This window comes from Notolepis coatsorum, assembly GCF_963971535.1.
Source record: "Notolepis coatsorum genome assembly, chromosome: 11".
NCBI classification, from domain to species: Eukaryota; Metazoa; Chordata; class Actinopteri; order Aulopiformes; family Paralepididae; genus Notolepis; species Notolepis coatsorum.
Window position 1 is genome coordinate 108,514,122 of NC_140175.1, and position 72,089 is coordinate 108,586,210.

The window sequence follows — 72,089 nt, forward strand, 5'->3', positions numbered from 1 at the left end:
GTACCCCTGAATGAGTGCTCCTGCCAGAGTCTTCAGGGTGTTCTTGTTTACCAGAGAGGAGATCCGGTACAAGAATCGAGTTCGTTGGTTGACTTTTTTTATTACATTGGATGCCATTTTGTCACAGGAGAGATTAGCCTCTAGGATGGACCCCAGGTAGGTAATTTCATCTTTCCTTGTGACAATATTGTCACCCACTGTAACTGAGAAGCCGTCGGTCTTGCTGAGTTTGTTATTTGAACCGAAGAGAATGGACTCTGTTTTGCCCATGTGTAATGATAGTTTGTTATCAGCGAGCCATATGCAGATTCTGCCTAGTTCCGAGCTGAGGGTTTTTTCAACCTGTAACTTGTTCTTGTCAGAGACCAGCAGGGCTGAGTCGTCCGCAAACAGGAACAAGTTGCAGTCACAAGCTGACGACATGTCATTTGCATAAATTAGGAACAGTAGCGGTCCTAGTATGCTTCCTTGTGGAACACCACAGCTCACTGTGAGGGGGGGGGATAGGGTACCGTTTACCTCCACCATCTGTTCCCTCCCCTCAAGGTAGGATTGCATCCAGCTCACTGATAGACTATCAAAACCAATTGCTTTTAGCTTGTCAATCAGAATGGAGTGATTGACCGTGTCAAAGGCCTTTTGTAGGTCCAGCATGACCATGCCGCAGTATTTGCCTGCGTCCACCTCTTGTTTGATGTGGTCATTCAAATAGAGAAGGCATGTGTCAGTGGAGTGGGATGTTCTGAAGCCAGATTGGAATTCGTAGATTAGATTTTTTTCCGCTAGGTACTTTTCGACCTGTTCGTAACATATATGACATACATGACATACAGATAGACAGTACTGCTACATCTATACATTTATGACATATCAGATTTGCAAATACAGTACTGTTTGTGATACAAAAAGAGTCCAGAAAAGGAGTGTATATACATTTGGCGTAGAAACTGTACATTGGAGGAGGTTGGTTGGGTGGGTTGGGTGGGTTGGGTGAGGGCTGTACATTGGGGGTGGGGGGGGGTTGGGTAGGGGACACACACACATTTTACACTGTGCATTGGAATATTGACAAAGCCTTACTTGGTCATTTACTGTACAACTAGGTTAGGACATTTGTAGGGGCCAGTTTCGAATTGCAGTCTCACGTAGGTGTTTTTTGAGAGTGTTTTTGAAAGTGGGTAGTGATTCACATTCCTTTACAGCTTTAGGTAGGGCGTTCCACATTGATGTGGCATAATTGCTAAACGTGTTTAGTCCCTTGTTTGAGCCGAATCTGGGTTTAACATGATTTGTGGAGCTCCCTCTGGTGTTGTGATCGTGGTATTCACTGACCTTTGGGAAGTATTTTGACATGTACATGGGTACCTTGGTCGCGTAGTGTATCTTGTAGACCAGGCCCATTGCAAGTTGCTGTACTCTGTCGTCTACTCTAAGCCATCCTAGGTTGTCAAAGTGGGCAGGGGTGAGGTGGGTTCTAGGAGTCAGGTCAAGTAGTAGTCTGACTAGCTTGTTTTGAGATGTTTGTAATTTGTTTTTTAGTGCCTTTGAGGTGCTTTGGTACCATGAGGTGCAAGCATAGTCGTAGTACCCTTGAATGAGTGCTCCTGCTAGAGTCTTCAGGGTATTCTTGTTTACCAGAGAGGAGATCCGGTACAAGAATCGCGTTCGTTGGTTGACTTTTTTTATTACATTGGATGCCATTTTGTCACAGGAAAGATTAGCCTCTAGGATGGAACCCAGGTAGGTAATTTCATCTTTCCTTGTGATAATATTGTCACCCACTGTAACCGAGAAGCCGTCGGTCTTGCTGAGTTTGTTATTTGAACCGAAGAGAATGGACTCTGTTTTGCCCATGTGTAATGATAGTTTGTTGTCAGCGAGCCATATGCAGATTTTGCCTAGTTCCGAGCTGAGGGCTTTTTCAACCTGTAACTTGTTCTTGTCAGAGACCAGCAGGGCTGAGTCGTCCGCAAACAGGAACAAGTTGCAGTCACAAGCTGACTGTGAACGAAGTATGGCGCCGTTTTCGGGCCCTAGTTCCCCCCAGGGTTCGACGTCGGGAGACAGGGCGGGTAGAGCAAGCAAGTGCAATTCCAACAGTGATGGGAATGGCCGTGATGAAGGAGAGGGGTTGGCTAGTGATATGGAGTGTACAGTAGGAGAGGAAAACGAGGGAGAGGGGTGGGAAAAGGTGGGGAAAAAGAGCAGGGAAAGTGGGGGGAAGGGGAGTAAGAGGAAGAAAGAGGGGGGAGATAGCTTGAGTGGGTCAGAGGATGAGGGTAGAGAGAAAGAGTTTGTAGGGTTGAATGTAGTGGTGCGATTCGAGGGAGTAGACGGAGTTAGGAACATAGAGCCGAGTCAGCTGTCAAAATTCATTAGAACACAGTTAGAGTAAAGGTACGGAAAGGTGTTAGACGATGGGAACTTGTTTATAGGGTGTGTAAGTGTAGTGCAGGTAGAGAAGGCAAGGGAAATGAAGAGCATTGGCAAAGTGAAGGTCTGTAGAGTAGTGATAGTAGGGGAGAAAAGGGATGGTGGGTGCAAGGGGGTGATTAGTGGAATTCCAATTAAGGTTAGTATGGAGCAGCTGTTAGAAGAGTTGAGGAGTGACAAACGGGAAAGTTAAGAGTGTAGATAGGATGAAGAGAGGTGTAGAGAAGGAGGTGACAGGGACGATAGTTATTCTGTTTGAGGGTGAGGTTAGTCAGAGAGTATTTTTAGGGTTTTTGGCATATAGGGTTAGGGAGTTTGTGCCGAAACCGTTGAGGTGTTACAGGTGCCAGGAGTTTGGTCATATAGCTAGGTCATGTAGGAAGGGACAGAGATGTGGTAGATGTAGTGGGGAGCATAAGTATGGGGAGTGTGAACAGGGAGTGGAGCCGAGGTGTTGTAGTTGTGGTGGGAAGCATAGTGTAGCGTATTGGGGTTGTGAGGCAATGAATCGAGAGGTAGTGGTACAGCAGGTGAGAAGGGAGGATAGGATTTCGTATGCAGAGGCAGTTAGGAAGGTAGGATAGGGAAAGCAAGGTAAGGAAGGAGAAGGGCATTTGGCAGTAAGGGTAGTGCAGGAGGATCAGGGGAAGCAAGGTGAGGATCAGGGGTTTAGAAAAGGGCATTTGTCAGTAGAGGAAGTACAGGAGGAGAAAGAGAGGGTGTGGGGGGTGAAGTTGGAGATAGTGGCATTTGTGACAAGAGTAGTGAATACAATAGTGATGGTTAGCAGTAGGACAGAGAGGTTAAAGTTAGTAGTTGAAGCAGCAGTACTAGACTTGGGTATGAAGGGGTTGACAATGGGGCAAGTATCAAGGGAGTTAGGGAAGTTAGGGAAGAAGGTTGTTGTGAGTGATCAAGTAGGAGAGTTAGGGAAGGTGGTGGTGAGTGTTCAAAAAGGCCAGAGTCAGCCCACAGGAGGCAATGATTGACGCATAGATTAAGTTTGGATAGGGTGGTGATATTAGGGATGGGGTTTTTGTTTTGTGTGTTGTGGGGTTTAATGGATTGTACAGTATGTGGCGGTATGCACCTTTAGTGGTTGCGATCTGCCATTAATTCATTGAAGAAGAAGAAGAAGAAGAAGAAGAGATAGTTTCACTTCTTCTTGTAAAGAGATAGTTTCACTTCTTCTTGTAAAGAGAGAGTTTCACTTCTTCTTGTAAAGAGTTCACAAGGTCAATAGAATAGAATAGAATGATCTTTATTGTCATTGTTACAAGGTCAAGAAGATGATACAGTCCCCATAATGTCCTCTCTTATTGCATGCAGCCAATAAGGTACGTTTTTGGTGTTGTGGTTGTTAGCTATGTGTGTAGGCCCAAGCCATGGAGCTAAAGTGCTGCTGACTAAATGTTTACTAAAGAAATCCCACCAGTGCTGTATTTGCAAATCTGATATGTCATAAATGTATAGATGTAGCAGTACTGTCTATCTGTATGTCATGTATGTCATATATGTTATGATGAATTGGTCTGCATCCCCTTAACAATTGTATGTATTGAGCTGTGTCTGTACCCATTCTGCAATCTGTTAATAAACTTTTCAATCAATCAATCAATGCTATAAAGAACGTGTTGCTGACTGTCATCATCGCATAAGAGGGAATTACACTAGGGCTTCATAGTCTTTGGTTAATTGTTTATTGTTTAAAAGGATCCCCATTAGCTTCCACCTAAGTGGCGAGCTAGTCTTCCTGGGGTCCACACAGAAAGACAACAAAAACATAACAATACATGAGATGCATATGACAATCACAATTCACTTAATTAACAATGATAATCTAAAAACAGTAAAACACTGTAGACATCTTTATCAACATCAGAATATTTTGCTCACATATTTAAGTAGTGCATTCTCAGGTGGTATTTGAAAGACACTTTGCTATTCAATTGACTTATGTTCAGTGGGCAGTTATTCCAATGATTGATTGCACGATAAACAACAGTCCTCTTTAAATTAATTAATGAATGAAAACTTTATTTAACAGATTGCAGAATGGGTACAATACAGTACGGCTCAATAAATACACACAATTGTTAAGGGGATGCAGACCAGAGAAAGACGTTTGTCTTGTTTACATCAGGGTCCCCCATTTTCAATTCATATTGACATTTATGACACACAACATACATGACATTTATGGCATAGGGACATACAGGTATTTAGTACTGATACATTTGTGACATAAACGCTATTCAAATATACAGTACTGTTACCCATAGATCCTGACAGAGTATATACATATGATGGGGAGGGGACTGTACATTAGGAGGGGGTGGGTGGGTGGGAGAGAAATATACATACGGTGGGGAGGAGACTGTACATTTGCAGGGGGTGGGTGGGAGAGAAATATACATACGGTGGGGAGAGATTATATACATACGGTGGGGAGGAGACTGTACATTAGGAGGGGGTGGGGGGGTTCAGACATTTACGGTGGCCAGTTTCGAATGGCAGCCTCCCGTAGGTGCTCTTTAAGAGCGGTTTTGAATGTGGGTAGGGATTCACATTCCTTTACAGCTTTGGGTAGGGCGTTCCACATTGATGATGTGGCATAATTGCGAAACGTGTTTAGTCCCTTGTTTGAGCCGAATCTGGGTTTAACATGATTTGTTGAGCTTCCTCTGGTGTTGTGGTTGTGGTATTCACTGACCTTTGGGAAGTATTTTGACATGTACATGGGTACCTTAGTCGTATAGTGTATCTTGTAGACCAGGCCCATTACAAGTTGCTGTACTCTGTCGTCTACTCTAAGCCATCCTCGGTTGTCAAAGTGGGCAGGGGTGAGGTGGGTTCTAGGGGTAAGGTCAAGTAGTAGTCTGACCAGTTTGTTTTGTGATGTTTGTAATCTTGTTTTTAGTGCCTTTGAGGTGCTTTGGTACCATGAGGTAGAGCTGCCGCGATTACCGCATTACCGCGGTATTGCTGTTACCAGGGCTCCAGACTAACTTTTTTCACCACCGTCCCAGAACCGTCCCGAAATACAATTTTAACCGTCCCAAAGTGAATGTAACCGTCCCAAAAATCAAATGTCGTTTCTTTACTTTGGTTTTGTTGTCTATAGTTGTTATTGCCATAAGAAACACCTTTCAGAGAAGGGGAGAATAAATTGATTTAGTCAAAAGGCTCCCATGGTGGAAAGATTTCACAAGAATAATTATGATTAAAAATAAATATAAAAAAAAGTGTTTAACAAGGTGCTAGTATAGGGATATTTGGTCACGGTGCTGTTATAGTCAACCAATTGTGCATACATTACATTTTTTTATTTTTTTTATTAAATTATATAAATTATACTTTTTTTATTTTTTTTTATACAGCTACTGTTTTATATATACTGTTTTTTAGTAATAACTAGAAAGTAATGGTATTTATTCAACAACAGGTGATTGATTATGATACTAATACAAATCTATACACCGAGTATGGGGCTGCAGCACTGCAGATATACCCTACTCCAACGATCCACACGGACATTACACGGTGTTGCACTCGTTACCAAGTGGCTCTGCAGATATACCCTACTCAGCTACAAGGCTCCGTTGGAGAGGATCTGTTGTGATTTTTGCACAATAAATATTCAACATTCTCTTTTGAGACTCTGCCTCAGACTCGTATCATTTGGCACTAAAAGCTAAACATTGTCACCGATATGGCTGTCCGCAACATGTCATTAATTGTGTACGCGAGGTGGTTCAGTGACGACGCTAACATGAGCTAGGTTAGCTAGCATGTAGCTGCAGATGGAAAGACTAACTTTACTGGTGAAAATGTGATTTACGTTGGAATACTCCTTTGCCAACTTGCTGTACTTTGCTTGCAGGTCTGCAGCCATTATTGCTGGATTATGAATAGTCCCAACTTTAGCCAAGGTAACGTTAAGCTAAAACTAGCTCTTCAGCTAATGCTAACACCAGCAATCGAACCCATCAGAGCTCCCCGTCACACTGCTCTGTCGGGAGGATGGGATGGCATTTAAGAAAGTATCTGCTGTTAAAATGACACACAGCATTGACACTTTAATTCACGGTCGGTTAAACACACGTTTGTTTTATAATGCTCACAGCAGACCGCAGTGTTGTTGATAAATTACGTGGGGATTTAAGTTCCGCAAAAAAAGGTTCCGCACCGTTGCAATCGTACGGTGCACAGCGCGTACTGTACCGGAGGAGAGGTGGGTAGGAACAGGGTAGGAACTTGATGCTGGATGAGCGTATTGCTGCGTTGGGAGGCGGAGATAGTCATTGGATTTGGCAAATCACGCTACGTTTAGACTTCAGTGAACTTAGTCAGCACGAGACATTCACCATTTGACAGCAATATATGCGCGCACTGACAGTCGGCCAATTGACATTTCCTGTGAAAAAAAAATCCTCTCCGTCCCGGATGCGTCCCAGCAAAGATTTCTGTTCGTCCCAAATCAATATTTGATCGTCCCCGGGACGACGGGACATCGTTAGTCTCGAGCCCTGGCTGTTACATCACGGCCACCGCAGAGTAGGCTGAATACCGCATCACAGCTGTTTTTTATAATAATAATAATAAAGTACCCTCCTCTCGTTGGGCTTGCGGCTCTGCAGATATACCCTACTCCTCTATCGAGGTTCCAAGCGACCCTATTAGGTACCAGAAAAGTCACGTGAAACATTGCAGACCACTGATTGGTCAGAAGAGAGACGCGTCACACGTTGGGAGCGTCCTGCAGTTTTTTACGTCCTGAATGTCAGCCATTGATCAGAGCTCATCACAATACGGCTAATAACGTTAGCTTTAGCTCCCCGCCGGAGTGGACTACCATCGCTCCTCAGGAGTACTAAACGAGACATAATGATTTTACTGTCTGCAACGAATGTTATAATAAAAGCCCTTCGTTCTATACACTTGTCTGATTGAAAACTTTATTAACAGACCGCAGAATGGGACAACTCAGCACGCTCTGAGCAAAGAAAGGAACTGAGATGGTCCGGTAAATACGCTGATGTTATTGAACGTATAACTATATAATGTTAATGCCACAAAACGAATGCCTTTATTATAAAGTAGTAACTTTATAGTAATAATAATAAGAAAGGGTCGGGGGGGTAACCACCCCTGCCCGCGACACCGAGTGAACGGCGCACGACCAGAGGGGAAACTTCGAATCCGTGTTTCACTTTCAATAACTAATGCGTGCTTGCCGAATCCCAAACAATATTCATGCTGCAAAGTCATCCTCTAAAGATAGACATTTAGACTAGAGGCAGGCTATATGCTATAAAGAGTAGACTACTACTAAAAAAAAATGCATTCAAACTTTTTTTTTTAATTTTTTTTGCATGTGGTAATAACCGCGGCGGTAGGAAATATTTAGCAAATTTGTGCGGTAAGGAAAAATCAATACCGCGGCAGCTCTACCATGAGGTGCAAGCATAGTCGTAGTACCCTTGAATGAGTGCTCCTGCCAGAGTCTTCAGGGTATTCTTGTTTACCAGAGAGGAGATCCGGTACAAGAATCTAGTTCGTTGGTTGACTTTTTTTTATTACATTGGATGCCATTTTGTCACAGGAAAGATTTGCCTCTAGGATGGAACCCAGGTAGGTAATTTCATCTTTCCTTGTGACAATATTGTCACCCACTGTAACTGAGAAGCCGTCGGTCTTGCTGAGTTTGTTATTTGAACCGAAGAGAATGGACTCTGTTTTGCTCATGTGTAATGATAGTTTGTTACTTGTCAGCGAGCCATATGCAGATTTTGCCTAGTTTCGAGCTGAGGGTTTTTTCAACCTGCAACTTGTTCTTGTCAGAGACCAGCAGCGCTGAGTCGTCCGCAAACAGGAACAAGTTGCAGTCACAAGCTGACGACATGTCATTTGCATAAATTAGGAACAGTAGCGGTCCTAGTATGCTTCCTTGTGGAACACCACAGCTCACTGGGAGGGGGGGGGATAAGGTACCGTTTACCTCCACCATCTGTTCTCTCCCCTCCAGGTAGGATTGCATTCAGCTCACTGATAGACTATCAAAACCAATTGCTTTTAGTAGGGGTGCACCGATGTATCGGTATCGGCCGATAAGTGCCTTGTTGACTGCAATCGGCCTATCGGCCGATAAGCTCGAATGTGCCGATGGCAGTAGCCGATAAATATCCATCAATTTGTGTAGCGTCAAGACAAAAAAAAGTTCACTTGCGACCTGCACAACGCCGTCCCCAGTCCCCCCCACACACACACACACACACACAAGCTACTGCATCAAAGTTACTACTTATGATTAACAAGGCATTCGTTTTGTGGCATTAACGTTATATAGTTAGTGTTACACGTTCAATAACATCAGTGTTGGAGCCAAAATGCCCTTCTGTTTATTTAGTTTTATTTTAACTCACGGTGCAGAGGTTTGGCATTATCAGTCACCATGGCAACCACCACAGGGGGTGGTTACCCATATATACTGATCAGTGGGTGACGAGCCCCAGGTGCGCAAGGGGAATAGCCATACAGTTTTTGACAGTGTCTTGTCGTGTTCGTGTCGATGTGCCGTATAGGTCGGCGTTCAGTGTTATTAGTAAAAAGAGTTTTTGTATATATTTTTTGGTTGATAATGGTCAATAAAAGGATTGGCATATCGAAAATGATACGAGCTCTCTGGACATTGAATTCTTCAAGCACGCGTCTAACTCAAGCCAGCCCACTTGCCCCTCGCAGTAGGCTTATAGGTAATGGTTCTACATTAGTCAAAAACTAAGGCTCTTCGTTTGAAATCGACAATTGCCTTTGTTATTTATTGGAAGACGAGGATAATCGCGCTGGGCGCTCAAGATTCATTCAACAGCTGATCAGCGAGACAGCGCGCTCTGCGCTCATGATTCAACAGCTGATCAGCGAGACAGTGTTTGGATTTCTGAGGCCGCTGAAAGACATTAGTGACAACTGTTTGGTTCACCGTTTCGCTTGGAATTGCGCGGAACGTGGACAATAATCTGGACCAAGATACGCCATCACCGTCAAGGAGCGGACGGCCAGCTGCCCCAGCACCATTTGGGTGAGCGGACGGACCAGGGAGCTGTCCACGGTACCACCGTCAAGGAGCGGACGGCACCAGCTGCCCCAGCACCATTTGGGCGAGCGGACGGACCAGGGAGCTGTCCTGCAAGCAAGCAGTTTATTGAATAGCGCTCGGACAAGGAGCGCTGTTTGAAGTTGAATAGCGCTCGGACAAGGAGCGCTGTTTGAAGACTTTTCGAAGTTCAAAGAATAAAGTCAAACGGCCCCGACAGCGCTACTAGGTATACCTTAGTTATGGCCATATAAAAAATAAATGTGTGCACACAGGGTCAATTGAGAAAAATATAAAAAGGGAAAATTCCAATGCATTGGTGGTATATGGTTGTGCAACCCGTTCGTGTTAAAACGTTTAACCATGTGATGATTAACTGTGGGTTTTGTTTATTGTGATTTAACCAAAGGTACCGTTTCATATTGAATCTGTTGGTCTTATATTGCTGATATGGATTCTGGTAAAGGTGTTCAAAATCCAGAGTCTAGCGTTATGCCGGTTGAACAGCCCGCCACGGCTGAAACGCATTGTAAAGAACCTTCATTGGTTGAAAAGTCACAGCCTACACCCACAGTGGCTAAAATACAGTCCGAGGTGGACACAGGTCAAATCACACACAATGTTGATACCGATCAGCAGGTCACAAAACGCAAGAGCATATTAACACCAAAAGCCCTATTGGATAAAATTGACACATTACATAAATTACATAAATCACAAGGCTTCTAACTTGCAAAAAACGATTTTGGGGTTAATGCAAAGTGGATGCAAACAGGAGGTGCAATGCGCATTTATGCAATATCTCCACATATGCAAGGAAGCAGCAGCAAACCAGGAAGCTCTGTTGCCAATAGTACCTCCTGAGGAAAGGGGAAAACATGACATTTGGTTCAAAGCCAAAATGATCAATGTCAATGACTTTATTGATCACATGAATGCATGGACAAAAATTACAAAACCTGTGGAAAGTGTTAATGAGGATGAGGAGGATGTGCAACATCTAATTAATCCAAATGACAGCATTTCTAATGTGGAAAGTGTTAATGAGGAGGACGTGCAACATCTAATTAATCCAAATGACAGCATTTCTAATGTGGAAAGTGTTAATAAGGATGAGGAGGACGTGCAACATCTAATTAATCCAAATGACAGCATTTCTAATGTGGGAAGTAAAAAATCTGCTCACAAAGGTCACAGCAGGTCCAGCAGATCTTCTACCTCAGCAGCTCGCTTACAGGCCGAGGCAGATAGAGCTTCACTTGTGATTCGCGCTGCAGCGTTAAAGGATAAACACGCTCTGGAAGAGCAGGAACAGATCCTGAAACACGCTCTGGAAGCCAAGGAACAGATCCTGAAAAAGGATAAACACGCTCTGGAAGAGCAGGTACAGATCCTGAAAAAGAAAAAGGAAACGATGGAGCTTGATGCACAACTGGCAGCTACCAACGCAAGAATAGCAGTATTACAATCCCCCAGTCACCAAGCTCTTTCACTCACACAGTCCGATGGAATGGACTCCTACTACAGGAAAGGAACAAGGTTAAAGGAACCCTCAGTCACTCTCAATCCTCATGCAAAAGAATATACATCACTACCACAGCAACCGTCTATGCAGCCACCAGAACCACAGCAACCATCTATGCAACATCCTATAACATGGCCATGACAACATCCCCTCCAAATTCCTCGAAGACTCAGCAGCCGCCATCACCCCAGTCATCACACACATAATAAACCTCTCCATAAAACAGGGACACGTCCCCAAGGACTTCAAAATTGCGAGAGTGACCCCTCTGCACAAAAAAGGCAGTAAATTAGACACAGGCAACTACCGCCCTGTTTCTATCCTTACCTCCATCTCGAAAGTCATGGAAAAAATTGTATACGAACAGGTCGAAAAATACCTTGCGGAAAAAAATCTAATCTACGAATTCCAATCTGGCTTCAGAACATCCCACTCCACTGACACATGCCTTCTCTATTTAAACGACCACATCAAACAAGAGGTGGACGCGGGCAAATACTGCGGCATGGTCATGCTGGACCTACAAAAGGCCTTCGACACTGTCAATCACACCATTCTGATTGACAAGCTAAAACCAATTGCTTTTAGCTTGTCAATCAGTGAGCTGGATGCAATCCTACCTGGAGGGGAGAGAGCAGATGGTGGAGGTAAACGGTACCCTATCCCCCCCCCCTCAAAGTAAGCTGTGGTGTTCCACAAGGAAGCATACTAGGTCCGCTACTGTTCCTAATTTATGCAAATGACATGTCGTCAGCTTGTGACTGCAACTTGTTCCTGTTTGCGGACGACTCAGCCCTGCTGGTCTCTGACAAGAACAAGTTACAGGTTGAAAAAACCCTCAGCTCAGAACTAGGCAAAATCTGCATATGGCTCGCTGATAACAAACTATCATTACACATGGGCAAAACAGAGTCCATTCTCTTCGGTTCAAATAACAAACTCGGCAAGACCGACGGCTTCTCAGTTACAGTGGGTGACAATGTTGTCACAAGGAAAGAAGATATTACCTACCTGGGTTCCATCCTAGAGGCAAATCTTTCCTGTGACAAAATGGCATCCAATGTAATAAAAAAAGTCAACCAACGAACTCGTTTCTTGTACCGGATCTCCTCACTGGTAAACAAGAATACCCTGAAGACTCTAGCAGGAGCACTCATTCAAGGGTACTACGACTATGCTTGCACCTCATGGTACCAAAGCACCTCAAAGGCGCTAAAAACAAAATTACAAACATCTCAAAACAAACTGGTCAGACTACTGCTTGACCTTACTCCTAGAACCCACCTCACCCCTGCCCACTTTGACAACCTAGGATGGCTTAGAGTAGACGACAGGGTACAGCAACTTGCAATGGGCCTGGTCTACAAGATACACTACGCGACCAAGGTACCCATGTGCATGTCAAAATACTTCCCAAAGGTCAGTGAATACCACGATCACAACACCAGAGGGAGCTCCACAAATCATGTTAAACCCAGATTCGGCTCAAACAAGGGACTAAACACGTTTCGCAATTATGCCACATCAATGTGGAACGCCCTACCCAAAGCTGTAAAGGAATGTGAATCACTACCCAGATTCAAAAACACTCTCAAAAAACACCTAAGGGAGACTGCAACTCGAAACTGGCCCCTGTAAATGTCCGAACACAACCCCCTCCAATGTACAGTAAATTACCAAGTATGGTCTTGTCAATAATCCAATGTACAGTTTTGTTTGTACAGTTGTACAGTGTCCCCCACCCACCCCTCCTACCCAACCTCCCCCCCACTCCTACCCAACCCACCCCCCCACCCACCCAACCACCTCCAATGTACAGTCCCCCCCCACCCCCACCTACCCAATCCAATGTACAGTTTCTACGTCAAATGTATATACTCTTTTTTTCTGGACTCTTTTTGTATCACAAACAGTACTGTAATTGCAAATCTGGTATGTCATAAATGTATAGATGTAGCAGTACTGTCTATCTGTATGTCATGTATGTCATATATGTTACGATGAATTGAAAATGGGGGACCCTGATGTAAACAAGACGAAAGTCTTTCTCTGGTCTGCATCTCCTTAACAATTGTATGTATTGAGCTGTACTGTACTGTACCCATTCTGCAATCTGTTAATAAAGTTTTCAATCAATCAATCAATCAACCACCAGAACTGCAGCAACCATCTGCACAGCAATCATATGTGCAACAACCATCACTATGGAAACCACAAGCTATGCAACAGCAACAAGCACCCATTCAACAACCACCACCCTGGCAAATACAACAACCTATGCACTTGATGCAGCCAACACCCATTCAACAGCCCCCATTTTGGCAAAGACAACAATCTATGTTGTTACAGCCAACTCCCATTCAAACACAACCGCCATCTTTACAAAGACAACATGTGTCTTGGGATGGAGCACAGGACAATACAACTCGCATGGAAGCTCCTGTGCAGCTAACGACCCCAACTGTAATTTCACCCCAAAGCGATGAAACCTCAGTTGTATGCAACCTATTAAAAAGACAAAATGAGATAACAGCAATGCTAGTGGAGCAGCAAACCACTCACTTACTGCCACCAAGAGAGATTCCATATTTTGATGGGGATCCTCTGCAGTACAGAACCTTTGTCAGAGCCTTTGTTCATTGTGTGGAGAAGAACACAAGAAACAGAGGTGATTGTTTGTACTTCTTGGAGAAGTACACCAGGGGTCAGCCTAAAGAGCTTGTGCGTAGCTGTCAACACATGGCTCCAGACAGAGGCTATGATATGGCAAAGTACCTACTTGAACAACACTTTGGAGATGAATATAAAATCACAGCAGCTTACATGGAGAAGATGCTCAACTGGCCACTAGTGAAGGCTGAAGACATAAAATCTCTTCAAGCCTATGCTCTTTTCCTTCGGGAGTGCTGTAATGCTATGGAGAATGTGCAGTACACGAGGGAACTCGATATGCCAGCGAACATGAAAGTATTGATTTCAAAGCTTCCATACAAGCTCAGAGAGAATTGGAGTCTCTGTATGTTCGATAATGGAAAAACACCATCGCAGACCACAATTCATGGATATAGTCACATTCATTGAGCGCCAGGTAAAGATAGTCTCAGACCCAGTCTTTGGAGACATTCAAAATACACCACCAAGTACAGGAAGTAGACCTATGAACATGAACAGAATGAAGTCACAAATCAAACCCAAATTCAAAGGAGACAGTTTTGCAACCACAGTTACTATCGAAACCCCTGCAAAGCAAATAAATGCATGTGCTCACAACACCAACACTTGTGTATGTTGCTCTAAAAACCACACTCTGGATCAATGTTCTCAGATGGAGGAGAAGACACACAGGGACAAGATTACTTTTATAAGGCAAAAAGGCTGTTTTGGCTGCCTTCGCATTGGACATCTTAGCAGGAATTGCGAGAAGCGCTTGACTTGCAAGGTGTGCAGCCAAAACCATCCCAGTGTTCTTCATATAAATCAGAAGGAGAGAGCAAGCAACGCAAACCAGCCAAAGAAACCTTCAGTGAGTAACGCACAGATCTCTTTGCAGACATGTGGACAAACGGGGGCCGGAAGCAGCAATGGGGCTCTGTCAATCTTGCCTGTACAGGTGAAGTCCGGCGAGGGAGACAACATCATTACAACATATGCATTTTTAGATCCAGGCAGCACTGACACATTTTGTTCAGAAACCCTAATGAGAAGGCTGAACCTTACAGGAAGGAAAACACAAATCAGCTTACATACCATGGGCCCAAAGGCATCTGTGTCCAGCTACATCAGGGCTGTACGTTAACTTTTTTTGCACATAGCACTGGTGCTACAGAGGTTGATAGTTTTGTAGCACAGGCCAAAATCTTGTAGCACAAGTATAAAACGTGTTATATTTGTAACAGTCACAAATGTGCCTATTGTATTTGTGTTATTTAGTTGCAGTGCCATGTTTGGCTGTCATTTAGTATATCGCCATGTGTTATTATTACTATGATACTCTCATATGCTATTTTAAATTAATATCATAAACAACATAAGGAATATTAGCATAATTTTGAGTGGACTGAAGGAATGAGTCAGTGTTAATAGTTTTAAATGCAAATAATTTATTGAAACATAGAAGTGGGGTCGGTTGGGACACACACACACACACACAATGGGGGACCCTGATGTAAACAAGACAAACGTCTTTCTCTGGTCTGCATCCCCTTAACAATTGTGTGTATTGAGCCGTACTGTACCCATTCTGCAATCTGTTAAATAAAGTTATTCATTCACACACACTGTTTCAACTCACCACCCCCGCATCATATTGTAGTCTAGTCTGTCTTCAAACTTCCACTCCTCTCGAAACTTGTATTTGAATATCATCATTATCTGTCCATCCTCAGTTTACTATAATATACTCCTGTCCTGAGTCTTGACTAGTGACTTCATCGTCTTTCCAAACGCACGCACGCACACACACACAGGGAAGGGGAGAGAGTGCCCCCCCATTTCCCTTTCCACACTGTGTCTGCTGGCTCTGCCTGTGATCAGGATTAGCTTGTTAGCTTGCTAACGTTGTAGTGATTGTAATGGTACATAAACGTTAATTTCGGGCGATGTGCGCATAAAGGAATGGCGACGGTGCAAAGCATGTAGATGCATTTGACCCGTTGCGAGAAAGAAAAAACACCACGGACTTATTTCGGGACGTGTAGGCGCACTGCTGTGTTAACGTGCACCAACCGACCAACGCGCTGCTCTGCTTGCAGAAGCAGTGGCACGGATAGGGCGGATACGACTCGTCGAGTTGTCACAAGAGTTTTTTCAAAATAAGAGTATCATATGCACCTGAACGTTGCTAGCTTTCGGAGCCTAGCTGGAGCTGCGCGTGGGCAGAAATGAGACCCGCTACAGGATTTTCAAAATAAGAGTATCTATATGAACCGAATCCCTATCGCACCAGTGCTACTGAAGTAAATCCATCCATCGCACAGACAGCTGTTGCTGTAGCACGTGCGAGATATATGTCGCACTGTACACCCCTGAGCTACATACTGACAGACTTGGAGATCTCCAGCCTCACTGGGAAACAGTTCTATCAGGGTTCGAAATTAACGGGGGCTTGGGGCATAATGCCCTTGAAAATGGACAAAATGCCCTCGAAAATCAGTTAAGGGGGGCACAAAATGCCCCCGACAGTTTACTAATTATATATATATATATTTATCCGGTAATGGAGCGTCTGTGTATCGTACGGTTCAGATGACGCGCAAATAAACAAAATTATTTGGCGGAGCCGACTGCAGCAGCAGCACTGCAGCAAGGTGCTAGTCAGTTTGTGTACAAATGGCAAGCACAATCTAAATCAATCTTCATTACGACTTTAAAAACATAGCCATTAACATTACATAGGCATACACACATCTTGCCATAGCGTTAGCAGTTTGTACAATACAACGCACGTTTTAACTATGGTAGCACTAGCCCCAGCTAATACAGTCAATGAAATGTTATCGTAGCTACAAGCTAGCAGAGGAGGGAATGAGAGTCTGAGAGGCGGGGTGTTTAAAGACAATGATAGACGTTTATTCAACATCCAAGAAGGCTAACATACAACTGTGTTTTACTAACTCCAACCGGGACTATTGCCGCTTTCGTGCTGCTTGTTGATGTTATGATCTCCTCCTAACGTTACCGGAGCTGAAGGTGCCACACGCTAAAATGTCCGTGGGGACCCGGCGCCAACCCATAGATAGTTCCAACTCAACGAATTACGTAATCCACCACAGTTGCACTCAATATTTAAATAATGTTAGTCTAAATAAATGTAGAGATACATAATAATTTCAAGCAGAAAATGAATCTTTCCATTAAGAACTGACAATCAGGGAATTTAAACATGGTTGACATTGTTTTTTTGTGTTTTATATTATAGAAAGGAAAGTCTAGTGCTGGCTGAGCATATTGTTTGTTTGCACTAAGTTAATACTTTGACAAATGTAGCCTATATTTTTCAGTCAGTTCGGTCTTTGTGTGCCAAACATTATTTAAGGCTGTAAACACTGTAAACCTTTATATATATATATATATATATAAAAATGAGAAGCATGTTTAGATTTGAGTGTTATTTTCTTTTAATAAAAATTAACGTATATCGAACCGAACCGAAAACCGTGACCCCCAAAACCGTGATACGAACCGAACCGTCCATTTTGTGAACCGTCCCACACCTACCGTTTATCATAAAAATTCAGTGCCCCCGAAATACAAAAAAAAGCCCCCGAAAATCAATTAAGGGGGGCAAAAAAAGCCCTTGAAAAAAAATGTAAATTTCTAACCCTGAGTTCTATGATCTGCCCAAGGTCTACACTAGGGGTGGGAATCACCAGTTTCATCATGATACGATACGATATCGATTCTTTGGACAACGATACGATATTTGCCGATATCACAAAGTCTCTCACGATACAATACGATACGATTAGATTCAGGTGCCTGCGATCGATATGAGATGATATCATATGCCCATTTAACACAATCAGTTATGAGACTCGCCACAGGATTTTCAAAATAAGAGTATCGATATGAATCGATCTTATTACATCGCATCGATCCGATTCGATCGTTGATAATTACATCGATGTATCGATCTGGATCGATGTATCGTCCCACCCCTAGTCTACACCCAGAAGAGGATGCCCGTAACCACGAGTAACATCATTAGCCAAGAGGAGTTGGCTAAGTGGCCATACTTAGATGGGGTTGCCCTTCCTCGGATTCAAGCTGATGTGGAGTTATTGATAGGTACCAATGCCTCCAAATTGCTTGAACCTTGGGAAGTTGTGAATAGTCATGGCAATGGGCCATATGCCATTAAGACCCTATTGGGGTGGGTCATTAATGGTCCCCTGTCAGGCTACAGTGAGCAGCGGAGTGAGAATGTCAACCCCGCTGCTATTGTTAATAGGATCTCTATAACAAATCTGGAGGAGTTGCTGAACAATCAGTACAACCATGATTTTAATGAAAGGTCATCGGAAGGCAAAGAGGAAATGTCGAGGGATGATATGAAGTTCATGGAAATCATGACTGATTCATGCAAACTTCAGGACGGACATTACACCTTGGAGCTTCCCTTTAAAAGGAAAGCAGTGTCTCTGCCAAACAATCAGTTTGTTGCTAGGCAACGCATCCTTGGACTGAAAAGGAGGTTTGGGAGAGATGAGAAGTTCCACCGAGACAGGATTTCTGCCATCCAAAGAACATCTGATGTCACGCAGTGGAGGTACATTCATACCACCACTCAGAACCCTGCTGACAAAACTTCAAGGGGAGTTAAGGTGGATGATTTGCTGACCAACAGAAGGTGGATTGAGGGCCCTGAGTTTCTTTGGAAACTAGAGGAAGAGTGGCCAGATGGTATCTTGGAGTACAACAATTTCTGCTGATGACCCTGAGGTCAAAAAGGATCTCAACATCGATGCAGTAATTGTCGATGCACCAAGTGCCACACACCAACTGATCACCTACTTTTCTAACTAGAAAAGGTTGAAGAGGTCAGTTGCTTGGATCCTGAAACTACGAAAGACTCTATTGGAGATGAGTCATAAAAGAAACGGAGTCATGAGGATGCAGACAAAGTGGAACAGGAAACACTGGCTGAGAGAATACTTACCTTTGCTATAGGAGCGGCAGAGGTGGAGTAAGGAGAGACAAATTCTTGTCCCTGGAGACATTGTATTGATCGCAGACGCTACAGCCCCATGTGGTTCCTGGTTACTTGGAAGAGTCCTGGAGACCTATCCCGACAGGAAAGGACTGGTGCGTTCTGCACGAGTGTAGATCAGTAACTAAACTTTGCTTGCTTCAAGAAGCTGCAATTTAATAGACCAGTAACTAAACGTTGCTTGCTTCAAGTAGCTGCAATTTAAAGCTTCTAATTCAGAGAATTGTTTTTTGAGTTCTTTTGTATAAATTTATTGGCTCCATTATGTAAATAGTATTTTGAATTGTTCCTGGCCTCCTGCCATTCTCAATTAGGGGCCGGGGTGTTGGAGCCAAAATGCCCTTCTGTTTATTTAGTTTTATTTTAACTCGCGGTGCAGAGGTTTGGCATTATCAGTCACCATGGCAACCACCACAGGGGGTGGTTACCCATATATACTGATCAGTGGGTGACGAGCCCCAGGTGCGCAAGGGGAATAGCCATACAGTTTTTGACCGTGTCTTGTCGTGTTCGTGTCGATGTGTCGTATAGGTCGGCGTTCAGTGTTATTAGTAAAAAGAGTTTTTGTATATATTTTTTTGGTTGATAATGGTCAATAAAAGGATTGGCATATCGAAAATGATACGAGCTCTCTGGACATTGAATTCTTCAAGCACGCGTCTAACTCAAGCCAGCCCACTTGCCCCTCGCAGTAGGCTTATAGGTAATGGTTCTACAATCGGCATATTATTTACCCAAACGTAGCAAGCGTTCATACTAGCTCAGTTCCTTCCGTTGCTCACAGAGCCCTGAGTTTTACCCATTCTGCAATCTGTTAATAACGTTTTCAATCAGACACATGTATAGAAAGGCTTTGTTTTATTATAACATTAGTTGCAGTAAAATCATTATGCCTCATTTAAGTCATCCTGCAGAGCTAAAAGCTAAACGTCAGCCGCGCCGCCATTGTTGTTGTAGAAAAGCTCTCGTTAAAATCAATGGCGGACAAAAGCCGAAGTAAAACATTTATCTTACGCGCTTGCCGATTGGTGGTAACAGCAGAGGCGGGTGCAAGCGGTGTGTGACGTAATTGGCAGAATCGACTGTCAATCAAAATTTCATTGGTTGAGACAATAGTATCTAGCTGCAGCCCAGCAGGTAGACCATGCTGGGAGAACTAGTATCTAGCTGCAGCCCTGCAGAACATACTGCGAGAGAGATAGTGCTATTTCTTGATGTTTCCTTTTTTTAAGTAAGTAAAGAGGCCTATGTTCATATCGGTGAGCACAAGTTGTAACACAAATATACAGTAGTTTCATAAAAAAATTACAAAAAAAAAACATTACAAAAAAAAATATTAAAGAAATTGTTGCCACAAATATTGGTATTGGTATCGGCCGATTGTGTTAGTTGAACAATCGGTATCGGTGGCAAATTTTCATATCGGTGCATCCCTAGCTTTTAGCTTGTCAATCTGAATGGAGTGATTGACAGTGTCGAAGGCCTTTTGTAGGTCCAGCATGACCATGCCGCAGTATTTGCCCGCGTCCACCACTTGTTTCATGTGGTCGTTCAAATAGAGAAGGCATGTGTCAGTGGAGTGGGATGTTCTGAAGCCAGATTGGAATTCGAAGATTAGATTTCTTTCCGCGAGGTACTTTTCAACCAGTTTGTATACTTTCAATATGGAGAATAGAAACAGGGCGGTAGTTGCCTGGGTCTAACTTGCTGCCCTTTTTGTGCAGGGGGGTTACTCTTGCAATTTTGAAGTCTTTGGGTACGTGTCCCTGTTTTATGGAGAGGTTTATTATGTGTGATGACTGGGGTGATGGCGGCTGCTGAGTCTCTGAGGAATTTGGAGGGGATATTGTCATGGCCAGTGGCGCTCAGTTTTTTGAGTACCTCAGCTGTTACCATTTCTAGTTTGAAATCGTCTTTGCGGACCCCTAGGTTATTATAGTAGGCTATGATGTGTTCTACCCCAAAATGCCCTGAGTGGGTGGGTAGTTTATTTACCAGTGTTGTGGCTATGTTTGTGAAAGACATTTAATTTTTATTTATTTTTATTATTAAGATTAATTTTTTGGCGTTTCTTTTTTATCGCTTTATTACTACTGGGCAGTCCAGTAGGGAGAGACAGAGGAGAAATGGGAGACAGAGTGGGGGGAAGACATTCGGGAAATAACGATGGATTCGGGAATCGAACCCGGGTCGCCCGTGTCGCGGCTGAGCGCGCTATGTGGTTCGCCACTGGGGCGTCCTGTGAAGAACATTTTAAAGTAATTGGCCACATCCAGCTTGTCTGTGATGAGCGTGTTGTCCGTCTTTATGTTTATGTTTGAAAATCTGGTTTTAAGTTTTTTACTGCAGCCTAGTTGATTATTGAGTAATTTCCAAAGTTCACAGGGTTTATTTTGTTTTCCTCAGTTTTGTCATTGATGAAATTCTTTTTTGCAGTTTTGATCATGGAGTTTACTTCATTTCTTAGTCTGTTTCTTTGCAGTTTGATTTCAGTCACGTAGGCTTGGAGTTCACTGCTCGAGCTTTTGGTAAGCTTTGACTGACTTTTATGAAACTCAGAGCATTTTTTGTTTCTGGTTTTCATAGCGGTCAATATTTCGGAGTGCATCCATGGCTCAGCGCGATTCTTTACTCTGGTGGTTCTTAGGGGGGCCATGTCGTTTAGTATTGTTGAGAATTTGGTTTTGAAACCAAGCCATGTTTCTTCAACTAGTGTACCACTGAGCTCTTCTTAGCTGGCTGAGGCCGTGCAGATCACCATTGGAGTCAAGCAGAGTTGACACATCCACTCCAATGATAGAAGTGGGCACATATTGGCCATTTTGGCTATAGAGCTACATTGGAGTTCACTTGTTTGGTCCACACCAGAGTTCGAATGAGCTTTCACACCACCCAAAACCAACCGGACTATCAGAGGAAAACGAACCAGGGTTCGATTAAGGCGGACCAAAGAGCTCAGGTGTGAAAGCGACCTTAGACTGTAGGAGTTCAGGAATCTACTCTTTTTGGGTAGACTCTTTGCTAGTTTTGACATTATTATGGTATTGAGTTTTCCAATACCAGTTACAATGTGATATGACATCTATTTGATATCAGTATCAAAATTATTTCCAAATGAACCGTTATGAATACCGTTATGAATAAGTGGTTAGCTGGCAAACCAGTTATCTGTCCACCGCTCCACCCCCCCCCCTTATTACAATCCAAACAAAGAGTATACTCTTCAATACATTGGTTGAGCATTGGTTGAGCATAAGTGATTATGTTATGAACAAATTAAAAGTTTGACCTAGTGAACGATTGTCTTCCAGGGATGTATTGATACGGGTATCGGGCCATGCCAGGCTAAAACAGGGTAGCGGGATTGGGGGGGGGGGATTTCTCCAATGCTAAAGTCTGACACCAAGAGAGTGTGATTTGATTAAACTCCAAGCAACATAATACCCTGTTTGGCCCATCTTGTACCCCAGCATGTGGGGAAACTTGGCATGGCCAAACACTGTGTGACTTGTGAGTTAAAGGGATAGTTTGGATTTTTGGACTCTTAAATGGTATGAAATACTTGCCAGTAGTATAGTTGATGCGATGCCATTAGCTTAACTCGCAGAGTACTGTGGTCTGAGTTCTGGCCTGGTTCTGAGTGAACCGGGAGGCTTCAGACAGGCAGCAAATGAGGTCATGAGACAAAAAAGTGTTATTCCACACAATAACCTGCAGGCAAAAGTTGTAATCATCCACAGCAGAAAACATTTCCTATGCTTCAGACTAGTGACATGATGTGTTGAACTAGTCTCAGTGTGACGTCACTAAATGCTTCAGAGTGACATGATGTGTTGAACTAGTCTCAGTGTGACGTCACTAAATGCTTCAGAGTGACATGATGTGTTGAACTAGTCTCAGTGTGACATCACTAAATGCTTCAGAGTGACATGATGTGTTGACCTGGCTCAGTGTGACGTCACTAAATGCTTCAGAGTGACATGATGTGTTGAACTAGTCTCAGTGTGAGGTAGTCACTAAATGCTGGGTCTTGAAGCATAGAAAATGAGGCACGCTGTTTTCTGCTGTGGGTGATTAAAACTTCTGCCAGGTCAGAACTCCGACCACGAGACTCTGTGTGTAAACTGAGGGCACTGCATCAACTATACTACTATAGTATTTCATACCACTTGATGTCCAAAACTCTTGAACGATCCCTTTAAGGTGACACTTTCATCATCAAGTACCAGTGACAAGACATGTCTAACATAAAAAAAAACGACTTTGAAAAAATTACTCTGGGGAGAGTGAACGTTGTACTTTGCAAGACTCTTATTGTTACTGTTTTTTTATATGGTATTTTTAGGCCACAGCCCCACTGATATCCAGTACAGTGGAGGAGATGGCGTCTTGCAGTCACCTCTCTCTGTTGGTACTAAAGGAACTATCCGTCTGCTTGGTGGACTGCATTAAAACACCAAGACTTAAAGGAACTGTGAATGAAGGAGGAGGTAAGGCTCTAAAGGGTAAATCCATCTTCAGTGTTCATACAGATGCTTGAAATAAATCATGCAAAGACGAGGCGATTATTCAAACTATATCCCCAATTGTTTTTATGCATGTTTTTCCATGATTCTCATTACCATCATTTTCAAGGTGACATAATACTGTGATGAATCTGAAGAAAATCTCCATATTCCAATAAATCTAACTTTATTTTAAACCTCAAAAATAAATAAATTATATAAGATTTGCATTATATCACCAAAATAAATGGCCCATCAATAATTTCTAGCCATTTCAATTTCCAGCCATTTCCAATTCCCCATTACTACTGAATGGACCCTTGTCCCATTAAAACATAAGGAAAAAATATATGTCCCATGATGCTTCAATGAAAAGAGAATTTCTGGATAAAAATACTATAGTCAAACCGGCCGATGAGGAAACCTATTGGGCTCCGTGGTATAGTCTGGCCGAGCACACAAATGAAGAAGAAGACGACAACGGATGAGGGCCACCTAACGTTATATGTATTGATTCTGTTCTGATCGAAGACACATGGAGCCAGATTGGAGTACCTGCTGACAAAGGTAACGTCTATTTTTACCGAACCCCATCATAAAACATGCTTTTGAAATGATCGCAGCGTCGGGAAACGACCCCCCCCCCCCCCCCCAATGGCTTTGTGAAGAAACATATGGTCGTGTTTCCTTTGACCTGGCAATAATATAGGTTTCAGGCGAGCAGTCGCGAGATTTGAGCATATGCACACAAAACACTCTATATCTCACAATCTAGAAAACCAGCCTGGATTATTGTGAAACGGGGCGATTTAGGGAGTAAAGATGGAAAAACAGCATGGCAGTCAATGAGTTTAGCATAATTTCTAGGGATGTCCCGATCCGATCACGTGATCGGGATCGGGGCCGATCACGTGATTTTCCGAAGATCGGGATCGGCAAAAAAAATAAAAACATGACCATGTTCATGTCTTAAACTCATACTGAGGCCTTAGTTTTGGTTTTAAATTTCATATCATCATTCATTTATTTATTGTCACACAGAGCAGAAGAATTTTGCCAAAACAAACGCATTTCCTTTCATTTAATTATACATCAAATGATTTATGTCAAGGATTGCAATGCCTCGCTTGAATGAAGTAAACTTTTCACCTGGATAACGTCAACATTCAGGGTGAATGTAATGTGAGAAATTGGGATGAAAAAAAAAAGAAAAAATATATAAAACATTTTTTGATCGTATCGGGAAAGATCGGTATCAGTAGATACTCAAAATCACATGATCGGATCGGGAGCAAAAAAATGTGATCGGGACATCCCTAATAATTTTTATTACAATCTTTATTTAATCTCGAAAGAACATTTACAATTATGTCGAGAGGTACAATACATAATACAAAAATAATATAGAAACGGAAAAGTAAATCATTTAAACCAGTGGTCACCAACCTTTTTAAGCCCAAGATCACTTATTTTTTTTTTGGTGAAGGCAAGATCTACCTATTGAAGCGTTGAGAGAAAAAGACAGCCAAGATTGTACTTTAAACTAAATGACTTTTATTTGCCTGTATTCTAATTACATGCAATGCTTTGGTCCAACATTAAAACGTCAAAGTAGAACTATTATGTACTTTCTCAGTCAGTGCTAAGTGCAGTCATCTTATGCAGCATCACTTTTCACATCAAAACAAAAGTAGAACTGTAATGTGGACTTTCTCATATTATTAACATTGACAAACATATTTACAATTAGCATTTTATAAAGTAGAACTGTAATGTGGGGAGACCGGGGCACAGTGGATCAGAAATCTTAGATTTCAGCTTTTTTCCTGGCTTGATGACAGCATGGTTCTGGTCTATTGTGGAATTGATAGCAGAATATGTTCTCTATAAAACATGTCTATCATATCCTGCCAACTGCCAAATATGAGATGCTGAGATGGGGTTGAATGTAAAAATATATTTGATCCACTGTGCCCCAGTAACGGGGTACAGTGGATCGCTACCTGGGGCACTGTGAATCAATCCAGATATGATTAGGGATGCCCCCCGGACCCCGGTTTTAAACGGGGACCGGTACTATATTAGAAAATACCGGAGTATTTATAAGCTCTGACGTCCTCGGTACTGCTATCGATACTCTAGAGAAATTATTATTATTATTATTATTATTATTATTATTATTATTATTATTATTATTATTATTATTATTATTATTATTTAAAAGTTGCGAACGATCCTCTCTCTGTCTCTGCACGAGAAGCGAGCCGCAGCCAGCGAGTCAATTATTACACACACTCCTCGCGAGTCGCTCGCTAGTGCTACACATAGACATACGGGTCCTACATACGGGTACTCCTTAATGAAAGTGTCCCCGACGCCCCGTGCTATAGCGCTCTGCACACAGACAGCAGCTCTGCATGCACTGAGTCGTGATCATGGCGGATAGAGCGAAGCGTTCTAAAGTATGGATATACTTTACAAGGGTCAATGCCGACAATGCACGTTGCCACAAGTGCAACAAAACATTTGCCAGTAAGGGTGGCAATACGAGCAAATCAATTTATCAAAACATCTGTTGGCAAAACATGATATTAGTGTGCAGAAATGCGCGTATTCGACTGCCTTGCGCGCAGTGTTCCATCTGCATCCACTGCAGCCGTAACCGTAAGCCAAGATACGGAGTTGCCTAGGCTAATAACGAATTATTACAAATAGGCTAATAAACAAAACAATTGTTTAGCTACAAATACTACAATCTAAACTTTTTATAGATCGTCAAGCTGAGGCGTCAGCCACTATGTCCCAGGCCAGTGAGCCCTAGAGGTAGAGGGACATCCTCCCTCTACCTCCCTCCACCACCCAAAGTCCTTTCTCCCTAGCAGCTAGAGGAAGGATGACAGAGGATAGGGTGAACGAGTGTCACAGTTCTGTTAGCCTTTTGCATTTGTTGTTTATTATAAAAAGTCTATAATTCAGAGTCAGACACATTTAAAACATTGTTGCTGCTGTTGCTGAAGAAATTATATTAATTTATTATATTTATTTATAAAGTTATATAAAAGAACATTGTTGTTGCTGAAGAAATTATATTTATTTATAATACTTATTTATAAAGTTGTATTTATAAATAATAAAGCAATGTTGATTCTGTTCTTAATTAATTGTCTTTTTTTCTTGCAAAAAAAGAACCAAAAAGAACCGATAAGAGTATCGATAAAGTACCGAACCGTTAAGCAGTATCGATAAGAGTAGTAGTATCGATAAAATCCTAACGATACCCATCCCTAGATATGATACATTATTTTTTCACAAACAGCATCTTTATTGTGTGAACGAAGCAAAACTTTCATGTACAAATAAGACATGTCAACAATAGACATATCAACCACACCAACAGTTGAAAATACTGAAACAATATGAAATGTTTTGCTATACTAGTAGCTATGTAAAACCCAGCGTAGTGCTGGGAACTTTCGCACACGCATCTGACACATCCTGTACATTTGGGAAAATGAATGTGAATGATACATCATGGTCTCTGACTTCTGTCTGTCCAGGTTTACTGATGTACAAAGGACCCCTCCTGGCTACATTCTTATCTGTGAACAAGATAATCATGGCAACACCTAACATTGTATTATTTTCATGGTTATAATGAAAAAAATACATCGCAAACTAAACGCACAACAGTGCTTCAACATATTATTCAATATTGAAAACCATCAGTTGCAGATGCTGAATTGTTTTACAATACCTAGTGCAGCATATTTGAATACAAGGAGAAATTGACTGCAAATATCATATGGCGTGCAACACGTGCTGTGCCACCATGTTGAATGGGGTTGGGCAGCTTTGCTACAACATCTTCAAACAAAACTTCTGATATGTCATCGATATTTGGGAAAATGAACGTGAATGACTTTGGTTTCTCACGTCGCATAAACTTCACTTCAAATGTGGTTTCATCAGCATCCACAATGCGGCTTTGGACCTGCCCTTAGAGCTGCCGCGATTACCGCATTACCGCGGTATCGCTGTTACATCACGGCCACCGCAGAGTAGGCTGAATACCGCGTCACCGCTGTTTTTTATAATAATAATAATAAATTACCCTCCTCTCGTTGGGCTTGCGGCTCTGCAGATATACCCTACTTCTCTATCGAGGTTCCAAGCGACCCTATTGGGTACCAGAAAAGTCACGTGAAACATTGCAGACCACTGATTGGTCAGAAGAGAGACGCGTCACACGTTTTTTACGTCCTGAATGTCAGCTCATCACAACACGGCTAATAACGTTAGCTTTAACTCTCCGCCGGAGTGGACTACCATCGCTCTTCAGGAGTACTAAACGAGACATAATGATTTTACTGTCTGCAACGAATGTTATAATAAAAGCCCTTCGTTCTATACACTTGTCTGATTGAAAACTTTATTAACAGACCGCAGAATGGGACAACTCAGCACGCTCTGAGCAAAGAAAGGAACTGAGATATGAATAGAGTATTGCTTGCCTTGCTATCGTCCGGTAAATACGCTGATGTTATTGAACGTATAACTATATAATGTTAATGCCACAAAACGAATGCCTTTATTATAAAGTAGTAACTTTATAGTAATAATAATAAGAAAGGGTCGGGGGGGTAACCAGCCCTGCCCGCGACACCGAGTGAACTGCGCACGACCAGAGGGAAAACTTTGAATCCGTGTTTCACTTTCAATAACTAATGCGTGCTTGCCGAATCCCAAACAATATTCATGCTGCAAAGTCATCCTCTAAAGATAGACATTTAGACTAGAGGCAGGCTATATGCTATAAAGAGTAGACTACTACTAAAAAAAAATGCATTCAAACTTTTTTTTTTTTTTTTTGTGTGCGTGCGGTAATAACCGCGCGGTAGGAAATATTTTGCAAATTTGTGCGGTAAGGAAAACAACAATACCGCGGCAGCTCTACCTGCCCTACATACATTGCATTGGTTTTCTTTGTTGCAAACTTTGTCAACACAAAATCTGTTGCATTCAGAGCATTGCAATCCGGCAATTCTAAATCCTCTAGTTGGCCATCATCAAGGTCATCGTAATCTGATGCGTCATCACAAAGTCTTCTCGCATCAGCATCCGCGTCAGAGTTTGACGTGTCTCCCTCCATATCATCATCGAATTGCAGCTTCCGCTCCTTCTTTTTAGCTACTTTTGGCTTTTTAGACTGTTGACTGCCTTGTTTATTGTTCTTCCTTTTGCTCTGCTCGTTGGCTGCCCTGATTTGTTCTTTGATTGGAGTGTCTGTCAGAACAAGGGTTTTTCCCTTATTTTTTCCACCTTTGTTTTTGTGCGGTGGTGCCTCTGGAAAAGGGCTGATTTCTTTTGGTGTGATGATAGGCCTACTCAATTCTGTTGAAGTTGAACCAACTGCTTCGAGTGCCTTTGAAGATGTTGCAGTGTCATCTGGGGCTTCATGTGAAATTTCTGGTGCAGGTCGATGAAGTTCTTTGGCTGGTTGTGGAGGTTCTGGATCTGGGTCTGAAAGCTCTGGTGCTCTCTGTTGAGGCTGTTCAGCTGGATGAGGTGGTTCTGGGACTTCAGCGATTGGCTCTGCAGATTCTACTGCAACAGGTCGATCTGTTACATATGAACTGAGGAAATCATCATCGCTGAAGATATTGGGGTTGAATGGATAGATGCCAGATACTCGAAAACCGGATGTGATATTCTTTGGAGTGAAGGCTAACGGGTAAGCATTGCCCACTATCTGAGCGATATCATGGATTGTGATAGCTTGACTGGGGTGGTTGAGCATGAAAGCATTTGCTGCCTGGTTGAAGAATGCCTTGAAGGGTCCGTACACAGATCGATCCAATGGTTGCATTTTGTGGCTGCAGTGTGGTGGCAGAGTTAGCATAACCACACCGTTGTCCTTGGCAAGATCAATGGTTTCAATCGATAGATGGGTGTCATGGTTATCCAGTATTAGCAAAACTGGATGCTCCTTGGAACACTTGGTTGACTGGATGAAGTGTTGCATGAATGCTGTGAAGTTCTCAGTAGTCATCCATCCTGTATTATGGGCAGCTCCAACAGTCCCTGGTGGAGCACCATGGATCATTGCATCTTTGAAATGCACTCGAGGGAATACCATAAATGGAGCAATGGAATTTCCAGCAGCATTTATTGTACCAAGCATTGTTACCAAAGTACCTCGCTCTCCTGAGGTAATCTTCCCAACTTGCTTCTCATTTTTGCAGGCGATCACTTTTGTGTTGCCAACTTTCTGGACGGTCATGCATCCAGTTTCATCTGTATTGTATATGTCATTTGGGCCGAACTTATGTCTCTTCATAAGCTTCTCCAAGTTGTCAAAGAAATCTTTCACATTCTTGTTGTTAAAACTTGTTGCCCGTGATAAACTGGTAGCCTCAGGACGACGTAGCGAAAGGTTCGGGAAGCGCTTCATGTACCCTGAAAACCAATCTTCGCCAGCCAAACGATTTGTACTCCAGGATTCTGGGAATGTTTTTCCATTTCTAGCAGCAAATTCATACGCCAGCACACAAACTTGTTTTCGCGTCAGTCTATACTGAATTTTTGATGCTTTGATCAGATAATCCTGCAGAAGTGTCTCTTCGGCATGCATCAAAACCTGGCAGCAATTGTACTTTGGTGAGTATGCCATTGAATCTTTGCTTTCAGCATCTCGTGCTTTTTCCACGTATCTACGTAGAGTTGAGAACTTTATATCGTCTGTTTTACAAACATTGCGAATACTTTGTCCCGTGTCAAGTACTTTCTTGACGGCCTCTTTCATTTTTTCATTGTCGGTATTCCCAATTTTTCTGGAGTCCAGTTTTCTGTTGCGTACCATTTTTCTGAAACCAGACAAAGCACGCAATAATATGGCAGAGAATTAATATATATATAGTTATATTTGGAATAAAAATTGTTAAATTGAGGAGTTAATATTGCCGTTAGTCAACAAACAAAGCAACCTCCTTTTACCGGGGCACAGTGAATCACTTGAAAAATTGATCCACTGTGCCCCGATTCACTGTGCCCCACATGCACTATGTGCAATCATGTGAAATTTTTTCAATCAAGGCCATTAACAGCAGAGAGGACACATGCTCATAAAACTTCATTAAATATCCCTCAAATTACCAACATGTGCTTGTTTTCTTATTCCTGGATGATCTATACTAAATCACAAAAACAAAAGAAACCCGAAATTTTACATTGATGGTACAAAACAGGGATTACCTTTCAATTCTTCACAAAGGTGTGTTGCCCGGAAATTAAGCACATTTTTAGCTATGGATTAACCAGAGGCACACACTGATGACATCATCAAGGCGTTCCTGTGTACAAGTTTCTATAAATAGCCACTGATTCACTGTGCCCCTTGAGCCACTGTGCCCCGGTCTCCCCTACTTTCTCAGTCAGTGCTAAGTGCAGTCAGTGCTAAGTGCAGCATCAGTTTTCACATCAGAACAAAAGTAGAACTGTAATGTGGACTTTCTCATATTATTAACATTGACAAACATATTTACAATTAGCATTTTATAAAGTAGAACTGTAATGTGTACTTTCTCAGTCAGTGTTAAGTGCAGCATCACTTTTCACATCAAAACAAAAGTAGAACTGTAATGTGTACTTTCTCAGTCAGTGCTAAGTGCAGCATCACTTTTCACATCAAAACAAAAGTAGAACTGTAATGTTTACTTTCTCAGTCAGTGCTAAGTGCAGCATCACTTTTCACATCAAAACAAAAGTAGAACTGTAATGTTTACTTTCTCAGTCAGTGCTAAGTGCAGCATCACTTTCAGGGGAGGAAATTAGGCCACTTTACTCGCCAAATGCGAGTATTTTTTACGTTTGGCGAGTGATTCATGAAGACCACTCGCCAGTCTGGCGAGTATACAAAAAAAAAAAACATTCTGCAATCACTGCACTGGCAAACGGTGCGCGTCTTCTGAGTGCTCGCTTTAGTTGACAGTGCCACGAGAGCACTGCACAAGACCACCCGCGGACATATAATGTTTAATAAAAGTTTGCGCAGTACTGGCCAACCCGCGGACATATAATGATAAAAGTCCTGCGTTACTAGGCTAGCCATCAGGAGCACTCTCAAACGGATAACGTTAAACACAGCAGAAGATGGAAAACAGACAGACTGACCAACGGGGAACTGCATCCAACCCTAGTACAACCCTCGAGTATAAGTTACTACTAAGGACACATTTAAATCACAGAGGTGTAATGTTAGTCTACTGGAAATGTATACAGTGGTTAGCTTCTAGTTTTAGCGACAGCTGCTTGCTAGCTAACGTTAGCCCCGTGTGCTCAAAGCAGCCAGCTAGGTGTATCTGTTATCTGACTATAATGTTTCCAAAAAAGCACCGGACTACGACGTAAGGTTAGACATTTTATTTCATGCTCAAAAGCCCCTGGCTTGCACATCGCAGTCACGAAAGGGGCTAGCTAAGCTCAACCAGTGCACTGTGTACAACAGCACACCAACCCAACTGACGTTATCACAACACTTGACGGTACTGTCGTAAGACCACCGTGCTGTCTTAAAGGCACAGTGTGCCTACCCAGATGCATACACAACATTGACGAGGCTTGACAACCGAGGTTCAAAGTTAACTTGATTGATTGAAAACTTTATTAACAGATTGCAGAATGGGTACAATACAGTACGGCATTTTCAATTCATCATAACATATGACATACAGATAGACTACTGCTACATCTATATATTTCACATCTATCTATACACTTCACAACATACTTCGGTTTTTTTCTTTCACTGCCCAACCCAGTCCAACCCAGCATCTTTCACTGCCCAGTTCAGCCCAACCCAGTCCAGAATAGATACCTCTTTCATGTTAATATGTTTTATGCTAATATTGTGAAGAGTAGAGATTAATGTTTTATGCTTATACATATTTTAAAGAGTAGAGACACGGTGTGATTATTTTACTATGATTGAAAATCTATTTAGACGAAGACATACAAAGAAGTAATTATCACAATTAGCGATTTTTTTTGTCTGGTAAAAAATCTGTTTGGCTGGTAAAAAAAATCAGATACTCGCCAGTTGGCTGGTAAGCCAAAAAGTTAGTTTCCTCCCCTGATCACTTTTCACATCAAAACAAAAGTAGAAATGTAATGTTTACTTTCTCAATCAGTGCTAAGTGCAGTCAGTGCTAAGTGCAGCATCATTTTCACATCAAAACAAAAGTAGAACTGTAATGTGGACTCTCAGGGTAAGACCTATTAAAAAAAAAAAAAAAAAAAAAAATTTTATTTTTAATTTTCATGGAAAGATCTACAGGGACAGTCTCAAGATCGACTGGTTGGTGACCACTGATTTAAACAATTGAAATTAATTAAAACAAATGGTCGGCTATTATAGATTTAAACTGACCAATGGATACTCAAGTGTTCAGTTTAAAGTGCTTTGCAAACTAAATATTATCTAATCTAATCTTAGAAATTAAGTAAAGTGTACTTACTGGGTGTTAAGCATAACAGCATCTAAGTTTATTTACTTCTGACCATTATAGTCAAAGTATTTTCCTATGAACTGAAACTCATAAGATCACATAAGGCTAGAATCATTGGCGTTCAGTTACAGCTACAGTATATTGGCCAACGTTAGCCAGCCAGCTAGCCAGCTACTGCACTACAAACTGCCAGCCAGCTAGCTGGCTACCCTTAACCCACAATACAACAGTTATCCAGCCAGCTACTGCACTCGAACTGCCAGATAGCCAGCTGGCCACCCCCAATCCACAACACCCCCAATCCACAACGCAAGTCAGCCAGCCACACAATACGGTCTAAGCCAATCACATTGATTTGTACAGTTAGTTAACTAGACTAAACACGTTTTGCAATTATGCCAACAATGTGGAACGCCCTACACACAGCCATAAAATAATGGCTGCAATTCTAAACTGGCCCCGGTAAATGTCCAACCCCCCCCACCCAATGTACAGTTTCTTCCCCCTCGAATGTATATATTTTCTTTTATGATCTCTGTCTCTTAAACAGTACTGTATATTTTTATATCTTGTATGTCATAAATGTCTGGATGTAACGGTACTGTATATCTGTATGGCATGTATGTCATAAATGTCATGATGAATTGAAAATGGGGGACCCTGATGTAAACACGACGAAAGTCTTTCTCTGGTCTGCATCCCCTTAACAATTGTGTGTATTGAGCCGTACTGTATTGTACCCATTCTGCAATCTGTTAATACAATTTTCAATCAATCTTTAACACATTCTGCGCCAAGAATGAGTTAACTCGTTATTGCCCGCCAATCGAATAACGCCAACAACGAGTTAACTCGTTTTTATGATCGTTATTTCTTTTATTCGCTATATCTATTCATAATTCATGGCTGCAGCCTCTGCAGACCCTGGTGAATGTGTCTGAGCTGGCAGACGGTCAACACCGCCCTCTACTGCGGAGCTATTGCACTCCATTCGAAACGGTCTGGTGTGTTTTCTGAGCCGGTCTGAGCTGTGTGGGCGGGGTTTAAATACTCGAGGCGAGGCAGGCGCTTACAACGGTGGCATGGAACACTAACCCCGCCCGCCCGTTCATGTGTAACGCTCTGTAATGTCGGGGACAGGATCGCTGTGGATAACTGGAATGGCGATCAAATAATTGGAAAAAAAATTTTTGCATTACATCAGAGACCAGGTAAGGACTCTATATATCCAATATTGCGTTGATCTGATATTTATCAAGTGTACAAAAAAAATCTAAGCAAAGGAATAAAGGGAAGATGATTAAACAGAAGGATTTGTAGATACAGTAATAAATTCTAATCCATTTTAATTATGAATTCATATTTGACCTCTTTCCAATGGCAGTGTTAAATCTGGATTTAGTCATTTCCTCACGGTTTTACGATAAAAGAGATATAATTAGCATTTTCCCGATAAATTCTTATTTTCGCTAAATCGTATAAAACATTGGTAAAAATGAAAATATACACTTTGACTGCTATTTTAATAGGGTTAAGGTCTTTACTCTTGGATACATTTGAAAGAAAAGACAACATTAAAACCCCTTAACATCCACTTTGCCGACCTCTAGCGGCTCGGGTGTGCATTTCTTTTAATACAATATAGAATTAGAATTAGAATTAAAGCCCTATTTGTTGCCTGTCGATTGCCCTTTCAGGTGACAAAATCCGTTCAGCGGTTCTCGAGTTACATGCCGATATGTGAGGCGTGCGCCAAAGTACCCATTACCACCCCCGACTCCCGGGGCTCTCGCTCCGTCAATAATTTGGCGATCTCGAATATCTTTGGACAGGGTTGTAGCCAATGACTGTGGCTTTCCAATGATACCCCACATGGGGATCTAATACGGTCTCTATTGATCGATTTATGATAAAGAATAAATATAAATATAATATAAGGGGGCCTTACAGCTTAACAGGTTAAACTAACCACAACCGTAACCTTAACTTCCTTCCTATCATCATATTATTGCTGTGTTTGTATCAGGGTGGGTGGCTTGATCTAGTGCACTCACCCCCCAAAGACAAGCATTGTTAGTTTGACTCTCAATCATGCTTTTACATTTATTTTACTTTTGCCGATACAAAATGTAATGTAAATTACTTGTATATATATAAGATAACGTACATTGTGTACCTTTTTTCTTTTTGTTGATTAAGTACTTTATTAATGCTTTCTGAGACCGTGTTGCTCTGACAAGTGGTCCGCACACGGCCGGCGGTTTTTGCCAGGCGACCAGTTTTTAAGCGAGGCGACCGACATTGTTATGAATAAGAGAACCCACACGGCAGGAGGTTTTGAAGCGGCGGTCGCGCAGCTATTTCTGTCGCCTGGCAAAAAATCGCCTCGATCCTATTTTTTGAGGCGACGGCAGGCGACACAGCAAGGACAGTGAGGAAATAACATGACTTCTACAGTAGAAGTAGTACAGAAGTTCTACTGGTGTATCATTTGTACACCATTAACGTATAAATACATTCATTGATCAATAACCTACGTATTATTACCATGCTACTTATGTTAATTATTATTAACAGGAACAATTTAAATAAATAACGTTAGTTGGAGAAGCTATAGTGGCCGCTTGTCATTAACTAATAAATGAACAATGCGCCACGATGCACCTACTAGTGTTTTTATACTCGGGTAACAAAAGAAGTTGTGGGTGTTGACAGAGTTTAATGTCCAGGCTGCAGCTGATGTAGTTTATAAGGTTTATTGTCCAAAGAAAATGATGGTTGAGAACAGCGTCTTCAGTCTCTCGGGCGGCTACGTGGTGCAGTGGGCAAGGCGCTCACCACGAATACTGGAGACGCTGGGTTCGCCTGTTCGAGCCCAGCGCTCCACATTGCTTTCAGTTTAGCTGGTCGTCCGTACTAATACACATTGGCAGTATTAGGGGGTGGGAAACTGATGGGTGGGGATCGGGCGTTGTGGACAGCGACTCCTACAGGTCGGTTGGTGCGCCTGCGCAGTAGAATCGGGAAGCGATGGGGGCGGCGCCCCTCCAAAGCGCAGACCCCTGACGCTGAAAGATCGCGCCGCGCAGGTGAAAAGATGCAACTGCTGTTACCTTGAGTATCGGAGGGGACTCGTGCTATGTATGACTTATTCCACATTGCAGCCGGCTTGTGGGAGGCAAGAAACAGCATTCGAGACAGGGGAGGGTTGAATTGGATGATACGAAATTGGGATGGGAGAAAAAGTGGATAAAAAAAAAATAAAACATTCTCTCTCAGCAGGTGCATAACATTACTTGTCCAATCGGTGGTAATGAACGTATTGTAGCGATCAGTCATGCAGTAATGTCAGGAAGAATGAGGAGAGGTTGTATTCGTATAGGTGGTTTAATTCCAGCTCAATATGGGTTTAATTCCCTCGTAATGCACAACACAGCTACCTGCTAATACGCTCGCTTCACAACAACCTAACGTCTGGTCCGTCCTCCCATATCTCCCTCCGTGGGGAAACAAGTAACCACACCCCCAGCTAGACAGAGCGACGGTCGGCCTTGGTGTGGGGGGCCAAGCGATTGTCGTTGAGCGACAGACGATCGCATCGCCAATTCGCCAGGCGACGTCGCTCGCCCGCCGTGTGCAGACCACTTAAAAGTAAGCAGTCCCTGTCCCCTCCTTTACGTCTCTCTCTGTAAGAGTAAGCAGTCCCTGTCCCCTCCTTTACGTCTCTCTCTGTGAGATTAAGCAGTCCCTGTCCCCTCCTTTACGTCTCTCTGAGTCTCTGTAAGAGTAAGCAGTCCCCGGGGCGCCCCAGTGGCGAACCACATAGCGCGCTCAGCCGCGACACGGGCGACCCGGGTTCGATTCCCGAATCCGTCGTTATTTCCCGAATGTCTTCCCCCCACTCTGTCTCCCATTTCTCCTCTATCTCTCCCTACTGGACTGCCCAGTAGTAATAAAGCGATAAAACGCCAAAAAAAAAATATAAAAAAAAAAAAGAGTAAGCAGTCCCTGTCCCCTCCTCTACGTCTCTCTCTCTGTAAGAGTAAGCAGTCCCTGTCCCCTCCTTACATCTCTCTGTAAGAGTAAGCAGTCCCTGTCCCCTCCTTTACGTCTCTCTCTGTAAGAGTAAGCAGTCCCTGTTCCCTCCTTTACGTCTCTCTCTGTAAGAGTAAGCAGTCCCTGTCCCCTCCTTTACGTCTCTCTCTGTAAGAGTAAGCAGTCCCTGTCCCCTCCTTTACGTCTCTCTGTAAGAGTAAGCAGTCCCTGTCCCCTCCTCTACGTCTCTCTCTGTAAGAGTAAGCAGTCCCTGTCCCCTCCTCTATGTCTCTCTCTGTGAGAGTAAGCAGTCCCTGTCCCCTCCTTTACGTCTCTGTAAGAGTAAGCAGTCCCTGTCCCCTCCTTTACGTCTCTCTCTGTAAGAGTAAGCAGTCCCTGTCCCCTCCTTTACGTCTCTCTGTAAGAGTAAGCAGCCCTGTCCCCTCCTCTACGTCTCTCTCTGTAAGAGTAAGCAGTCCCTGTCCCCTCCTTTACGTCTCTCTCTGTAAGAGTAAGCAGTCCCTGTCCCCTCCTTTACGTCTCTCTGTAAGAGTAAGCAGTCCCTGTTCCCTCCTTTACGTCTCTCTCTGTAAGAGTAAGCAGTCCCTGTCCCCTCCTTTATGTCTCTCTGTAAGAGTAAGCAGTCCCTGTCCCCTCCTTTACGTCTCTCTCTGTAAGAGTAAGCAGTCCCTGTCCCCTCCTTTACGTCTCTCTGTAAGAGTAAGCAGTCCCTGTCCCCTCCTTTACGTCTCTCTCTGTAAGAGTAAGCAGTCCCTGTCCCCTCCTTTACGTCTCTCTGTAAGAGTAAGCAGTCCCTGTCCCCTCCTTTACGTCTCTCTCTGTAAGAGTAAGCAGTCCCTGTCCCCTCCTTTATGTCTCTCTGTAAGAGTAAGCAGTCCCTGTTCCCTCCTTTACGTCTCTCTCTGTAAGAGTAAGCAGTCCCTGTCCCCTCCTTTACGTCTCTCTCTGTAAGAGTAAGCAGTCCCTGTCCCCTCCTTTACGTCTCTCTGTAAGAGTAAGCAGTCCCTGTCCCCTCCTTTACGTCTCTCTCTCTGTAAGAGTAAGCAGTCCCTGTCCCCTCCTTTACGTCTCTCTCTGTAAGAGTAAGCAGTCCCTGTCCCCTCCTTTACGTCTCTCTCTGTAAGAGTAAGCAGTCCCTGTCCCCTCCTTTACGTCTCTCTCTATAAGAGTAAGCAGTCCCTGTCCCCTCCCAGGGCTGTACGTTAACTTTTTTTGCACATAGCACTGGTGCTACAGAGGTTGATAGTTTTGTAGCACAGGCCAAAATCTTGTAGCACGAGTATAAAACGTCTCTAAAATCTCTCAAAACAACCACAAGTAGTTAGGGATGGGAATCGAAAACCGGTTCCCGTTGGGAACCGGTTCCTAATTGGCCGATGCCTGGAACCGTGTGGCTCCTGTGACTTTCGATTCCCTTAACGCTGCCAGGTTTTTCCTACAGTTGCGCGCGTTAGCATGTAGCCATGGCAGACTCTATTTGATTCCTTAAGGGCTCGAAATTGCCTGGCTTTTGGTCATATGCTCCCGAAATGCTCCCGCTGTTTGGCTACTTCTATGTGCAGTGAAAACTACTTGAATGCTTTCATTGATTTAGTTTAGGGTGAGCTAAAATTAGCCGCGGAGCTATCGCTAGCTAACGTGAGCTAACGCTATTTAATCAAGCTCACAAAGAGAGATAAACAGCTGACAGCGGATAGTACAGGTACAAATACAATAAAACAGCGGGTGGGGACTGTTCTGTAAACATTGTACTCTTTAGTTCACATATAATAAGAGCCGGATTGTTTATTTACTAAGTCCGTCAGACAGGAAGTACCATGGTGCAACATACAAATGTGTCCGTGTAGCAACACAAGCCAATACCTACAGGACAGGGGCCCGGGGAGGGAGCTCTGTGTGTCTGTGTGTGTGTGTGTGTGTGTGTGTGTGTGTGTGTGTGTGTGTGTGTGTGTGTGTGTGTGAGACAGAAGTCAGAGGAATAACGACTGTTATTCAATAGATTAAATTAGTTTAAGAATAAAAAAATAAATACATTTTAAGAGAATCTCAAATACATTATTTTATTTAAGTGTAGGCTATAGTTAATGTTTTATTTTTTACAGTTTTTGTATTTTTCTGACATGGTAAATGGCTGCTTTTTTATATAGCGCTTTTATCCAAAGCGCTTTACAATTTGTTCCTTACATTTTACCCAATCACTCACACATTCACACAACGACGGCGCAGGCAACCATGCAAGGTGCCAACCTGCTCATCGGGAGCAGTTAGGGGTTAAGTGTCTTGCTCAAGGACACATCGACACGCTGCCCGGGAGGAGCGGGAATCGAACCGGGAACCTCCGGATTGCCAGACGACTGCTCTACCTCCCGAGCCACTGTCGCCCCTGACATGGGGGCTCAACAATAAATGACAATCAGAAATGTCAAGTTGCATGTTGTTATTCTAACCAGCTTAGTTCTGTTGCATTTCCAATTTATTTATTTAAATTATAAATTGATCAGGTATCGATAAGAGAATCGATAAAGAATCGAATCGATAAGCAGAATCGATAATGGAATCGTATCGATAAAATCCTATCAATTCCCATCCCTACAAGTAGTGCAGTTCATAAATAGGTATGTGACTGGCAAGGGACATGAATCTTGCATACAGGGCACACAAAATCCAAACTTTAACAAGAAATGCTTTCAGACAAATTCTCTCTTTATTTGCCCATAATGTAAAACAAAAAGAACAAGGACATAACCATATAACCGATATGAAGCAGTCCGAGACCAGGCAGCGCTGGTGTGGACTCAGATTACAGGGAAAGCTAGAAACCAACCTAGAAACACCTAGAAACCAACATAACAAATAGATATAATGCATGCAAACACCTGTACATATTTGTGGAACCAAATAAATAAATGTATTATTATTATTATTATTATTCGTGTGTGTGTGCGTGCGTGTGTGTGTGTGCACTGCACACTGCACACGTGTCACAGTTCCAGCATCATGTCTGCTGGCCACTTTTTCAGATCCACACACACACACACACACACACACACACACTATTGCATTAATCAGAAGTACAAGGAACTCTGCATGAATGAAAAGTGCTTTATAAATAAAATGAATTATTATTATTATTATTATTATTATTATTATTACCTTATTTGCATATTGTCTCGTTATTAGATAGATAGATAGATTGATTGATAGATAGATAATTAATACTTTATTGATCCCGGAGGGGAATTTAAGTAGCCATACGATGGAGTTCTTTTTACAGAGTAAAATTAGCGGCTTAAATTTAGTGAACAGCATTTCTTCCTTGGCGATGCAATATGCCACATTCATCTTAAGCTTTACCTCACGGAGATCAGCATCATCCGCTCTGGTCGCCTGTTTACTCAGCGAGTGCAAGAGGGTGCCGGTGTCCCGGCCCGCTCAGGGGTTTGTTTAGCGTTGAAGGCATCCCGGGCAAGAATGTGTCGATGGGACGTATTGTGTTTATTAATGTTATCCCTTTTTAGGATATTGTTACCCGCGACATAGGGATTCTCTGATCGGATCTTTTCCGGAGTCTCCCGGCACCAGTGACAGAAGAAGAATAGCTGCGCTTCCTCATTAAAAAATATCCACGGAAAATCATTTTTCCACTCTGCGTTATATCTGTACATCTTGTTAATCTTCTCCTTTTGTCTCGTTTCTATTAACGGTGGTCCCTCTCGGGCTCGTTTGGGGTTTTGATCTTGTACTTCTTTAAAAGCGCTTCATCTTGTCGAAGTCACCCAGTCACTGTACATTGAGCTCGCAACTAGTCGCAGGGATATTGTTCGCTAGGGATTATGGGATTTGGTGTTTGATTATGGACTCTACGCGAGACGGGACATTGTTTTTAATCGCACGAGACTACAAGTACCAAGTGGATAGCGTGGCGCAGTGGTCCATTCAATTTACCGTCACACTTTCTTTTTTTTTGCTTGCGCCACGGGCCATCGCACCAGTGCTACTAAAGTCAATTCATTCATCGCACAGACTGACGTCAGTGTCGCACGTGCGACATATATGTCGCACTGTACAGGCCTGCCTCCTTTACGCCTCTCTCTGTAAGAGTAAGCAGTCCCTGTCCCCTCCTTTACGTCTCTCTGTTAGCCCTTTTACACCAGCAAGGCTCCATGCCGGAGCCGGTTCCCGAACATAATCTCGCACCGGCCGGCGCGTTCAGACCGGGATTAATTGGTTCAGAACGTGACAAATCGGTGCTCAGCTGGCACCGGAAAATAGTTGGTTTTTCCTCGCGAACCGTGACATCATCAGTGGGCGTGTCATAGTGGGCTGTGAAGACGAGTAGTAGCGAGTCAGCGCGAGAGCCAACACACAAAAGAATACATGCACACACACGCTGTATACGTTTGAAATGAATCGTTCCAGCAAAGTAGGCTTCTATTATCCTAATTACTGTTTTAATGGGTATCACAGTAGTAAGTCCTACTGTAGAACATGACATATTAGCATGACATCTGATTTACTAATGCCAATAATAAATGACAACCGCAATTGGCACTTGAAAAGTGTAAATTATGGATTAGTCGGTCACAATTCATGGCAGCCCATTTAGCTCGGGAGGTTAGTTTCCATGCGTGTGGAGCGAAAGGTCCCGAGTTCCAATCTTGGTAAATTTTTTTTTTTTGTAACGTTAATTAATTTATACACTCTGGTTGATAAGATAAGATATTCCTTTATTGATCCCCTTGGGGAAATGCAGGCATCATAGCAGCGGGGGGGGGGGGGGGGTACAGGTAGTAAAAACTACACAAGCAGTGTAAACAAATAAATCAATATAATTTACTATCTAACTAACTGAAATATACAGTATCACAGTTTTCACATAAGGTGCAGTATGCATAAGGTAGTGTTATTGTCCTTTTTGGGACACCAGTGTATAAATTAATTAACGTTACAGAAAAAGAAAAAAAAGTTACCAAGATTCGAACTCAGGACCTTTCGGTCCACAGGCAGGGAAACTAACCTCCCGAGCTAAACGGGCTGCCATGAATTGCGACTGACTAATCCATTATTTACCCTTTTCAAGTGCCAATTGCGGTTGTCGTTTATTATTGGCATTAGTAAATCAGATGTCATGCTAATATGTCATGTTCTACAGTAGGACTTACTACTGTGATACCCATTAAAACAGTAATTAGAATAATAGAAGCCTACTTTGCTGGAACGATTCATTTTCAAACGTATACAGTGCGTGTGTGTGCTTTTGTGTGTGCTCGCGCGTTGAGGCTCGCTCTCCACGCATTATTTCTACCTCCGCCTGGGTAACGCCCCCATTGATGACGGAGACGGTGGAATGTTGGTTCTGCTTAAATGGGTGTAAACGCGGGGTGGTTCGCCAGAGAGCACCAGGGTTCAGAGGGTTCAGAACGGAGCTGGAGCTTGAACCGGAGCCCGGGCGGTTTAAAAGCGCTATGTAAGAGTAAGCAGTCCCTGTCCCCTCCTTTACGTCTCTCTGTAAGAGTAAGCAGTCCCTGTCCCCTCCTTTACGTCTCTCTGTAAGAGTAAGCAGTCCCTGTCCCCTCCTTTACATCTCTCTGTAAGAGTAAGCAGTCCCTGTTCCCTCCTTTACGTCTCTCTGTAAGAGTAAGCAGTCCCTGTCCCCTCCTTTACGTCTCTCTGTAAGAGTAAGCAGTCCCTGTCCCCTCCTTTACGTCTTTCTCCTCCTTAGTCTCCTTACCTCGAAATCCTCAGTTTTCCTTTCTAAATTCCCTTGCCTTTTCTTAGCTACATGTACAGTATTGGAGGTGTACATGTACAGTATTGGAGGTGTACGTGTAGTTGTGTGTACATGTACAGTATTGGAGGTGTACCTGTAGTTGTGTGTAAATGTACAGTATCAGAGGTATACATGTGTGTACATGTACAGTATTGGAGGTGTACATGTACTAGGGGTGTAACGGTACGTGTATCCGTCCCGCGAATTTACGGTACGTGCGTCACGATGCGGCACGCGCAGCCATACGAAGAATACGTCTCATACCACTAGGTGAAACTAGGGTTGCACATTTTACAAATCTATGCTCAATATCTTTACTTTACACTGGCTTACACTGATCTTTAACGTTGAATATTAAGCTTGTATGGCCAAATGTAGATGATGAATAAAACGTTGAAGCTTGTAAAGAAGGCACGATCGATGACAAGTGGACAGAACAACACTGACACTGCACTGGGTCGCTTCTCCCCTCCTCCCCTCCCGTTTACTAGTCTAGTACAGCTAGCTGTCCCTAAAACAAAACCATGCATGAATTATTAATGTTTATTGTAACACAGCAGGGTCATTGCAATTTTACAGTTTCCTTTAGTTTTCTTGTTCGCCCAATAATGTTAACCAATGGACACACACACAAACACACACGCTTCTTTCTCTTGCAGACTTAGTCTCACAGGCACAGCCGATAAAAAAAATAAAAATAAAAGTTTCTGCTACTGTGTTTAAATCCAAAATATAGATAAATCCTCTGCCATTGTTGTGTAACATGTCATCTGTTCTCTAGTCTTCTTCAGTCTCGGCTTCACGTTAAGTTAAATCCTCTCTACAAGTGAAACTGAAACTAAGTTGTTGCATAAGTTGTTAAGGGGGCAGTAGGCAATTCATTTACTGGATGCCTGAACACAGAATGACACCAGTATCACTGACTACCACGGCAAGCCTATAGAATATGATTCTATTTAATAATAATAATAATTATTATAAATATGTTTTTCCTGTTGTACCGAACTCATACCAAACCGTGACACCAATACCGAGGTACGTACCGAACCGTGGCTTCTGTGTACCATTACATTTTTTTTTAAACAAATGTTTTTTTTTTTTTTTTAACATGAAACTAGACAAACAATACAGTAACAGTAATAATCTATCATAAATCACAGGACAATGACAGAAATAATAATAACAATAATGACAGTCCAGTAATTAAATAAAAATAAATGTAGATTAAAAGACATACAAATAATAAATACAATACATGTGCTCTTGCTCGCTCTTTCCTTCCCCTTCCCTCCCCCTCCACCCCCCCCCCCCCCTCAGGACCCCCACTTGGACTATACATCCACTATTTCATTCATCAGAAAATTACAAGTTTATATGCTTCCCTTTATCTTCTCCACCACAGCTACCCAGACTGCTATGCTGGCTTCATTAACACCTAAAATTTGTGCAGTGGATATCTCTAGATAAATCACATCGAGATAGGTAAGAACCCATACCTTCCGGCACATTTTATCCGGTTGAATCCAGCGTGACGCTATCAACTTTTTGGCAGCCGTAAGACCGGACACAATTTGTCTCTTTACATGTACAGAGGTTGATAACTGAGAAACATCATTCAACAACAATACAGAAGGCAGTGTAGGTAGTGTACCATTACATTTAGTAATTTAGCTGACGCTTTTATCCAAAGCGACTTACAAGTTCTGTACGACAAGTCATCAGGAAGGGTACAACTCTATCAGCTGAGTAACAATGTTCATCAAAGTGTTGAGTGCTACAGTGTATGTTAGTTTATTAGGACAAGTGCATGACGGTAAGGTTAATTAGGGTTAGATTTTATTGAATTATTATTATTTCTTTTTTTTTCAGATATTGGTTGAAGAAGTGCGTCTTTAGTCGACGGTGAAAGATTGGACAGGTTTCGGCTGTCCTAACTGGGGTGGGTAGTTCATTCCACCATTGTGGGGCAAGGACTGAGAATAGGCGACTTCTCTTTGATGACCCTCCCGGTGCTCGGATAGGAGTAGGTCTGAGGCGGCCAGAAGATGCAGAGCGTAGGGGTCTTGAGGGTGTGTAGTTAGAGACCATTGACCGGAGGTAGGCGGGAGCGGTTCCCTTTGCCGCATGGTATGCCAGGTCGAGGGCCTTGAAGCGGATTTGTGCAGCAATGAGGAGCCAGTGCAGGTCCCTGAGAAGTTGGGTTACATGGGCCGACTTCGGTAGGTTTGAGATTAGAGTTGTTCCGATACCGATACCAGTATCGGAAATGCCGCCGATACTGCCTAAAATGCTGGTATCGGCAAGTACCCTCTAATTCTGCGCTCCGATACCATATGACGTAATTTATCAACAACACTGTGGTCTGCTGAGTGAGCATTATAAAACAAACGTGTTTTTAACCGACCGTGAATTAAAGTGTCGATGCCATTTGTCATTTTAACAGCAGTAGGGATGCCCCGATCACGTTTTGACATCGCCACCACGCAACAAGCTCCACTGTCTGTGTGTACTCTAGTAGCCTCCAGCTACGGCCAGGATTCTCCGGAGCTGCAGCTGGACCTATGACTTGAGTAGCCTCGAGCTACGGCCAGGATTCTCCTGCGCTGCAGCTGGACCCTATTGGTATAACGTTACTGTGCTCAGCAAGCCCTCAGCTCGAATACGCGTCGAATCAGTGTTATAAGACATTGATATCAGGAGCTATCTGTAGCTACTGCTAGCCGGATATATAACGTTGATACAGCGCCTCAGTGAATTATTTAGTTCAATGGGACATTTCGTTTTGAACAGTGAACTAACTTGCGCTAACGTGAGCTAACAGAGTTTCATACACGTCTCTACTAGACTATTGCTGGAGCATTTGTTGATATCAGGAGCTATCGGTAGCTGGCCGGCTAGATACCGTTCGGTTAGACAATGCCTCATCATGTATTAAACTAAAAGTGAATAGTTGACTGGGTCATTTTGTAACGGTAGCAGCTAACGTTAGCTCAGGGAGACGCCGTCCTCCCATCCCACTAGACTAGACCCGTGTTTACATGCGTGTGGGAGGGGCTGGAGGGAGAAGCAGACGCCGCAGCGAGTCAGATCGGTTTTGACGATCGGCGAAAATAAAGCATTATCACCGATCGCATATTTATACTGATTATCGGCCGATAACGATCGGTGGCCGATTGATCGGGGCATCCCTAAACAGCAGATACTTTCCAGATACGTTGCCATCATCCCGACAGATTGCTGTTGACGGGGAGCTCTGATGGGTTCGCTTGGTGGTGTTATTAGCATTGAACAGCTAACCGAAAGCTAGCGTTAACTAACGTTAAAGTTTTAGCTTTAACGTTACCTTGGCTAAAGTTGGGGCTATTCATAATCCAGCAATAATGGCTGCAGACCTGCAAGCAAAGTACAGCAAGTTGGCAAATGAGTATTCCAAGTTAAATCACATTTTCACCAGTAACGTTAGTCTTTCCATCTACCGGTAGCTCATGCTAGCTAACCTAACGTTAGCTCACGTTAACGTCGTCACTGATCGACCACCTCGCGTACACAATTAATGACATGTTGCGGACAGCCATATCGGTGACAATGTTTAGCTTTTAGTGCCAAATGATAAGAGTCTGAGGCGGAGTCTCAAAAGAGAATGTTGAATATTTATTGTGCAAAAATCACAACAAAAAAACGGAGCCTTGTGGAAGCAAGTGCAGCAACGAATAATGACCGTGTGGAACTAATGTGCCAACAACCTTTCCGTGGGTGAACTCATTGAGATAGTTTTCAATTACTGTTACTAATACTAATCTATACAATCACCTGTTGTTGAATAAATACCATTGCTTTATAGTATATATAAAACAGTAACCGTGTAAATTTTTTTTTTTATATATAATTTATATAATAAAAAAAAATAAAAAATGTAATGTATGCACTGGTATCGGATCAATATCGGTATCGGCCGATACCCAAAGCTTAGGTATTGGAATCTGATCGGGAAGGAAAAAATGGTATCGGAACATCTCTATTTGAGATCAGGCGGGCCGCTGCGTTCGAGTGTCCACTTGAATAACATGTCCACTTGTTATTTTATAGCCTTATATAATAAAAACTCCAAACCTTTGTCCAACATCTCATCAAGCAGAATCAGCAGGAACATTGTCCTTCTTCCTCTCCACCATGCACTGCTGCTGGGATGTTAGTGGAGGAGGATGCTTTATGACAACGTGGTAATGGATCAGACCACCTGTAGTCGATACTGATCACATGTAGCTAGTATCAGCCTGATAGTGGTTTTGGGTATAGGATCTGTGCATCCCTATATATTGGTTCAGCGTGTTGTTACTTTCCTGTTAAGAGAGTAGTGTGAAATAGTGACCTGTCCCTTTGTTACTTTCAAAAGCAATGGTTACAACAAATTACATTTAAATGATTGTATGCCCTTCTTTCTAGACTCCATGGCCTTACAGCTGTTTATCTGTGAAGAGGAGGTTCCCCCTGAGCAGCAGGAGAGGAGCCCCAGTCTGGTCCAGGAGGAGCCAGAGCTCCTACAGATGAAAGAGGAACAGGAGGAACTCTGGATCAGTCAGGAGGGAGAGCAGCTTCCTGTCTCTGTGAAGAGTGAACATGATGAAGAGAAACCTCAGTCCTCACAGCTCAGCCAAACCCAGGACACAGAGCCCCTCCAGATTAAAGAGGAACAGGAGGAACTGTGTCAAGATCTAGAGGAGGCTGATGGCTCCAAGATGACCCTACAACCTATGAAATGTGAAAATGAAGGTGAGAACACTCTGTCCTCACAACTCAGCCAAAACCGGGACCCAGAGCAGATTAAAGATGAACTAGATCAAGGGCTGGAAGGAGCTGATCTCTCCAAGATCACAGTAGACCCAGTGAAATGTGAAGATGGTCAAGAGAACGCTCTGTCCTTCCAGCCTCTTCAAACCCAAAGGGAGAAAAACAGAGAAGCATACTCTTTACCCAGCACCTCAACTGAACACATGAAAACAGAACCTGAAGGAGAGGACTGTGGAGTAGCAGAACTAGCCAGTAACTTAGATCCAGCTGGTGATTTAGAACCAACTAGAGATAGCCAGCCTCTCTCTTCAGACTGTTCTCTAACTGAGACTGATGACAGTGATGATGACAGTTCTGGAGCTGAGACTGATGACTGTGATGATGACAGTTCTGGAGCTGAGACTGATGATAGTGATAAATGGAAGGAGAGTGTCGGTCCAGGTTTGATGGCAGTAAAACAAAAGAAGACACAGAAAATACAAACGTTGTCTAACAGGCCTGGGTTCAACAAGAAGAGAGATCTGAAGATACACATAAAAGATGATACCGGAGTGAAATCATTTGGTTGTTCAGTTTGTGGGAAAGGGTTCAGTATGAAGGCACATCTGAAGAGACACATGAGAACTCATACTGGAGAGAAACTATTTAGTTGTTCAGTTTGTGGGAAAGGGTTCAATGACCAAGGAAATCTGAAGAAACACATGATAACACATACTGGAGAGAAACTATTTAGTTGTTCAGTTTGTGGGAAAGGGTTCAGTATGAAGGGACATCTGAAGACACACATGATAACTCATACTGGAGAGAAACCTTTTCTTTGTTCAGTTTGTGGGAAAGGGTTCAGTACGAAGGGAGATCTGAAGAAACACATGAGAACACATACTGGAGAGAAACCATTTCTTTGTTCAGTTTGTGGGAAAGGGTTCAGTTGGCAAACAGATCTGAAGAGACACATGAGAACACATACTGGAGAGAAACCATTTAGTTGTTCAGTTTGTGGGAAAGGGTTCAGTAGGAAGGGACATCTGAAGACACACATGAGAACACATACTGGAGAGAAACCATTTAGTTGTTCAGTTTGTGGGAAAGGGTTCAGTTGGCAAACAGATCTGAAGACACACATGATAACTCATACTGGAGAGAAACCATTTAGTTGTTCAGTTTGTGGGAAAGGGTTCAGTAGGAAGGGACATCTGAAGAGCCACATGATAACTCATACTGGAGAGAAACCATTTCTTTGTTCAGTTTGTGGGAAAGGGTTCAGTCGGCAAACAGATCTGAAGAGTCACAGGATAACTCACACTGGAGAGAAACCATTTCTTTGTTCAGTTTGTGAGAAAGGGTTCAGTGCGAAGGGAGATCTGAAGACACACATGATAACACATACTGGAGAGAAACCATTTAGTTGTTCAGTTTGTGAGAACTGTTTCAGTATGAAGGCAAATCTGAAGACACACATGAGAACACATACTGGAGAGAAACCGTTTAGCTGTTCAGTTTGTGGGAAAGGGTTCAGTATGAAGGCAAGTCTTAAGAGCCACATGAGAACACACACTGGAGAGAAACCTTTTAGTTGTTCAGTTTGTGAGAAAGGTTTCAGTATGAAGGGAAATCTGAAGGAACACATGAGAACACATACTGGATAGAAACCTTTTCTTTGTTCAGTTTGTGAGAAAGGGTTCAATGATGAAGGAAATCTGAAGACACATACTGGAGATAAACCATTTAGCTGTTCAGTTTGTGGGAAAGGGTTCAATGTTAAATCAAATATGAAGAAACACACTAGAACTCATACAGGAAAGAAACCATTTAGTTGTTCCGTTTAAGCTGGGAGTAGACTTGAAAAGAATAAAGACAACCGGTCCCTAAACACAGTTTGCAGTATATTAAATAGAAACCCCATGTACTTTTTTAGAAGAAGAACACACACATGCGAGATGGGCGACACACAGGAACACTCACACATGCACTGATGAAATGTCTCTCTGCACTTTTCCCATCCCGTCGTCCTTCCCCCCCATGGGCAGCCGGGAGCAGACATGGGCTGTGGCGTGGGCCGCGCCCGGGGACCAATCCAAGTGCTCCTGTCCATCTTCGTCAGGGACGCGACAGCGTTAGCAATCTGTTCTGCATGTTTTTCCTTTGGGTTTATCTTATCCCCATGTACTTAAACTAAGTAGTATACTCAACAGGAACCCCATGTACTTATACTAAGTAGTATACTCAACAGGAACCCCATGTACTTATACTAAGTAGTATACTCAATAGGAACCCCATGTACTTATACTAAGTAGTATACTCAACAGGAACCCCATGTACTTATACTAAGTAGTATACTCAACAGGAACCCCATGTACTTATACTAAGTAGTATACTCAACAGGAACCCCATGTACTTATACTAAGTAGTATACTCAACAGGAACCCCATGTACTTATACTAAGTAGTATACTCAACAGGAACCCCATGTACTTATACTAAGTAGTATACTCAACAGGAACCCCATGTACTTATACTAAGTAGTATACTCAACAGGAACCCCATGTACTTATACTAAGTAGTATACTCAACAGGAACCCCATGTACTTATACTAAGTAGTATACCCAATAGGAATCCTTAGGACTTATTTTTGTTTTGTGACTGATTTCCGTTTATCTTCATTCATATCAAACACAAAGATTCTGTACCTCCTTTTTTGATTTAGTCAATAAAATATATCTAATATGCTTGTTTTGACTCTTTCATTATGAGTGTTATAATTTAAAATGCTGTGTAGCCATTAGGACATGATATTTTACTTAAGCTAAAAGTAGAATACAGAAAATAGTTGCTAAATGAAATAAAAAAAAGCATTAATGTTCAGTTTTTCAAATGTATTATTTTGGCACAAACCCGGTGCCATTTAGCTCCATTGTATTGGAGTGACAGCGGACATCTCTACTGCAGATATGTCGTGCCCTAGTGGGCTTCGCTCATAAGTAGCTCAAGGTAGCAGTCAGAAGACTGAGGTGTGACAGCAACAGTGTATTCCTTCAATAACTGGTGGCACCAGAGAGCATCTGACAAAACCTCAGAGCCTGTTTCACCACAGAACTGGTGGGTCACGTGCTTGAAGCTCTGATCCCTAGGAAGACTTCAGTGTTCAATGTTGAAAGACGGACACATCACATTGGACCTGGACTTTAATTTAAAAACAAATGCACTTCCATAATGTTATTACTGTATATATTATATATTATGTATGTATCAATGTTGTAGAATGTGGCTGCAATATTATCATTCATTGATAATTGTTCCACGTTAACAATTAGGGATTGGAAATGTAGCAGCCAGAATAGGGATTTTGTGTTCATGAAGTTTTTATATTAATTTATTCTCATTTACATTATTGAATTGAAATATTTACACTAATCTAATTTGATTTAATATAAATATTTAGTTTTTGTTCATATTTATGATGGTATGGCTATATTATTAATTTGTGAGAAATATCTTAATGTTGTGAGTTTAACCTATTAGCCTCTCCCCGTAATATAAGGAACAGGAAGTGATTTCTTTGTCAGTAAGAGTTTAGAGATGTAACCTAGGCAGAAAAATAATGGTTTAATTTAAAACAAATGTCTCATTCTCTGTTGCTACTTTACTGTTTGTTGGATACCATTCCCCCACATAGAGATGCATGTTGGTTTAGTGCCTCTACACTATATATAATATAATAATTATCTCCATCAGGTCGGTTCTGTCCACCTGTCTATCTCTGTCCGCAGCTAACCTCACAATAGGGCAGTTTTGGACAAGTATTTTAAGTTAATTAATTTCCATCATTGAAATGCATATTCAGTATAAAGTTACAGCTTTTCACCACAAGAGGGTGATATTACACAGGTTCGTTGGTATTCAGCTCTCTGGCACCTGTTAACAATATATAGACATGCCATAGTGAACCTATTGTCATTGATATACATGCATTACAAATATGTATGAATAGATTATTGTCCATTGCAATAAGCCCCGCCCCTTTCATATCTCATGAACCATTCATCGTACAGACTTGTGGGAGGTGTTAATGAGTGGTGGGGCTTCCCCTGGAAGGTTGGTGGTACCGTTTAAAATGGGCGTAAAAGCTGTTCAGCTCATCCGGTAGGGATTGATTGATTTATTGAAAACTTTATTAACAGATTGCAGAATGGGTACAATACAGTTCGGCTCAATACAAAACAACTAAGAGGATGCAGACCAGAAAAAGCCCTTCGTCTTGTTTACATCGGGGTCCCCCATTTTCAATTCATCAGGACATGTATGACATACACACAACTCACGCCACAGCCCTCGTCTGCTCCCGGCTGCCCTTGGGGGGAAGGAAGGACGACGGGATGGGTTAAGCCCAGAGGAGTATCGCATCGGCGATCCTAAAGACAATGCATGCGTGTGTGTTCCGGTGTGTGTGTGCCGCTAACATTGAGTGTCGTTGCATGCTAATTAAAGACCTCTGCGACAGGTCCTGCATTATTATTATTATTATTATAGATATACAGAACTGTGTAATAAAAAGAGATCATAAAAAATATTTACATCCGAAGGGGAAGAAACTGTACATTGGTGGGGGGGGGGGGATTTGGACATTTACATTTAGTTTCTAATTGCAGCCACCCGTAGGTGCTCTTTGAGAGTGGTTTTGAAGGAGGGTAGGGATTCACATTCCTTCAGGGAGGTGTAGTGGTTACTTCCTGGTCTATAGGGAGGTGTAGTGGTTACTTCCTGGTCTATAGGGAGGTGTAGTGGTTACTTCCTGGTATATAGGGAGGTGTAGTGGTTACTTCCTGGTCTATAGGGAGGTGTAGTGGTTACGTCATTGCCGTTTTTCGTGTTCCACCCTCTTTGGAACACAATGTATTTCCCCATTGCCCATTTCTAAATTGTCTCGTTTAAAACAAATAAAGCATTAACATTGGCATGCTGTACCTTTCTGTGCTTATTCATCCACAATCTATAGCTCAACATGAAAATATTCGCAATTAATCATAAAAAAAAATCGCCAAATTTTATTTCAACTAAAAATGCTTACAAAATAATGTTAGTGATAGAAGGGAACTCAAAACGGTCCCTGTCTCCACCAGTGACAATCATAATAGGCGACTCGATAATCAGACGCTTCTCAGTAAAAAATGCACACACTGTGGTTTTTCCAGGTGCCACAGTGGCGGTCATCACGGATAAAATCCAAGAGGTTATGACATCCTTCCCCGCTGCTGATTGGCTCATAGTGCTCGCAGGTACAAATGACGTTAGGAAACAGCAGTCTGAGCTGTTAAAGCATGATTTTATTCAGCTGTTTGGTGTACTGAAACATCTTCACTACAGCGTCAGTATCTCCGGCCCCACCCCCTCTCCTGGCCGTGGCCTCGGCCCAGTGGCGGTTGGAATGCCCCACGGGCCCTGAGGCGAGATTGACAGCTCGGGCCCCCCCCCCCACACTGATATTTATTGTATTATTAAAATTAAAAAGTTTATTTATTATCAAATTTTTTTTTCCAACATGAAACAAAACATATCACAATACAATAATAGTACGTCAAATGTATATACTCTTTTCTGGACTCTTTTCGTATCACAAACAGTACTGTATTTGCAAATCTGGTATGTCATGTATAGATGTAGCACTACTGTCTATCTGTATGTCATTATGTTATGATGAATTGAAAATGGGGGACCCTGATGTAAACAAGACGAAAGTCTTTCTCTGGTCTGCATCCCCTTAACAATTGTATGTATTGAGCTGTACTGTATTGTACCCATTCTGCAATCTGTTAAATAAAGTTTTCATTCATTCACCATGACATTACGTTAGTTAGCATCCAAGCTAGCGTGATAACGTTAGTAGTTAGCTTACCTGCAATAATGTTGTCATCGTCCTGGACAGATAAGACTTGTTAAATCATAATATATCCACACTTTGTGCTGGTCCTCAGTAAATGTCCCCTTTAGCTGCTCGGCGTCGTCGGATTTTAATACACCGTGGTGATGTTTTCAGGTGACTTATTATGTTGGATCATATGTGTTATAGCTTGTTGCCCAAGCGATCTTTTTCCTCTGATGCCGCGTTCACGTTACGTGGGAAGAAGCGGAAGAACCAGAGGACATCTCGTTGCTACAACTAGGAAGCCTTCACGCATTGACTCGATGAAAACGCCCACATCCATACTTCCGCAATTCGTGACGCGAAGTGGGAGATATCGGGGTCTATAAACAATCCCATATGTCCTAGTAGGAATTACCACTAGGAGGCTGACGTGAATGGTTTTTCCCAGTCGGAAGCTGGTTCTTCTGATTCTTCCCACGTAACGTGAACGCGGCATACCTCCGCGCTGCTTGTGAAACTTACGTGGCTAAGTCACAGCCAAGAAAGGGAGCGCTGGATTTGTGTAAAACGCCCTGTTCCTAAACCACACGTACTCGTACCACAGTACTGGCAAAACGGGAGGAGCCTACAGTCAAAACAAACGCACCAGTCCCATTTGCCGTTACCAGTTGCCGTTCGATCCAGTCCCACACACGAACGGCAACTCCATTCAGTCCCGGGCCTGGGCCCGGGCCCCCCTCCCCCCAGAGGGCCCTAAGGCAGCTGCCTCTGCAGCCTCGCCTATATCGCCGCCTGTGCCTCGGCCGCTTCTCCAGACTGCTAAGCCTAAACACCTGGCTCCAGTCCGCTTGTCGTACCCACAACGTGAACGTTATAAATAACTTTGACCTCTTCTGGCAGCGTAGCAATCTCTTTGCAGTAGATGGTCTCCATTTAAACTTTTTTTTTTTTAAACTTACATTTTTATTGAACATTTATAGACAAACAACACAACATATACAATAACATCAACAACACTATTAAACAGACATAAATAATAAAGAAACAATGTAATACCCAAAAGACGAAAACAAATAAAAAATAAAAATAAAAAGAATACTGACTTAAGCAAATATTCACATACATAAATAATGAAGTGGAAAAAACATAAAACGATTGTCATATCTTAAACAAAAATAAAATTAGAAAACATTAAGTGTGTGACATGGTTTCAGAGACCCTCCTTGAACCTCTTTCCTCCTTTACCCTTCGCCCTCTTGTGTTTCATTTGTTCCTTCCTCTGTGATGTCGTTTTCGTTCCCTTTATAATCCTCCCACTTCTCCCATCTTTCCCCAAATTTCTCTTCCTGTAGCCTCAGCATGTGCGTTATCCTCTCCATATCCTGTATCTCCTCTACTATTCCTACCCATTGTGCTATTGTCGGTGGGTCTTCCTTGTACCACAGTCTCGTTATTGCTTTCCTGGCCGATATCAACATTATCTTTATTAAATACTTGTCTCCCCCTTGTATTCCCTCATGTATTCCCTCATTGCCTCCCCTATCTCCTCCCAATACCCCTTCAGCTTCTGACATCCCCAGAATATGTGTGTGTGATTTGCCCCCTCCTTCCCACACATCCTCCAGCATGCCCTTTGTGTTGGTGCATATTTTCCCTTCAACTCTGGGGTTATAAAGAATCTGATTATGTTTTTCCATCCAAACTCTTTCCATATCCTCGATCCTGTTGTTGAATGTTGCACCTCGCATATGTTACCCCATTCCTTCCCTGTTATTCCTATCTCTAGTTCTCTCTCCCATTTCTCCCTTATGTAATCGGTCGTGTGTCCCTTGCTGGTCATTATAGCCCGGTACAGTGCTGATATTACCCTTCCTTTCCCTCCTTCGTATGCCCTTACTATCATCCTAATTATTCCATTCTGTTCTTCGTCCTTGTCCCCTCTTATTTCTTTATTATAGTAATCTCTAATCTGTAGATATCTGAAGTGGTCCCTGTTTTCTAGTCCAAATGTCTCCTTTAATCTTTGTAATGTTTGCATTTCTCCCTTCTCTATCATTTTGCATATCGCTGTTGCCCCCCCCCCCCCCCCCCCCCCCCCCTCTCCCACCTTCTGAATCCATGGTCCAACCTCCCTGGTTTGAATCTCTTGTCATGTGCTACCCATCTCAGAACCCCTGACTGCTTCTCCAATTTGTGTGTTTTTACTACTCTGTTCCATATGGTCAAGGTGCATTTGGTGATTGGATCTAACAGTCCCTCTTTTCTTTGAATAGTTCCCTATCTCCCACCAGAGCTTGTACCTTGTATCCCTCCCCTTCTTTTTCAATGTCTTTCCATCTTGCCTCATATTTGTCGTTACACCAGCACGTCACTGCTCTCAGTTGCGCTGCATAATAATAATCTTGTAAGCTGGGTACTGCCATCCCTCCCTCTTCCTTTGGTAGTTGTAGTGTTTTATATCTGACCCATGGTCTTCTCCCCGCCCATATGAACCTCGATATCAGTCTGTCCCACTCCCTGAATTGATTCTGTGGTATTTGTATCGGTAGTGACTGGAACAGGTACAGTAACCTTGATAGTATGTTCATTTTAATGACCTCTATTCTTGAATTGAAGTCCAAGGGCATTACTGTCCATCTCTCTAAGTCTCTCTTGATGTTCTGATTTATCTGTGTATAGTTCGCCTCAAACAGTTTCCCCACCCCTCTCGTGATGTTCACCCCTAGGTATTTAATCTTGTCCATGTCCCATCTTATCCCGTACTGTTCCCTAATTTCCGTCGTTGGGGTGTAGTTCCATGCTAAGGTCTGTGTCTTTGTCACGTTTAGTTTGTATCCTGAGAAGTGGCCATATTCCTTCAGTAGATCCATCAGTGCCGGTAAGCTCTTGTCTGGTTGTCTCATGTATACTATCACGTCGTCCGCAAATAGGCCTAGTTTATATTCCGTTCCCTTTATCCTTACTCCCTTAATGTCCTCGGTCTGTCTGATCAGTTGTGCCAGTGGTTCTATGAAAACGGCGAAGAGCGTTGGTGAGAGACAACATCCCTGTCTGGTAGCCCTCTCTAATCTGATTCTATCCGTCCGGCTGCCATTCACCTTAACCCTCGCTGTCGGTTCTTGATATAGCGCCTTGATCATCTTCATTGCCCTCCCGTTCAGTCCGAACCTCATCAATGTTTTATATAAAAATGTCCAACTCACACTGTTGAATGCTTTTTCTGCATCTAGGCTAATCAGTACCGCACTACCACCTTGTTTTTGTATCTCCTCCACTATGTGTAATGTCTTTCTCACGTTGTCCTGTGTCTGTCTCCCTTTAATAAATCCAGTTTGATCTTCATCTATAATGTCTGGCATAAACGTCTCGAATCTCTTTGATATTATTGATGTATACATCTTGTAATCCACGTTGAGTATGGACACAGGTCTGAAACTACTACATAATTCTCTATCCTTCCCTTCCTTCGGTATCGTGGTGATTACGGCTTCCTTCCACGAGGGGGGGCATTTTGCCCTCTTCCATCGTGTGTCTGAATGCCGCCCGTAACATGGGTGCTAATTCTGTTCTAAATGTCTTGTAGAATTCCAATGGGAATCCGTCGCTCCCCGGAGATTTGTAGTTTTTAGCTCTACTAATTGCCTCTTCCAGTTCCCGTTCCGTAATTATTTTATTTAATTCTTCATTCTGTTCTTTCCCTATCGATGGTAACTCTAGCTTCTCCAGATAAGCTTCTATTTCCTCTTCTCCCGCTGCCTTTGGCTGTGTGTATAGTTTCTCATAGTATTCTCTAAATGCCCTCTCTATTTCAGCTGGGTCCCTCAATATTTCATTAGTCTTTGTATCCCTTATTGTGTGTATCGTGTTTAACTTCTGTTGCGTCCTAATTCTCCTAGCCAACAGTCTGGTCGCTTTTGGTCCCCCTTCATAGTACGTTTGTTTCATAAACCTCGCTTTCTTTTCTATTTCCGTCAATAATTCCCTATTTATCCTGGCCTTTACTTCTTTGATTTCTCCGAGCGTTTCCTGTTCTTTTGATATCTGGTGTCTCCCCTCTAGATCCTTCAGCTTCCCTATCAGATTGTGATATGTCTCCGTTCTGGCTTTCTTCAGCATTGCTGTCTTCTCCATCAATTTCCCCCTTATCACCACCTTCAGTGTGTCCCATAGAATGTTCGGGTCTACCGCCCCGTTGTCATTTTCCTCCTTATACCTGGCTATCTCCTCCTTGATCTGATTCACCACCCCCTTGTTATTTAGTATTCCTACATTTAGTCTCCAGATCGTGTTCCTCCATCTCCCTTCTAGATCTACTGTCAGATATATGGCACTGTGATCCGATATGTCCGCTACTCCTATTCTGCTCTCCCGTACCCTGTAACTGTCCCCCGTCGTCATCAAAAAATAGTCTATTCTCGCATATGTCACGTGTGGGTGTGAGTAATGTGTGTATTCCCTGTCCATGGCGTGCATCCCCCTCTAAACGTCTGTAATTCCCATTTCCGTCATTTGAATATTCATATATCTGCTGATTTGTGGCCGTCCTTTCCTAGTACTCGTGGTGTCTAAGTCGTGATTCAGTACCACATTAAAATCTCCCGCGCATATCAATATCCATTCTAGTTCCATCACTATCATATCAAAAATGGTCTCATATAAATTCCTCTCACTCTCTGGGGGTGCATAAACATTCACTAACGTAACCATTTGACCCTCCATTTTCCCCTTCACCAGAAAAAATCTTCCCTCCTTGTCTCTTACTTCTTTGATCAATTCAAATTTGACTGTGTTTTTGATTAACGTGGCTACTCCTCTCCTCAGGGTCCGTTTAAAGGAACTATAGTATGCATTTTCATATCCAAATCTTTTCAGTTTCTCATGATCCTGTGCTATCAAATGTGTCTCCTGCAGAAAAATCACTTGCATCTCACTTTTTTTACATTTCAACATCACTTTGCCCCTCTTTGTCGGATTATTCATTCCATTAACGTTTAACGACATCATTTTTATACCTTTAACCTTTGTCATCTTTCTTCTTCTTTTGTCTGTCAGTCCCCCCCATGTCACAATTATTCCCCCCTCCGGTTGTAGCCTCCGCTCTCTTCACCGAATACATATAATGATTAACATAAATAAAAAACATAAACTCTACATAAAGTGCTCCCAAGGCGTTCGGGGGGTCCCTGTGTCCCCCCCTGTCCCCTGCTGGTGGGTGAGGAGTAACTGCTCTCCTAGTGAGAGGCCTCCCCCTGACGGCTTGGGGGTCTGAAACGCTCGTCATATTTGTCCAGCCTTCTTGCTGTTTTTAGTGCTGTCGAGCTCCTGGTGAAAGTCTTTCATTCTGTCCAAAGATCCCCATTTCCTAGGTCCCTCTCAATGTGGCTCACATGTTACAATGTCCCTCCTTCCTCCCAAACAAGTGTGGTGTCCTCTGTGTACCCCTCTTACTTTCTTTTCCTCCCCTCTATTTTCTATGTGATGTTTATTTATCCCCTTAATTCCTTCCAACTGTGTTACCCGCAGCGTGTGTCTATGTATTTGTCTCAATATGTTTTGTGTTCCGTCTATTATACCTAATTATATTTCCATTTATTTCCTTCATCAGCATGTGTATTGCGTGTCCATGCATATGTTATGTCTGTTCCTATATCTTGTCTCTACCTGGGAATGTGTGTTTATGTACCTGTTATTTCAGTTTCTATATTTTGTCTCTATTTGGATAGTTTTTTCAATCTCTTGTGCGTGTACTCATCCGTTCGTCTCCTCCCGCCTCCTCTCCCCTCCTTCTCCGTCTCTGGCCTCCTCGTCTGTCTCCGCCTTCGGTCTGTCACGTCTCACCTCGGCCTTCTCCTCTCTCCTCCCTCCTCTCCCGGGTTTCGATCTCCTACTCTGGTCCACCTGCGTGCTTTCTCCAATCTCTGCTGCAGGCTCAGCGTCTGGTCCTCCTGTCTCCTTCCTTCTCCGTCCTCCGCCATCTGCATCCCCGTCGTCTCATCTCCCCCGCCGCCTCCCGGGCCGTCGTGTACGTCACCGTCCCTTCCTTCCAGTGGATCCTTAGCGAGGTCATGGGTGATTGGAATTTCATTCCGTTTTCTTTCAGAATTCTCTTCAGTCCCGCGTAAGACCTGCGTGTTATTGCCACCACTGTCGAGTAATCGTGGTCAAACGACAGTCTTTTCCCCTCGATTTCTATCTTCTTGGTCCACGCGGTTCTGAGTACCAATTCCTTAACCTCGAATCTCAGAAAGTTAATAATCACCGCCCTCGGGGGTCTGTCCGGTTGTGGTCTCGGAGCCAACGCCCTGTGGGCCCTCTGTATCTCCAATTTCCATTTTTTCCAGTCCCGTCTCCTTCAATTGTTCTTTGATAAGCTTTTCCACATATAGGGTCACCGATTCCCCTTCGACTCCTTCTTTCAATCGCCATATTCTGATGTTATTTCTCCGTGACCTCCCCTCCATGTCCGATATCTTTGTCTCCATCTTTTCTTGTTGTTGAATCGCATTCGTTAATACCTCGTGTATCTCTGTATTCCATTCTTCTGCTTGCGCCATTCTTGTTTGTAGCTCGGTTACGTTCCTGTCCTGCTCCGCCATCTTCTCATCCACCCTTTTGAGTTCTGTATTTATTTCACCTCTGAAGTCCTCCTGTTCCTTCCTAAATTCCTCCCGTAACTTCCCAATATCGTTCCTTATCGTGTCCGTGTTCAGTTTTATGGTCGCTGTTATGGTCGCCAATATCCCGGCCTGCATGACCACGGCCCATCCTGGCATTCCCGTGTCTGTCCCAGCCGAACCTCCCCCTTTCTCCGCCTGTCCCTTCTCGGTCTCGTTTCGAGGGCTCTGTTCCTTCGAATTCTCCTCTTCTCGTGAGTCCTCCCTTTCTCTTTCCTTCACCATTGTTGTCTCCTCCTTACTTCTCGTGTGCATCTTCATTTTTTAATCACTTTCGGGTCTTTATTTATAAATTTTTTCGCTCATTTGACCAGGAGCTCTACCGCACATGTGCTACCCGTCTGCTCTCATACCGGAAGTCCCCTCCATTTAAACTTTGCAGGCGCCCGAGCACTTTCCTTCAACCTATCCTACAGCATCCATCACTGTTCTCCTCCCTCCACCTATGTCTCACAGCAAACCCAGACTGTGGCACTACTCGCCCACGCTCTGCCTGGTGCTGACAGGTCCCTCAACCATTGATGTCCCCCTGATCCCAGCCCCTACCACAATAGTTCCTCCATGTACTATAGTATTGCAATTGGGCCAGGATCACATAATAATAGTGTCAAAAACACCCCTGTCAGAATTAGTAGGCCCACTAAATGGAAAGAGAGAGGCCTAGAAGAAGTCTTCAGCCCGAAAGGACTTCACTTTGTCTTCACCTGGTCATTATGTTGACATCCCACTGTGAGTCCTGCTGATCACTACTCCCCCAATACTCCCACAGTAGTTAATATTACCCCCCCTCCCTCCTCTTCAGGCCTACCAATTTTCGAACTTGGACCTCATACAGTAAATAATATCCCGGTTTTAATCACAAACCGTTGTCCCACTATACCTGGTAATAGACATCGGTCTGTTGACCACAGTGTGCTGGCTAGTCTAGCCAGACCGGCTAACGTGAGTACTCAACCTGATAAAAACATTATCATTGGGCTTTTTAACACACGATCGCTTACTGAGAAAGGTCTGCTACTACAGGGTCTGCTGACCGATCGTAAATTGGATTTCTTGTGTCTGACGGAAACTTGGCAGATACTGTGAAGTGCCACAGAACAAGTGACACTTTTTGACAATGACATCCTGAGTCGTTCCAATATAGCCGTATATACCTATTTTTCACATGTAATTATATGCTTCATTATTCAATTGATGATGGACAATGATCTCCCAGAATGACAGAGTGGGTGTGAAGTGCCACAGAACAAGTGACACTTTTGGACAATGACATCCTGGGTCGTTCCTATATGACCAGTATAAATCTTTAAACTAAACTCTGGAAAGATAGCTCTATGATGGCTCTACTTATAAAAAATGGAACTGAGCCTTTAAATGTCTCCATAGAAGGGGCCGGTGTCTGTGAAAGGGGAGTTAACCTGAGGAATGTGGCCCTGAGGATGCAACAGCAGAGGAGAGAAAGCTGTAATGTTAACCCTTTCAGACGGGAAGGGTTGCTGGTTGAAAAACAGGGAGTCCTGAATCTATAGAGGGAGATCTTAAAAAAGAAACTATATAACAATTAAATGTTTGATGTGTACAGTAAAAGTTTTCAAAATGGCATGCTTATAATTGAGTGTCAGTAGAGAATAATACTAAAAGAATAATGTGTAAAAACTGTTTGTCTGGAGGGATTCTTTAAGAGATACTATGGAGAGGCCTCGTGCATGGTACGATGTCACGTGGTCACCACAGACAAAGCCGTTGTCTGTTTTGAAGGAAAAAGGGACTTTCTGTTACTTAAAAACCACTAGGTAACGAGAAGTAACGTTAGTACCAAGAAGGAGGAGCTCATACGAATTACGTATTGTACTCTGGTTTGCTAAACAAAAGTGACAGCCTGTGACTTCACTGTGTTTAGACCAATCGGAAATATTGTAAGATGGATATAAAAGGGACGGTTGCCCTTTCAAGAGCCAGACTTTTTGGAGAGATGAGAAGAATGGTGCTTGACACGGGGCACAAGCCGTGCATGATGAGATGTTCTGTTTTCTGCTTATTTTAAACTGAATTGGGTGCTTTCCACTTCAGTCTCTTTTTGTAACTAGCTTTTTCTAATTAAAATTACCTCTTTATAAATATGATTTGTATCCTTTCTTCTGACCAGACGACCGGGTAAGCATGAAATGTGTTTTGCCTTGTAACTTCACCCCATGCATTTTTGATTAATGATGTAAAATAGAATAAGTGGCTTTATCCCTGCATTAAGGACTAAAGGTGGATTCTGTATAATGGGATTATCAAGTAAAGCCATATAGTGATAATACGAGTACTTAGGAGACATATGACTATGTATTAAGGCAAAATAGAATAAGTGGCTTTATCCCTGCATTAAGGACTAAAGGTGGATTCTGTATAATGGGATTATCAAGTAAAGCCATATAGTGATAATACGTGTACTTAGGAGACATATGATTATGTATTAAGGCAAAATAGAATAAGTGGCTTTATCCATGCATTAAGGACTAAAGGTGGATTCTGATAAACCTGGTTTTATCAAGTAATGCCATATAGTGATAATACGTGTACTTAGGAGACATATGATTATGTATTAAGGCAAAATAGAATAAGTGGCTTTATCCCTGCATTAAGGACTAAAGGTGGATTCTGTATAATGGGATTATCAAGTAAAGCCATATAGTGATAATACGAGTACTTAGGAGACATATGATTATGTATTAAGGCAAAATAGAATAAGTGGCTTTATCCATGCATTAAGGACTAAAGGTGGATTCTGATAAACCTGGTTTTATCAAGTAATGCCATATAGTGATAATACGTGTACTTAGGAGACATATGATTATGTATTAAGGCAAAATAGAATAAGTGGCTTTATCCCTGCATTAAGGACTAAAGGTGGATTCTGTATAATGGGATTATCAAGTAAAGCCATACAGTGATAATACGTGTAACGGATAAGGGAAATGGACCTCATCTAATTAAAGAGAGTCCGTCCCAGTGCAAATAAAATAAAAGATTCCGCAACTTCAATCACTCAACCTAAGGTCGATGACTGACGGGGGTCGGAACGGTGCATTCGCTATCTCTTGTCGTCAGTGGTAACAACAACATTTTGTAGACTCGTTTGGTTCTGCGTGTCAACCACTTCGCAGGACGCTGTTTGATGTCAAGATAAGCAGACCAATGAGTTATGAAGTTATCGATCTGACCTAAGACCTAGCGTGGGCATTCAACATGGCGTCCCTGGCGATGTGCATTTATACTAACCAAAATAGGTGCTAAACGGCCGAAGAAGACAGGACTACTGTCAAAAGCCTCTGGAGTAAGATTAAATTACAGATTTGGCAAAAAATTAAAGTAGAAAGCTCTACTGGCGACTCGAGTGGAAGGCTGTACTCGGGGATATCACAAATGAATAGAAAGCTCTATCTTGGTGATTAAAGCAACGTTTACTCACAACTAAAGGGTAACATAATGTTTATAGAGCTCTGGGGGGAGTTACAAGTGCAGCATAATTTCGTGCTTTGCCCACAGGAAGCGAACTGGCCCTACCCAAGACGAGGGCTCCCTAGCCCAGAGACACTGTTTGTAAGGAGGGGAGACGATGTGAAGCGAAGTCAAAACGACCGTTCACAGAAAAGCGAGGGCTCCCTAGCCCAGAGACACTGTTTGTAAGGAGGGGAGACGATGTGAAGCGAAGTCAAAACGACCGTTCACAGAAAAGCGAGGGCTCCCTAGCCCAGAGACACTGTTTGTAAGGAGGGGAGACGATGTGAAGCGAAGTCAAAACGACCGTTCACAGAAAAGCGAGGGCTCCCTAGCCCAGAGACACTGTTTGTAAGGAGGGGAGACGATGTGAAGCGCAGTCAAAACGACCGCTCACAGAAAGGCGAGGGCTCCCTAGCCCAAAGACACTGTTTGTAAGGAGGGGAGACTGGATGTGACACGCAGCCAAGACGACCGTTCACTGAATGTTCCCTGGATGGCTACCTAGCCCAAAGCTACGTGACACGCAGCCAAGACGACCGTTCACTGAATGTTCCCTGGATGGCTACCTAGCCCGAGGCTACGTGACGCTAGCTAAAACGGCGTGTTCACTGGAACATGGGCTGACAAGCCAGGAGTGAACTGAATGCTAACTGGATGACAACCTCCAGCTCCAGGAGACGCTGAGGCAGCGGGAGCGGGAGCTCACGGCCCTGAAGGGGGCGCTGAAGGATGAGGTGGCCACACACGACCGGGAGATCCGAGACCCTCAGGGAACAGTACAGCACCGACATGGAGAGGCTGAGGAGCAGCATGGAGCAGGTGTCCCAGTCTCAGGCAGGTATCGAGGCAGAGCGGCAGCGTGTGAACACCTCGGTGCGCTCCCTGCAGCAGCAGCTAGAGGACTGCAGGGACGAGAGTGCCCACTGGATGGAGCAGTTCCACACCACCAGAGACGAACTGCGAAGCACCAAACAGGAGCTGCTGCAGTCTCGTCTGGAGAAGGAGGAGTTTGGGGAGGAGCTGAAGGAGCTGCAGGAGCGAGATCACTCCCTGCAGTGCATAAGCCCAGGACCACGTGGTCACGAGGAAGTGAGGCAAGCGAGGCAAGCGAGAGCAACCTATATATCTCCCCGTGGTGAACACTCAGGGGTGAGAGTGACATCTACAAGGTCTCACAGACAATCACCAAACATAACAGTCACTAACTACCCAGTCTGGACCGATAACTCTGATACACCATGGTCAATCCTCACCTTCACTGGACCGTCATTGACGAACTATGGTAGATGGGAAACAAGCATGGTAACGGCAGGAGGCTCTTACTACCGAAACCTGAGGAAACAGGTAATGGAAAAAAGGACCAAAAAGCCCCTGAAACCAGGCAAGGCAGTAATCACAGAGTGTGATTATGAGGTGTTTCACGCGGAGAAAATTGTCCATGTGACACTAAGTCAAGACCAATACAAGGAGATAGAGTCCTCACACATAAACTGGGACAGACTGGTGTCCCGTATAAAGGAACTACTGCAGAAAAGGGAAATCTATGCTGGCCACGGTACTAAGGACATGCCCTACCGACTAGCCATAAACCTGATGTGGGGCAGGTCTCGAGGATATGGCCAAAGAGGCATATGGTTGGGGAAAGCCGTAATCAGTGCGATCTCAAGCCTAAGGAGTGCAGGGCACACGGAGATCCGTCTCATGATGGAACCTAGGGACCATGAGTCAATAACCCTGGCCGTGGATAGAGCCGGGGAGGGTAAGGAAGATGAGGACGATGAGCCTGCATTGGTACCTCTCACTCCCCCTCCGAACCCTAAGGGATCGGGACCCGTACCCAGGAAAGAAAGGTCCAACTCCCAGAACTCCTCCCGAGCAGCGGAGAGAGGGAGATCATCCACACCCAGGAGACCGACAGTACCGTTCGAACCTGAAAAGGCGGAACCTGCGCGATCTCAGGCCAGGAGTATCCATAGACTTCTAGGCCGTCCCCCGGACTCAGGGGACGACCCAGCAAGTAGCGAACAGGAGTATACTGATCTAAATCAGGACTCAGGAATGGAGGGAGACCGGGATAGGTCAAGCTCCAGAGCATCCTCCAAGTCTTCATCTCGATCAAGATCTAGGGAGAGAGTTTGGTACCCGAGGGGCGAACCTCCTAGACCTCGAAACAAGAGAGCGAAACCGGTCAAACTGAGACCTATAGGCAAGGGGCCTACTCTGAAAGGCACCACCTTTCAGTCACCCTCGGGCTTGACCTGGAGCTCAGGATTGGAGGACGTCTCCGAAGAGAGTGAAGGAGACTTGGAAGGAAAGGAAACAGGGGATATTATGCCAGCATATCCCGTGAGATGGGGAACGGCTCAGGCCTTAGCCCGGTCACCCGTGGCAGAAAAAGTGTTGTCTCACCCTGGGGTAACAGAACCATACAAGCATGCACACTTACATGCAGGCTATGACATACTACGTGAACAGGTGTACAAGCTAGACAGGGCCATGGCTGAAATAGCCAGGAGAGAAAGAAACTGGTTGAACGAGGCCCCGTCCATAAGCCCAATCCGAGCCCTGAGACACAGCACAGAGGAACACCGACCGGAAGTGAGCCCTCACTCCATACTAGCCCAATCTCCCGGAGACATTTACCGACCGAGAGGAAAGAGTTCACATACAGGCAGGAGTCTGCGTGACAGCACCCAATATGGAGAAAGCAACAAAGCACAAGAATTGTTAAGCAAAACCCAAGTGCTCAAAAAACTGGCCCCAGAAAAGCTTCGAGGGGAGACCCAGGCTGCTTATATCCATAAGTGTGCTCAGATTTTCCATGGGTCACCTCTCTATGATGACCCGGAGGCCGCTCGCATTTTGAGACACCTCAAAGGACTGGAGGTCCCCGAAGGGGCTTCAATGGCCCAGATGATGGAAATGGAAGTAAGAATCCCCGGTCAAGATCCAGGGGAAAATATGGTGGAGAAACTAATCCCACAGGTGCGAGACGGGAGCTTGTCTCTCACTGTTGCAGCAGAATCAGTCATACGTGGAACGCCTAGGCAAAGATCAGGCTTACTGCTTGAAAAGCTATTCATCGGTGTACCAGGTGGTAACCGTCTTGCAGCCAAATGCGCAGCATGGTCCCGAGACCAGTTACGGACGGAATGCATGCTGTATGACCAAGTCAAAATGCTTTCTCAACACAAATACTGTAAAGATGTCCGTCTTTTCTCTAAACCAGAGTAGAGAGGACGAAAGAATTTGTAATCTATTTCATGCAAAGGGGATTTCCTGACAGCTGCCATCTGGTAGGTTAGCACCTGTACCAACCATATCAGCTGCGTGAGATGTACACTCACCAGCGCCTATGGATAAAAATTGAGACTCTGCAAACTCTCATCAAGCTTAGCACCTTGACGCGGGGGGACAGAGCGAGCATCAGGGTCTCTATATCCGACGGGCCTATCAGATTTGTGGGGACTCGGAAGCTTCAGCATACAAGACGCTGTGGTGCTTGGGCGGCCGAGTCACTGGTTTATAGGTCTGTCAAAACGGATTGGAGGTTCTGGGGCTTAGAACATTCGTGAGTTGGGCTTTATGCTAATTGAATAGGTATCAAAAGCCGAAAGAATATGAACTGAAATAACTGCGGTCAGGGGCCTCTGGAGTAAAATTTATTACAGATTTGAGTTAAAACCTTACTCAAGTGTGATCTTATCAGCAAGCAATCCTCTCCAACCAAGACTCCTCCTAAGTGCTCGAGATCTGGAACAATGAGTGACGTAGAGGTCTGCAAAGCGCAGCAGACAGCCTAAGAGGTAAAAAATCTATCAGGAACAAGAGAGGGTTCATAAGAAACCACTTGAAGTGGCGTTTACTCGCGACTAATAGGGCTAGGGAGCCCTAAAGTCACTTGAACTTGAAGTAACTAAATGCTTACTTAAAGTCAGAACTTAAGTAGAAAAAACTCTACTTTGTGAATAGCAGGCTGAAATAGCCATTGCGAATAGCAGGCTGAAATAGCCATTGCGAATAGCAGGCTGAAATAGCCATTGCGGATAGCAGGCTGAAATAGCCATTGCGAATAGCAGGCTGAAATAGCCATTGCGAATAGCAGGCTGAAATAGCCATTGCGAATAGCAGGCTGAAATAGCCATTGCGAGCAGGCTGAAATAGCCATTGCGAACAGGACGAGGCTACTCACATGATCAGACAGGTATATGATAACCTTGGACATGCCGGAAGTAGGAGGATGTTGGTATACCTGAGAACTAACAACATTCTCATACATAAAGCCAAACAAAGAGCGATAACAGTCCGAAAGGCCTGTGAACAATGTGCGCTGGTAAAGGTGCGCTGGTAAAGGGACAAAACCTGAACCAGTGCCGCATTCTTAGACAGGGGGGGGGGGGTCCCCCGGAGTCAGCGGGGGGTGTGGAGAGTCACAGCCACGTGACCCCACAATCGCCATCTCGTCCCCCAGTACAGACACTATTAAGACAATGGAAAATGACCGCCCAGAATGACAGAGTGGGTGTGAAGTGCCACAGAACAAGTGACACTTTTTGACAATGACATCCTGAGTCGTTCCAATATAGCCGTATATACCTATTTTTCACATGTAATTATATGCTTCATTATTCAATTGATGATGGACAATGATCTCCCAGAATGACAGAGTGGGTGTGAAGTGCCACAGAACAAGTGACACTTTTGGACAATGACATCCTGGGTCGTTCCTATATGACCAGTATAAATCTTTAAACTAAACTCTGGAAAGATAGCTCTATGATGGCTCTACTTATAAAAAATGGAACTGAGCCTTTAAATGTCTCCATAGAAGGGGCCGGTGTCTGTGAAAGGGGAGTTAACCTGAGGAATGTGGCCCTGAGGATGCAACAGCAGAGGAGAGAAAGCTGTAATGTTAACCCTTTCAGACGGGAAGGGTTGCTGGTTGAAAAACAGGGAGTCCTGAATCTATAGAGGGAGATCTTAAAAAAGAAACTATATAACAATTAAATGTTTGATGTGTACAGTAAAAGTTTTCAAAATGGCATGCTTATAATTGAGTGTCAGTAGAGAATAATACTAAAAGAATAATGTGTAAAAACTGTTTGTCTGGAGGAATTCTTTAAGAGATACTATGGAGAGGCCTCGTGCATGGTACGATGTCACGTGGTCACCACAGACAAAGCCGTTGTCTGTTTTGAAGGAAAAATTGACTTTCTGTTACTTAAAAACCACTAGGTAACGAGAAGTAACGTTAGTACCAAGAAGGAGGAGCTCATACGAATTACGTATTGTACTCTGGTTTGCTAAACAAAAGTGACAGCCTGTGACTTCACTGTGTTTAGACCAATCGGAAATATTGTAAGATGGATATAAAAGGGACGGTTGCCCTTTCAGGAGCCAGACTTTTTGGAGAGATGAGAAGAATGGTGCTTGACACGGGGCACAAGCCGTGCATGATGAGATGTTCTGTTTTCTGCTTATTTTAAACTGAATTGGGTGCTTTCCACTTCAGTCTCTTTTTGTAACTAGCTTTTTCTAATTAAAATTACCTCTTTATAAATATGATTTGTATCCTTTCTTCTGACCAGACGACCGGGTAAGCATGAAATGTGTTTTGCCTTGTAACTTCACCCCATGCATTTTTTATTAATGATGTAAAATAGAATAAGTGGCTTTATCCCTGCATTAAGGACTAAAGGTGGATTCTGTATAATGGGATTATCAAGTAAAGCCATATAGTGATAATACGAGTACTTAGGAGACATATGATTATGTATTAAGGCAAAATAGAATAAGTGGCTTTATCCCTGCATTAAGGACTAAAGGTGGATTCTGTATAATGGGATTATCAAGTAAAGCCATATAGTGATAATACGTGTACTTAGGAGACATATGATTATGTATTAAGGCAAAATAGAATAAGTGGCTTTATCCATGCATTAAGGACTAAAGGTGGATTCTGATAAACCTGGTTTTATCAAGTAATGCCATATAGTGATAATACGTGTACTTAGGAGACATGATTATGTATTAAGGCAAAATAGAATAAGTGGCTTTATCCCTGCATTAAGGACTAAAGGTGGATTCTGTATAATGGGATTATCAAGTAAAGCCATATAGTGATAATACGAGTACTTAGGAGACATATGATTATGTATTAAGGCAAAATAGAATAAGTGGCTTTATCCATGCATTAAGGACTAAAGGTGGATTCTGATAAACCTGGTTTTATCAAGTAATGCCATATAGCATAGGTGTCAAACTCACGGCCCGCGGGCCAAATCCGGCCCGCCACGTCATTTGATGTGGCCCCCCAAGAGCTCAGGTAAAAAAAAAAAAAAAAAAAAAAAAACTTTTTTTTTTTTTTTTTTTTTTTTTTACATTAATATTGGGTTAAAAAATAGCAGTGTTAAAATAATTGTGGGTTAATGCGTTAATAAAGCTTTAACTTTGACAGCCTTAGTTATTACACATTCTTACACATACATGTATGTTGAACATCTGAGGTAACAAAGGAAAAAAGCCAAAAGCACTTACTCCTCAGACATTCTTTGACAATTTTACAGCCCAAAATACAAAAAAGATCCAGGCGGAATAGGTAACAAAGGGTTGAAGAAATATTGTCTGAACTGTCAGATGCAAACTGGCTGTGTGACATAACCGAGCATCTCGCTCAATTGAATAAGAAGCTGTAGGGACGCAAACAAGTCCCACCCAAAACTTGACCAATATAGTTGTGAACTGAGACAACCCTTATTTTGTTATTTTTTAGTACAGTTACAGTTGTGTGTTCATGCAGACACATAATAGCAATTTCATTACGAATTGAAAATGGGGGACCCTGATGTAAACAAGTCGAAAGTCTTTCTCTGGTCTGCATCCCCTTAACAATTGTGTGTATTGAGCTGTACTGTACTGTACCCATTCTGCAATCTGTTAATTAAAGTTAATTAAACTATCTTCCATTAGTTGGATGTATGGCCTCTGCAAGGTTGTGTGCAGCCATTTGTTTTTGTAACATCTGCTACATCTGTCCCACGTGTTCTTTGCAGCTCACAGTTGTTAGTTCTGCCCCTCTTGACTGTGACAAAAAGGTTTTGAACAAACTTAATGTCATAGCTTGTATTTGATGATATTCTTCTTTGTTATTTACTTGAATGGTTTGATCATTGATTGGTGGAGTAATATGGGGTTCTGATAAACTAAAATGATTTGTTAAAATAACATAAGCTAACATATATTTTTACATTTATGCAAATGAATATGCAATATGTATAACTTGAATAAGTAATAAATACAGAAACACCATGTTTAACAATATGTAAATGTGTAGCTACATTTATTTTACATTACATTAACATTTATACGGTCTTTGGCCCTTTGAGGGCAACCATAATGCTGATGTGGCCCTCTGTGAAAATGAGTTTGACACCCCTGCCATATAGTGATAATACGTGTACTTAGGAGACATATGATTATGTATTAAGGCAAAATAGAATAAGTGGCTTTATCCCTGCATTAAGGACTAAAGGTGGATTCTGTATAATGGGATTATCAAGTAAAGCCATACAGTGATAATACGTGTAACGGATAAGGGAAATGGACCTCATCTAATTAAAGAGAGTCCGTCCCAGTGCAAATAAAATAAAAGATTCCGCAACTTCAATCACTCGACCTAAGGTCGATGACTGACGGGGGTCGGAACGGTGCATTCGCTATCTCTTGTCGGTCAGTGGTAACAACAACATGTTGTAGACTCGTTTGGTTCTGCGTGTCAACCACTTCGCAGGACGCTGTTTGATGTCAAGATAAGCAGACCAATGAGTTATGAAGTTATCGATCTGACCTAAGACCTAGCGTGGGCATTCAACAGATACCTAATGACTTTCACAACTTAATGAGACTACTCCGCATTGGTATGTTTACATCTGTCAACCCCACCCCTCCGATAAGCGAGGAGGTGGTCTCGCGATAATCTACAATGAGAAGTGGCAAGTGTCCTCATTGACAGTTCCTGTGGACAAGTCATTTGAATGCATTGCTATTCAAATTCATGGTCCAACGCCTACCATTCTAGTGACTGTCTACAGACCACCAAAGCCAAATAGAGATTTTATAGATGAACTCTCTGCCTTTTTAGCTTCACTAAACTTACTGTCTCCTAATATTTTACTGCTGGGGGATTTTAATGTTCATATGGACAATATAAACAATTCTACTACCAAGGAGCTCACATCTTCCCTGGACAGCTGTGGATTTCAACAATATGTTGACTTCCCTACTCACTCCAAAGGACACACTTTGGACTCAGTGTGCTGCTCTGGTGTCACAGCCCAAAACTGTACTGCGTCTGACCTGCCCATCTCTGATCACAAGTTCATATCTTTTAATGTCATCCTGAAGACACACAAAACAAACGTGTCACGTTCCATCTCTTTCAGGAATATTAGGAACATCGATGTACCTGCTCTATCCAGTGAACTTATTAATAACCTTTCCTGTCATGACAATAAGTCAACCGGTGATGAACTGGTCTCAATGTACAACAATGGACTCCATAACCTCTTAGACACTTTTGCTCCACTTAAAACACGGACTGTCTCCTTCACTCACTCTGCACCCTGGTTTACACCTGAGCTACGCTGCTCAAAGACAAAGGCCGCCGCTTAGAGCGCCTCCAGA